The 72,089-nt window shown below is 33.2% G+C and overlaps 3 protein-coding genes across 3 annotated transcripts in view; 1 reads left to right on the forward strand and 2 right to left on the reverse strand.

The window, feature by feature from the left end:
• Positions 1-9,074: 9,074 nt before the first annotated feature.
• Positions 9,075-54,031, forward strand: Smp_157830 (putative erythrocyte membrane protein; the record flags this gene model as incomplete). The annotated part of the gene is made up of 8 exons (XM_018789460.1): positions 9,075-9,449; positions 11,897-12,349; positions 30,826-32,130; positions 40,615-41,638; positions 45,588-46,735; positions 50,941-51,377; positions 51,537-51,972; positions 53,975-54,031. The coding sequence occupies 8 exons, from the start codon at positions 9,075-9,077 to the stop codon at positions 54,029-54,031; spliced, it is 5,235 nt and encodes a 1,744-aa protein (XP_018654901.1).
• Positions 54,032-59,228: 5,197 nt separating this feature from the next.
• The window catches only part of Smp_157820 (putative ataxia telangiectasia mutated (atm)), a gene marked incomplete at both ends in the record, with an annotated part of 101,351 nt that continues 88,490 nt past the window's right edge, over positions 59,229-72,089 (reverse strand). Inside the window, 5 exons of the mRNA XM_018789461.1 lie at positions 59,229-59,452; positions 63,384-63,492; positions 68,694-68,898; positions 71,599-71,813; positions 71,910-72,059. Coding sequence (XP_018654902.1) covers positions 59,229-59,452; positions 63,384-63,492; positions 68,694-68,898; positions 71,599-71,813; positions 71,910-72,059 — 903 coding nt within the window. The remainder of the gene's footprint in view (positions 59,453-63,383; positions 63,493-68,693; positions 68,899-71,598; positions 71,814-71,909; positions 72,060-72,089) is intronic.
• Smp_189130 (hypothetical protein) lies at positions 67,226-67,447 on the reverse strand (the record flags this gene model as incomplete). Its single annotated transcript, XM_018789462.1, has 1 exon — positions 67,226-67,447. One exon carries the CDS (start codon positions 67,445-67,447, stop codon positions 67,226-67,228), a length of 222 nt encoding a protein of 73 aa, XP_018654903.1.

Consider the following 72,089-nt stretch of genomic DNA (forward strand, 5'->3'; position numbering starts at 1 on the left):
AATGATGCAGTATACTACTGTCACCTCATAATACTGAAATATTTCTTCTTCTCTTAGTCCTTCGGTTTACATACGAGTATACGCGTATAGGGTATTCTATAGATTTCTTAACAAATTTTCCTTCATAGAACCTTCTGGACTGAAGAAAGGTCGAGGCAAAAATATTTCGTGCTTCCCGATATTCAGATTTTGTCACGTTAGTATCCAGCAACCTAAATCTCCCTCACATTCTTCTTGTGTTATGGCGGAGGGTGCGGACCTTTTGAGTGAATCACGGCAGGTAGTTTCCCAGACCCTTTGATCTGGCTCGCGGGTTGCGCGGTACAGCACGTCCCAAGCCGTTTCAATGGGGTACACCGGCTCTATTGTTCAAACTACTAAAGATGCTGAGTGTAAAATATCTTGTATATTTGCTTTCTAGAAGTTTGTTCTGGCTTGAACTGACACATGCTTGTTATTGACAACCATATGGAAATCAAAACTAGAAGTGTATGGTCACTTTGACCTAGAGGTGGCATATAATGGAGTTTGTGACGTCATCCTTATAGTGGATCAGTATGAGATCTAGTATGGATGATTCGTAGGTCTAGGTCGTGCCCAGTTGCCAATTTCATATGGTGCACTGGGGCATATGTGATAACCGTATCAAACAGTTCCAGTTCGAAAGAATATTCCGAAATTTCAGTCTTCCGGTTAGTCCAGTCTACCTCAGGTGCATTAACGTCTCCTAAGATCAAAAATCGGCCACTTGGTGATCAAGTGTTGAGACCGTCTAGCAATATCTCATTCACCCCACAGTTTAAACTACAGTAGACCAAATCATTTAGCAGCTATTGTCCTTTAAATTTCACGCGGCAACTGACTAACTCACAACTCCCATTTTCATCGGACATGTTATCACTAGTGGTAAACGGGATAGTGTTTGAATGGATAGAGTTACTCCTCCTTTACGCTTCTGGATTCTGTTGGCTCTTACTAATATGGAACCTTTAAAATCAAGTTCCCTATTGTCTACAGACTGCGTCAGCCAACTTTCTGTGACTGAGCTTAAATCCGTCTTCTTAGAGTCTATCTGTACACCTTGTTTAGTTCGCTTGCTGAGGGAGCTCCGTACATTTGTGTAACAGATCCGAAGACCATTCAAACGACTTCGTAATGCACCCAAAATGGCTTTGGCACCATTCTCTGACAAAGCGCTGCAGAACTACGATCTAGTTCATTATTAGCACGGCTATAATGATAGACCTAATCCTAAGATTGTAGATTTGCCGTGATGTGGAAGCCTAATCTATAAGACCTTACGTGGAAGTCACGTCACTGTCTATTCTGACCTATGTATCAAAACAATCACCAGTACAATGTTTGGCGTTTCTAAAGAACATATTGAGACTGGAGATAGAACAATACATTTAATATTAGTCAGGGAGATAAGACACACAAGAATGACCACGTCTGAAAGTCTGGGCCATGCCATCCGATTAACTTGATTAATTTTCCCCGCCTCCTCCATTATTGACCTCCTCTTCGTGTTAATTTCCGAACATGAATCTTCTCAGTAACTATGTATTCGGCTTCAGAAATTGTGTAGTTAGGAACCAATAACACTACACAACTCTCCCACCAGAATGAACGTGAGGTTGGTTCGATCCCAAAGCGAGTGGGATTTTTGTGCCCCTCAGGTTACCCAGAGAACAATAAAATTCCCCCAGGTATTTATAAGCTGAAAAATAAACCAAAAGGAGGGAGGTAGCAACTGATCGGGAAATATGTGCAACAACTCTATAATTTTGGTCTAGTCATTAACATGCAAAATGAAGGTACACGTGAAGATTATTTGGAGTGACTATCGTACTCAAAGGTGATCTAGTAATGATATTCTAACCATTCACATTAAAATGCATAGTAATCACTGTTGAATAACAGCTCTACTTATCGCACAACAAGTATTTTGTGCTAAAAAATATATAAACAATCAATATGGTGGAAACGTTGATATTGATATTATCTTTGGTTTAAATTATAGTGTCACTTAATGTTCATGCTGGCATGCTATCCGTATGATTTAATTTCCTGTTGCATTCGTATTAGGTTATTTGGGAGAACAAACGTATAATCATGGAGAGGAAGACTTCCAACTAATGTTCCAGCTGGTTTGTTAAGTTTGGTACGCTTTATTTAGTTACGGAAAGATTTTCTCGACCTCATTATTGCTTAACCGTGATAGAATTTAGTAATGCTACTAAGAAATACAAATGGTTATCAAAAATTCCATTGAGTAAAAATAGTGACAGTCGTGTGTATTTTGGACAAATAGCTAAGAGCGATTCGTTAAACATGAATGTGTTCGTGAGAAATATGCTCTGGAATCAATTTTTTGATGTTCAATTAACTAATTATTAATACCCATGCTTACCGGCTGGTGATGTATCCAGGTTAGTCGTTGGTACTGAGTTTGGCACACTGGTGAGATCGACCAAAGAAACGCAATCTGTTATTGGTACTCATAGTTTACTAATATCTGGTGATCTGTATTTATGCTTAGCTATGGCCGTTCATTAACAAACTTCAGTGACGTTTACATGCTCCAGTGGAATTGGTTTATTGGAGCATCGACCACTAGCGAATATGGTCCTCAATCGACGTAAATACACAAAGGCCAGCAATTAATGTTGACCTCTTCTTAATAGTTGTTGAACAGGAATTTTCTCAGCAATTATGCATTCAGCTTCAAGAATCGCGTGGTTGGGAACCAATACCACTACAGCCCCACCATCCGAAAATTTACAATTTTTAGACCCTTTTGGCCAACATCTAATCTCAGTTTTAATTCTTTTCAGCTTATCATATTTTCATACGGTCCGCGAGCGGTAATTCCTTAAGGACTCAAAGTTCTGTCTCCTTCATTTTACGTCCATTCTTTAGTATTAAGCCCATTTCACTGGTGGATTTAAACACTACTTTTAGCACTCTGTTTCAAGCAAATTTGGCTACCTAGTGGTTAAACCTTGAGCAGTGTGACTCCGGGGATAGTTCGAGACATTAGCTGGTTTAATAGCTGTTTTATCAACCCTGTATCATGATCAAAACGAGTTCTGAGTTCTGAGGTTTTAGTGTCCTTGACTTCACGGAAGACAACTCGTTTGACACTAAGACCAGTCTTAAATCTTTCAGGTACTGTTTGGGAGTCTGGATTTTCTCCAGCAACATTAGGTCACTTCTTATTCTTCATCTGTGTCCATTCATTAACCTTCATCGGAGTAGGAATCACAGTCGCGTTACACACATTGTGGGATCCTGGATGACTATCGATAACTTGGATAGTCAGGTTGTTGTTTTTACCTCAATAAAAAGTCCTAGCCTTGCAGCTAAGTTTTGTAGATGTTTCCTGGTCTCTGCCATTTGGAGAGCGGAGGAAAGAATAAACTTCTTTTATTGCGCTTTTAGTTCTAACAAACCTCCATAAAGGCTGTAGGGGCATTGGTGCTAACAATACAGTCCTCAGAGCTGAACATTAAATAACTGGGAAAATAGATGTTGAACATTTAACACGAAGAGAAGGCCAACGCGGGAACAGTAAATTGAACTCCATCGTCATGGCGTGGCTCAGCCTCGTAGGTGTGGTCATTCTTGTGTAACCCATACCTTTCAACATTAAATATACTGCTCTGTTCCCAGGAAAAATGTGTTCTTCCCAAGTTCTAAACAGCGTATTGCTGATCGTCATGATACTACGAGTCAGCTTACGCAATGATGTAACTTCCATGTAAGATCTTACAGATTAGGTTTTCATATTATGGCAAATATACAATTTTGGTATTAGATTTATTATTAGAGTAGCACTAGTGTGGAACTAGATCATTCTTTTACAGGCCGTCCTTCCTTTTTCGACTCATGTAAGTCAATCGAATCTGAGCCAGCTTCTACATCTTGATCTAGGTTATCTCCATCACCTGGTTAACTGTCCGAAACGTATAAAAATTTGTACACGATTTGTGTTCTCTTAAAACAGGATAGTTATCTGAGCTAAATATTTGTGGATGGTAATGAATCAAAAGAAACTTCGAGCTATGTCTCTGTATACTTCCGTAGTATACAAGATCACCTGCAATCGCCATGTTTGTCGTATATTATGTGAAGCACCTTATCATCAGACAGACTCTCTGGATGGCTCAATGGGTCTAAACCACCCAGTGCCCATACTTTACGGTCAAAATCCTGAAGCACATGTTGACCAAATCTATCACGAAATTTGTAAAATTTGAAGACTCCAACCTAGTAATCAAAGGTAACATTAATGTATTTGGTCGTACGTGTAGCTAAAGAAGCATTAAAAGGAAAGTTTTTCGAAAATTTCAAACTGCTGTGCATAAACTTGTGAGTATCCATGGTAAAACTGAAGTAAAACAATTCCACCTGATGTTTCAACATTTGTTTTCCTACCATTCTTGGAATTAATGAGCTTTTTCTTGTTCTTTCTTCATCTAAGATAAGCATTTTTCACTTGTAGTGATTTTATCACTGAAAGTGTATCTAACCATTTAACTGAGTCCACCTACACGATTTATGAATGTTCTGTTACCAGTATGGAACCTATTCTCTGGATACCCCTATAGCTTTGATGTCTTTGAATAAAAGTGGGTGATTTACTTAAATGCAGCATTCTAAATGAGAGCTCATATAGATGGAATAGATGACATTATACCTACCCTAAACGAAGAATTTGAAGACAATGGAGAGTAACCATGATACATAAAGTCAGTTGGAAGTTGATGGGACTCATTATGAGGTCGTTTTCATATCACGGCTCAAGAATGAATTTGAATCTGTTTGTCCTAGAGCTTATATCTATCCCGTAACACTTCTAATATCCAATGCTATGATGATTAGAAGTATTCAAACTCATGTACTAACTAATAATTTCAAAAATAGTGCCATTTAAGGGAGGTAGAACTAGATGAGAAAAAACGAACGTATTGTATTTAGAATTCGTAATCAGCGGAAAATTAAGTACAAAGGAATGATTAGTTCGTTCGAATACCATATCCATCACAGTTTAAACGAGAATTTAAATTTCTGTGACTTAATGTATTTCTTCTCATCGGGTTCATCATGTCTTTATGACTATGTACCGGATGTAGACTCCATATGATCTAAAATGCACTCATTACTGTTAGAATTGACAACCGAAAGCGTAACAGCCTCACCTGGTTCCCGGAATTTTATTTGATCAGCCTGTCGGTCGTGTGTACTTAAATAACTGATGTCTAAGATTTGGACCAGAGATTTTCCTATACTAACTTCTCCCACAAAATAATGTACGGTCCTTGTGTTACAATTTCATGGCCGATTTGACGCTCCCACTTCGCATTATCTTCTCGTATCTCATACTTTCGTCAATAAACGTGGGTATTCGGGAATACACATTGACACATAATTTAAGGTATTCCATCATGCGACCTTGACTTGCATAAAAAATATGATACATATTCCTTTGTTCCATCATCTTAGAATACACAAAGCCATTGTTCCGATTATCAGATAAATATGCTTCGACATGTGTAATGAACACATGTAACTCATCTGGGCTTGATTCACTCGAAAAACAACCAAGTGGAAAACATGCATCTACCTCATACTCATTAAGAAAATCTTGGACTCGATATGAATTTTCTGCGTGTGTAAGGTGCAAATCTGGGCAAATTGTGTCTCCTAATTCTTCCGTAAAGCATGCTATTTCCTCTGGTTCATCAAAACACTGACTAGGGATTCTACTCGACACACATCGGTTGTTAGAATATCCAATATCTGATACAATAACATGAGAAACGTGACTAGAATTCAACTCATTCGGAACGTATTTGTCACACCCACTTGAGATGTCACTAGAAATAAGTCCATTGTGAGGACAAGTGGCATCTGATGTGACACAATAAGGAGTAAGATCAGGTTTCAACTCATTTAGAATCTGTTTCCCATACTTAGTTAAGCTTTCACTAGGAACAAATGAATCATTAGGGCAAACCACATCTCATAAAATAACATCACAGTTCTGGTCAAGATATGGCTCACTCGATATATCCTCCACATACTTGTAAAAAATTTCATTAGAAATACATGAATCATGGGACCAACGAATATTTCGGAAAATAATACCGTGAATCTGATTAGAGTATGATTCATTTGAAGCATTTTACTTAATAGGGTCGAAATCACAAAGTTCAGCGATAGTTACAGCGAAATGAAAAGTAGCATTACTAACTGTCTGTATATGTCTAATTTCACCACATTTAAAGCATTTAGCATTACAAAATACACACGAATTACATGAGCAAAAATTATCTCAGGACACACATTTACCAAACTTGTGCTCATCATCGTGACCTGCTTCTCAACTCGTCAATGAATTGTTATCCACATTACCTTGAGTACGCATTGTATTGACATGGCGTAGTATTGTAGTGGAATTTTTGATGTCCTGAGAAATCAGGTTATGAAGTTTTTTTCCTTTACCACATTCAAAGTTTGTATACTTTGCATGGTCTCGTAGTAGTTGCTTGAGAGCTTCATAAGGAAGTAAGATAGGCTTTTTTGGGAATCCCAAAGTTTTTAATCAGTTGTATGCTACGTTTCTGATGAATGTAAGGAAATGAGTCATAACATCCTCATTATCTTCCGTGATCGTGGTCAAGATTACGAACCTTTCCATATAATCCTCAAAAGCATTACAATTTGGATGGATGTCTAACTGTTCCATCACAGGCTCCATAGCTAATCCAATGTGATTACTAGTAGTACTTGAACTAACGTACAACTATAGATTCCCTAATTGGTGCGATTCACAGCAGTTAGAACTAAGTGAGCACAAATAAACGTGTTGTAATTGGAATTCGAAATCAGGCAGCCATTAAGTACAAAGGAATCACCAGTTCATACAAACACTGCAACGACATCATCGGGATTTGCTACTTCTGAAATATTTTCCTCAAATTTATTAAGAATCCTATTGAAGAATAATGGATCACTAAGATATCAGCATCGAATTTCCGAGCATGATTCGACTCATTTCACATATTTTTTTCATTTTTGTGAGAATTTCATCAAAAATATGGGAGTCATTAGGACAACTTATATCTAGTAAAATAACCCGAGAAATCTAATAAGAAGTTCACTAATTAGGGACTTTTGTCTCATGGTGATTCTGAGTTTCGTTGGATACACCTGTATTCATTATGTTGCCCCAATTATTTTCTGGACATCATTCCCTCCAGCTTTCTCCACAAAAATCACGTGTTATATCAGTTTGTTTTAACTGTAGCTTAGTTTCGGAGTTATGCAAGGTTAGCAAGACTTCATTTAATTCTGGACTGAGATATGATTTTGTGCTGTCTGTGTCAACACTAAAGTCATTGGATGAACCAAGCTAGGTATATAATCGCTTTTGAATATGGAAATCGCCATTCGAACTCTTGGATAAATTTAAACAATCATCAGATACATCCAGCTTAATAAAATCTAAACCACAGGGTCTGCCATCACTAATAGCGAAACGATTACTAGCTCTACAGACCGATTTGATGTATCCCATTTTGCCACGCTTAAAGTATTTGGCATGTCGGAATTCATATGGATTACGTGACTGAAATTTACTACATGATAAACATTTACCGAGCCTGTGCTCATCTCTTTAACCTGCTTTGCAACTCCTCAGTGAATGCATCAGATTGGGATGAATAACTAATGTAGTAGAATTCTTGATGTCCTGGGAGTCGGTTTCGTTCACTGCTTCGAAATTATCACACGAATTTCTGGCGTCGTGGAAGGAACACTTCATTATTTATACAAGCCCTCTTTCTAAATTTGGTATATCAATTCCTGCAATCAACTGATCACACAGCTGCACATGAAGTTGGTTACTGAAATTACAGTTGGTGGCTTGTTTCTGAAATTAAAAGATAAATTCTCCAATATTTCAGTTGTTCTGACGAATCATTTTATTAAATTATGCTTTTCACGGCATTTGAAATTAGTACATTTTACACGATTTAGTAGAAGTTTCATGATAGCTGCTTAGAGAAGTGAAATAAACTTATCTGGGCATGCCAAAGTTCTTTGTAAGCTGTAGACACCCTTCCCGATGAATGTGAGGAAGTAAGCCATGATTTTATCATCCCTAGCATCTTTCCTGGTCATACTCCAGATTTTAAACTCTACCGTGTAATCTTCGAAAGCTTCAGAATTAGAATGTATATCCAGCTGTTCAATCACAGGCTCCATTGCTACGCCAATATGATTATTAGAAATACTCGAGCATAAACAAACGTACTGTATTCGGAATTCGTAACAAGCGGATAATCAAGTATAAAACAACCATTATTTTGTACGGATACCACAGATACCTTTCTCACGGGTTTGTATAAATTGACTGATTTCTCTTCTCCCGCTTCTTGCTGTTTCGGGATGGTTCCAGGTATTTGGTAACTCATTGTCTCATGATTGATATTCATGTCTACAAAATAAAATTTATTTACTCAATGCAATCCAGACATTTAGATGGTACTCAATGATCATGTTTCTGATCCAAACACAATTAGTAGTTTACTGACAACAATAAATTTCGGGTCTTACTGTACACCACTTTTTACATGTTTCCATGACGAAAGCAAGCAAATTACTATAAGCCTTTGTTTTGGTCACAGCCCAAAGGTTTCGGTCTAATCTTATCCACTTTCTACGATCCACTAGATAGGGCTTCGTTGTATGAATTACATGAGCTATGACCAAATCTTCAAAGTCCAACTGAAAATTCCCTGAGTAGGAATGCTTTGAACTCAGACGTTATCAAAACATCTTGCAATAATATTCAGCTTTCTAAAAATTATATTTCTAGATCCACTCGATTACTTCAACTGTCATCTTTTTTGTATTTATCTGTGCTATTTCGTTTCACACACGCGATATCACATATCAACCCTTAAACGCGCATATGTTAAAGGGGTCATCTCTTGCTCTGTAAAATTGTCGAGTTTAGTTCTCTTTCTGCACACTGATATATGACATAGCATATACTCACACAGATGGATCAAATTCATGAGCCACTTTTAAAGCAGTGTATTGCATCGCTTACTTTAAATAACAATATACTTAAACAGAACCCTTGTGATAATTTTTGCTTGCTAAAGAATGATGCAAACACTAACCAACAGGCAGCCAAAACTGTGTCCCTAGTGCTAACGCGTCTTACTAATGCAGTCAACACATACGTACATGTTCTTCGATGCAATGTTTGCGATTACTTGACTCTAAATCCTACCTCACTGAAGGAACATTTTCGTTTACGACATCCAACTTCTCTGGGATTTCTCACCTATACTTGTTCCCAATGTTCAAGCATGTCAACAGAACGATCCCTAATGGAGGAGCACCTGAGAATATATCACAGGATAACCGAAGTAAGTGAGATGATGTTCCTTTCTGGTATTACCTGGATATTTATTTTTGTCCAGGACCTTGTAAACACCATCCGATACTTCATTAATTTCGCTCCTCAAATTTATTTGAGCATTTTGTCACGTAAAACCGTTGAAATATTTTGGTGTTCAAGCCGTTTTTATTTTATCAGTTTTTCATTGGAACCCAAATCGAACAATTAACGAATATCGGAATACATTATTCTCGACCAATAAATTTTATTTATACGAGCATATTGCTTCACTTTAATATTCCGTGCTTTGTGTTTTTGCTTAACGCAGTACAGTTTGAGTCCTGTATGATTTTCATTTTGTCTTTGGAAACAACGACGATAATATGTTTGACTTGTGGATCCTCAAAGGTATCTACAGTACCGATAACCGTTGTCTAGGTGTTTTATAGGCACCAGAAACAGGTATACAGCAGTTGTACCAAGTTAATTGATTCATCCACCGTTACTAAGTCGAGTTATTTGTCTTGAATCACTGATCTGCTTTTGTTACACACTACGTAATTCACGTTTTTCTGCTGAGTCAAACATTCCAAATAAAAGCTCTTACCATTACAAGCTGCATATTAAGACTAAGCAATCACTTAATCGACGAATCTGTGACAACGGGTACATGTAGGTTGGTGTTTTTATGGCCAGTTTATAAGTTACTGCAAAATCTTTTGGTAAACTAAGAATGAGAGTGGACTGATCCTTTTCGGTTGGTAGCACAGTAACACTAAGTAATAATATCGTAGGAACAAGGCCAATAAACATTTTAACAGTTTCAATCCACCCATAGAATGACTCAGAAGTATTTTTTATTCGTGTTCCGTTCATTCTAGATGAAGGGATTTCATCTTTTTAGCCAGTCGGAATTATGTAAGCCTTCTGATTCTAACTAGGTTGACTTAAAACTCCGGCACATCATTACACTGAGTTTAAAATAGCGACATTTGAGACAGCTTTTGCCATTTCACATATAATCTTATCGTCAAGTTTGCCTCTCCGAAAAAGTGAATTATGGACTAATAAGTGTAGTATTTCTCTCACTAAGTACTCTCAAGATTTTTGTTACTAAACAATGATATTCAGAGGAAGGAACCATAGATTTTGTCGTAACATAATATCTGTATGTATAACATTGATTTTTCGTGGTTTATATCTACACAACTGGGTGTATATTTACTTTATTCAACCTGAATTAAAGTATGTTCAGTTTATTGTTTACTTCAGTACACCAACATTTAGTAAAACCAAATTGCCCCGAACTATTGGTCTGTCTCGTAAACAAATAAAATTCCACAAAATCAGTTCTAAGCTACTACTGTTCTGGCGACTGACTTGGTAATTTTATCTCTCTGTGCTGATATAATGGACAGGCTTGAACTGATGCAAGTATAGACCAAGTTCTACGTATCTTAGAACTGACTAACCAGAAAACCATATACATTAAGTAGGAAGACACTCAAAACCCTTAATATTTCATTTTACCAACTTCATAGTATTCGTGGTGTGTTCTACCAAAACATATAGCTGTTTAGAGTAGCTTTCTCCGATACTTTTAAAAAGTTTTGGACCTATTTTAACGATAATATGCAACACCCAACCAAGTACTACCTCAAAAGTTGAAAGGATTTTGAACAGTCCTTGTTATATTTTCTAAATATTCTACGAGTTTTGAGCATTACAAACGTCCTTTAGCTTTAAGGACATCACGAAACCCTTAATTATTGTTAAAACCCTTTAGAAACGTCCTCATAATATTCAGAGGTTCAGTGACTCGCGATCGTTTTACATGTGTACTTATGAATACAGGAGTAAATACCGACAACAGCTGATTTTTCCATATGAAAATTTACTTATTAATGCCATCACAAATCTTCGTCATAAACTTGAGTTACTTGCAAGACCAATTTTTATCTCATTTATTCAGCTGTTATAGTTTATATAACTATGATTATTGGCTTTGCCTTCATGCAACTACTATGCTTACATAACTTACTTAAAAACGTATGTTTCTAACTCGATTCTGATTAACCATAAAGACTTGAGTTGGAAATCTATGAACCTGGAACATACTTTCGTTTTATTAGACTCACTCTTGGTAGCTTTTAAGTTGCTAAAATCTAATGAATACTAACACACCAAATGAGTATAAATGAAACCTGTATTCTAGTGGTCACATATTATTTAGTTTATTCTGATCATATCAATGATCGACAGAAGAGATAAGCCTTAGTTGGTATTTGATGACTTTTATGGTTCTCACATAGAGTTGTATAATTTCATTTTATCACCTTTTCCCGTGTTCAATGAATATTAATGAGTGTCCCTCCTAAATAGATCAAATAAATGTGCTTCATCTATTATGTGAAGAAAGTTTATTTATTTTATCATTTGTTGTAATAATTCATGGATCTTTTTTTCATTTTACAGAACCCAAGTGCGAAACTTATTGAAAGATTTCATACCCCAACAACAACATCTGATGCGCTCGGTTTTAGTTGTGTCACACCTTCCACTATGTCTGGAGGCACTCTTCCTCTCAGTCTGACAAATTCTAATGCAACTACTGCACAAAGTAGCCTTGCTCTAAATCTCGTTAATGCAATCGCAGCCTTACAGCATGCCAACAAGACCCAGTCGCAACAGGCGACAGTAAGTACTGCCTCCTCATCATGTACCACGTGTACAGTTTCTACTGTTTCCTCAACAAAAAACACAATTATTACTCCTACAGCTGAAAACCTGGAAAATTCAGAGCAGGACACTAATTTGGATATGCAAGTATACCAAGACGGTACCGTCACAGTTGAAGCTCAGACACCTACTTTAGGAAGCCCGGCATTTTCCATCAGCGGATCTCGTCGTAGAAAGGCAACTACTCCTGTAAGTATAAAATTACACTTTGCATAACTTTAAACATTTGATCACTCTGTCTATTCTTTCCTTATGAAAGTTGGAAAAGGTTTTTTTGAACAACTTTTTTGTCGTCCCTTCAGATACATAAAAGCCACAAGCTGCATATATGCCAGCTCATATCAGTGGATGTACATTGAAATCCTCCACAGGTCACTAAAACCGACTAATTTTGTAGAGCATAAATATTAGAAAATGTTAAGGTATACTTGAAATACTTAAAAACGTCACAAAATCTGTTATGTTGTTGACAGTACGATTTAAACTTAGTTGTTAAACTTGAATTTACAGATGTACCCGGAGAATACGTATACTTGAACTTCCCTCCAACACATAAAAGTGTTCGCATAGAAGTGGTCGCATTTTAACCTTATTTTCAATGTAATCCCATCACCTGAGTGTTGACCAAAATCAAATATGTTGGTCAATTCAACACAGATTATAATGATTCTGAATCAGATACAATAAAGTACGTGGTCTTTTTGAGTTTATCCTGAGTCAATTAGTCAGTCAGTCAACTGCAACGTGGGACCAAACACATTCATGAATCGGTCCAAGTTACCATACCTCATTAGCACAACAAGATGAATACCAGATCCATGGAAGCAGTTACTTCAATGGTAGTAAAAAACCTTTCAATATAAGGATATGATACAGGGAGAAATAATTAGTTCGTAGAAAGAAAAGTGTAAAGTAATTTTAACCACACGGTTTAAGGGAAGATAGAGAATGTATACACCAACGCCATTGTTACCGATTCTGAGCCATGTCACACAGAGTCTCTAACCATTGGTCACGATAGTCACGCGGACCTCAACCAAGTAGTCTTCATCTACCAACATGGCTCAGACTAGAAGTTAGTGACTTCAAGCACTGATGCCACGTTTTGGTTTGGTCTCTCCTCTCTTCCAACCATCCCCAATACTAGTCAGCATTGCGCATGGTGGTAATCGGTGTCCAGACATACGTAACATGTGAACAATCCATCTCAATCGATGAAGATTCACAACCTCATCAACTGATTTACCATCATTCCCTAATGCCCTGTGTCTAACCTCACTATTACTTACCCGGTGATCCCAGCAGATGCGAGCAATATTTCTAAGACATCTGTGATCAAATACTAGTAACTTACGAGCATCTTCTACTCTTAATGGGCACGTTTCTCAGCCGTAAAGTAGAACAGAACGAACTGCCGCACGGTATACCCTTAATTGATAGACGAATATCTCGCCTTCGCCATAGGTTAGCAAAAGCCAAACAAGCTTCGTGAATCCGTGCTGAGATTTCGTCAGACACCAACCCATTAGGGCTAATCAGACTTCCAAGATAAGTGAAGCTGTCGACGCGTTCGACTACTTCACTCCCTATCCTTAGTTTAGGTGTTAACGCAGGCCAGTCCTAGAGCAACAGTTTACATTTAGAGGGGGAGAAACGAATCTCAAACATCGTGGCATTGTTGTTCAACGCTACCAAAAGACTGTATTTTATAACCATCTTCAACAAACATGACTATGTCATCTGCGTATTCTAAGTCGCTTAGTGGACCCCCTGGTAGGAGATCAATTCCTGAAAATTCAGTCAACGAGTGTTACTTCCAGCAGTAGGTCTATGATGAAGCTAAACCAAAATGGAGATGGTGGACAGCCTTGTCGGACACCAATTGAGGTTGTAAAATTAGACGACAGTTCTCCATAAGCTCTGACTCGACTGGTAGTGTTCGAGTAAAGAGCCTTCACAAGGTTTATGTACTTCTGAGGTACACCTTTCAATGACAGACACTACCACAGAACCTCTCGGTCTACAGAGTCAAATGTTGCTTTTAGGTCAACAAAGATCACCACTGTCAGATCCCAATAAGCATGCCTGTGTTCTAAAATCTGACGAATGGTGAGTATGTGGTCGATGTAAACACGACCAGGTCCGAAGCCAGCCTGATTTTTTCGTGTTTGTAGTTCATGAGTCTTGGTTAGGCGCCCGATAATTATTGAGGCTAGTATTTTAGATGCTATGTTAGTCAAACTAATGCCTGTATGGTTATCGCAGGATGATTTGGACCCCTTCTTTTATATTGGAACAATCAGTGATTGTGACCAATCGGATGGGGTTACGTCCACCTCCCAGATTTCAGCTAAAATATTAGTCAACCTAATCGCTAAAACTGAACCATCTTTCTTAAAGACCCCTGGAGTTATTCCTTTGGACCAGCTGTCTTCTCCTCATTTATCCTAAGACCATTTTTACTCATGTAAATATATGTACAAGACTCGATTCCATAAGTGTGTCAGAAATTACGTGAAGATAACTAGAGATTTTGAGGATCTTGAGTTTTAAGTGTCTGATATTTTATACAGTGCAGTAAATTTTTTGGTGTACCTAAACAAATTGGCACTGGTATACCAATGTGTTATATCTTCATATTTTTCTACGGAAACAAAGTGATGTTGGTCTGGAAGTATTCGGCACTGTAAATGGTGAGTCAACAATTAAGATATTGATGGTCCCCTCTATTAAATTGAGCCACGTTTGTAAACTGTTAATCATTCTTTACTATATATGGACTTATGTCGGTGGGTACTGGACAGAAGTTTTATCTCAGCCTGAAATCCCACAAGTCCCCTGCCTTAATACCTCTTTATTTCACCTCTCAGACGTGGATACACAATTATTTGAAGCACAAGGATTATAATCTGAAAGTTTTGAGAATGAAGCTGAGTAGCTGGATTTAGGTAATTTCAACATTAAATTAATGACATATTGTATTTAAAATTTACCATACTTTGTTTGGAATGCCACTAGCAGCCAGGATATAATAAACATTTACAATAGTATTTTGTTATTATAAACTGTGGCGAGCCAAAGTTTTCTAAATCCCTTAAACACTAAGCACTAAATTTCAAACCATTGATTCAATAAAACCATCTCTATAGATTTAATAATTGAGAATGTATACCATAATGACAAAAATCATAGAGATGTCGATAAACCAGTTTGTCATGCGTTTTTTTTATTTTAATGTTTTCTCAATTATAATATAAAATATCTTTGGATTTATCAAAATCTTTGAAACTATTCAATAGAATATTATCCATCATAGATTATTTATTCTCATTTGTTTACGTAATCATAAAATGTGTAAACAGAACTGATTAATCAGTAAAAATTCACTTATAAATGAAACATTTTAGACAGGTGTATAAAATTGACTAAGTTAGTCGATCGAATTGTTTGTATGTTACTCTGTATGTATGTTTATATGTATGTGCATATACACTTTATATTCTTACTCTATTTTTGGTCAAAACACAATTTTTCTTAGATATATCACACCTGTCCCTATTTTGAGTTGATCAAATTCTGGTCTCAAAAATTCTAATGTGTCCATCATTAGCATATTATGGTAGAATGTCTTAGTATCTTTGTGTTAGTTATTCTTACTCATATAGTGTTTACTCACTATGACTATATATATACATAAATAAATGAAATGCATACTTCCCTTCTTTATATATGTATATACATGTGTATATATGTAAGCTAGTTGGTTAGGTAGTTGATTAAAAATTGGTCAAATGAATGAGTAGATCATTTGTCTTAGGTAATCTCTGTCATGGTTAGTACTGGTGATGTTGATGGTGGTAGGGTAGCTACTGTTGTTATTGTTGTTTAACTGGTGGTGAATGATAGTGTAGGTGAACGAAAATGTGAATTTGTTGAATATTCAAAAAGTTTATTCTGTCACTATTTTTTTGTAGGTATGTGTGAATGAATTTATCATATTAACAATATTGATTAGGTTTTATACATGTATAATGGGATCAAGTGAATTTTCTCAATTTGTAAATCATTTAGAATTATTATTGATAATAATAACAACGATTTGATGGAGTTGGATAAATTTTATTATTTTAATCCAGTTGAGTTCATATATATGTTAATTGACGTAGATGTTATTATCCTTTCGATTATTATCTCTTAGACTGCATGTATACATTCACAAACGATAATCCATTAAGATGATGATGTCATTCAAGGGAATATCCTGTGTTTTTTTCATATTTCTTAAAATTCATAAAAGTTTAATTTAACTAGTCACCTTATCATTTTAAACTATTAGGCTAGTCTGAAATCTAAAATCAGAATTTATGTTTTATTCTGGTGACTATAACGACGTTTAATAAAAACAATACTAGAGTTAGCTTCAATAACTTTCTTTTCGCAAAGACAGTTTCCTTAAAGGACTGATATTAGCTAGGAAGCTAATAAATATCAGGAAATATTATAAAGCAGTTGTTCTTGTTTTTAAGTTTCTCAGAAGTATTTACTACACAAAACTGAACTCAAGACATTCAGACCAATGAATTGGGATCCGGTTATCTAAATTTTCAGTTATAGTCATTGTATGATACGGTGATCATTTAGTGTCATTAATAAAGTATTGTTGAATTCCACCAGTCACGAATTCTCATTAGAACCCTAAAGTTAGTTATTGGTAAGCTCATGACTGTTTATTTTATCTAACAAGTGATAAATGAAACTTTTAGATTTTCTAAATTTAAATCGTTCCCTCCAAAAATAACAGCGAAAATCTTACTAAATCTGCTTCAAATAGTAAATTTGAATTTTTTCGCAAAATATCCAGTACAAAATGAAGAAGAAATATTATTGAAGATATTTAAAAAGTTATACTCAATAATAGCATATTTTATTTTGGTTGAAAATATCATCTTTCATGATCCATTCACAACGTCATTACAGTTGTATTGACTGAAGAAGCATACTTAATTATTCATTACAAAAGGGTTTTTCATAATAATCTAATTTTGGGTATGAATATAAAGGTAATAATTTGTCTTAACAGTTTGTTGTCCACAGAAATTATAACTGATGACTAAGGATTAGATTGCCCTATATGTGTCCTCTTTTTTCCCAAAGAACTGAATTGACCCAAACAACAGCATTAAGTAAATATGAAAAAAACAAAAGTTAATAGAATTCCTTTTAAAGATTTGCACAAATTTATCGCTACCAATTCCTGGGAATGAACTAATTATAGCTTCTGCCTGGTTTTACACTTGATCGAATAGTTAGAATACCTTAAGCCAATTATTGCTTACTATAAGATTTGGATCCTATTGATGCATGTAACTTCATTCGAATACCTGATTTTTATCATAGTGGTAATAATAATAATAACACATATTTCTGCTGAAATATTTTTCCTTGTAAATAGATACTTTTCATTTTATTCCTCATATAACGTATACACGATGATGCATTTATATTCATAAAATAAAAGTTTAGAACTGTTTAACAGATCATTCGTAGCTCTGAAATATTTCTAGTCTACTGAGCTAATTATAATTTTTTTAAATCAAGAAATGTTATTTCAGAATTTTTATTGGTTATGTAACTTTACAGAGCACAAAGTAATGATTGTCATCATAAACTAAGTTCATTATTTGCATTTTGAATGAAAAAAAAAGCATCCTTAATTCTCATCTATGATTACGAGGTCGTAATATTTTTTCTGCTAGTTTTAACAATAAAGCTACTGCTGAAATACAATTTCTTACGATTACAACACTAACTTTTATATTCGTATGGTAGATATAATATACATAATACTAATTGTCATAATCATCATTATGAATTTCTTTATTGAAATTATAGAAAAAAACGGAAGTTTATCACTAAATACTCAACGGTTAATCAGCTGTTATACAGTTATAAAAATATGTTCTTGCATACACTGAAACAGTATACATCAGATATGAATTGTTCTAATATTAAAAATGATGAGGATGCTAATCGCACAATACCATTCTATAATGTTTATATACGTAATCACAAAATAGTGTAGTGCTATGTTTAATTGAAATTTTATTTGTTAAGCATATATATAAACATATTGTATAGACCTACTTTATGCTTACTCTATCAGTTTACTCGGGGTACACATATGTGCATTTAAATCCAAACAAAGTGTATATGTATGCATGTGAGAAAGTTTACAACTGACTTTATCCTGTTTTACTCTCTCTCTCTCTCTCTCTCCAGTTAACTCTCAGAATATTCGCTAATTAATTGATTAAACTAATTATTCGCATAAATAATACATAAATATTCACTCGTTTTGGAACAAGAATTGTGCATATATATATATATATATATATATATATATATATATATTTATATATATATGAATTTCGTTTTTAATAATTTTTCGAAGCTTTGAGGTCGATTAAATATTAAGTTGTTGTGCTACTGTGTAATAATGAAAATATGAACTGTGTAAGTAAACTACACTAAATAATTCTATGTTATTGAGTTCTAATTTAGACTGGATAGTTGTGGTCTTTGACCCATTATTTATAAATTGTACATAGATATTTTCTCCATAATAATAAAATTTAGTAAAATTCTTATTTTATAGAAAATTATTTAAATTAATTGATCGAGTACAATTTTTACAAATCTTGTCCACTCATTTTATTATACATTTATTTATAAGTACATGAGTGTATACTGTATGTATATATAAAGATAGTATAACTTAATTCGAAAACTTTCATTTCGATTGTGTGATGATGTACTTGTAAAACAATTGAAAACTACTAATATGCCAATGAAAACACTGATCATATTGAATTCCTGATCAGTACATATCATGTTTTCTTGTGAATGGAAACTTGACTTACTGTCATAACCATTACTTAAAGTGTAAACCTAAATATTCATATCATACCATAATGGGTAGTACATAGTGATATATAAGCATCCACACACAAATTCATAATTTCGAAAAAAAAATTATCACATAAAATCATATCAGTACATATTTATAAAACGGAACTCATTTTATAAATTTTAATAACAATTAGTATCCTTACTTAAACTTATGAGAACAAGTAAATATTAACACTATAATATATATGGATAATATATGATAAAATTATGTATTCATTGTTTAATACTAAAATTGGTATTTATTACATAATTGAGATGTTTAGTTTTGACATTATTTACAGTCAGCATTATTCTAAAACTTATTCGTAAACATTCATGATAAGTATATCGATATATTAAATTATAGTTAGTGACTACCAGTTGATTATACCATTAGAGTTTTTACTTACCTATTTACCAGGTACAGATTTATGTACTTGACTCTGAACAATATTTTAAGCATATAATTTAGTGATATTCTCTAATTGCTAAAGTGAAATGGATGAATCAGGGTTTCAGTAGATAATATAAAGATTTATCTACTATACTGTGATGAACGGAAGAATAAAACAGATAATTCCTTCTTTTCGAAGTCTTATCGATGATAGATCCAGCTAGTGTTTGACTGAATATTATCAATATTTCAATAACTATTTTTATGTATCTTAGAACTACTCTATTTTGTTTCAGTATGTTTAGGAATTTACTTCCTTAAAAAATTTTCTTTCTATTATGGTTAGTCATTATAACTCAGTAACCAACTGAAGATTTGTTTGTTAGACTACAATCAGCACCATTTATTTGACGAATAATACTGTTAATTGACCGGTTAGCTATAAGTAGGTTGAATAACACTTGAATTAATAACTCTCTGGTTAATATGTAAATCATCTAACTCTCTTCTTTATCAACCGAAATCAAAATATTTTATTTCAGGCAATACGATTGTGTTGCTTACAAACTTTAGCTTAAACTGGGCTTAATATGCCTTGCAATTATATGATCAATGATTAAAATAACCTTATACAAATGAATTCTTCAGTTGGTATTACTTAAAATTATTGTTTGCTGCAAAGCATAGATAATCTGATCAACTCATCATTTTTTTTCAGTAACAACCAAGGAATTTTATTTTCATATTGGATTTAAATACCAAGTCAATCAACTTTTTCCTGATCAATATACAGCATATATGATGTTCAACCATTAAGGATTCATGAGTTCATCTGAAATCTTTTTTATTGAACTCTAAAATAACTTGAGTCAAGTAGCTTATACAATAATATGAATTTACTGACTAAAAGTAATCGAGAACTTTAGTCACAGATTCAAACCAGTACCTTACCAAAATCCTATCCCGAACCTCAACTTCTTCCTACATACTATTCATTTGTAACATTTAACTGTAATTAATGATATATCATGTTCATTTATAATAACTTCTAACCACGTTTATGACAATATTTTGTACTAATAATCATTATAAGCATTAGTTATCCGACCATATATATATATAAATTTATGACAGAAAACATCATATAAATTATACTAATACAAATCAATAGTCAGTAGTGTACCAACCCAACTTTTTTTTACTCAACTCTTAATTGTTGTTCATTTTAAACTCATAATACTGATAGACATTCGTTTGAAACTATAGGCAATCAGCTTCCGGTATTAAAATTTTTAAGCTTATGTTCATAGTTTATATATATGAGGAGGAATGATAGTAATCATAATAATAATGACGATGGTGGAGTAGAAGATTGCTTATAATCATTAACAGTAAAAATGGAATGAGAAATATGTTCATAGATAATCAATATTTGACTTGAGTAGGTAAGACTAATTATAAAATTTTCCTTGAAATAATTATCGTAATATGCACAGTTATTTTATTATTAATAATTTAATAATGACCTGCAGGACTTAATATATTCATTGCATTTGTAAGAATTGCAGCCCAAGAATAGTTAATATTCTACTGTCTCATGCATCTTTATGAAAACTATACATTTTTTAATTCTAATCATGAGTTGAAAATTCTTACGAATTAACTAATTGATTCGATTTTCATGTTATTCATTATATTATTATACTATATATGTAGATCTGAGTATCATGTTTATTAATTAAATAAACCCATATATATATATATATATATATATATATATATATATATATATATATGGTTTCAGGTTAAGGGACGTTGAGCATCTTGAGTAGACAACTGTTTATAAATATTTGTACCTTCTTGACGATGGATGTAGTAGTTCTGCACGTTTCAGCTCCATACAGTAGAACTGTCTTGACGTTCGTATTGATGATTCTCACTTTGAAGTTAGTCGACAGTTGTTTTGAGTTCCATATGTTCTTCAATTGTAGTAATGCTATTCTTGCTTTGTCAATCCTCGCCTTTACATCTGCATCAGATCCTCCTTGTTCACCGATGATGCTGGTCAGATGCGTGAAAGGTACCTAATCTTCCAGAGTCTCTCCATCAAGTGTGTTTGGGTTGGTGTTCTCCGTGTTGTATTTGAGAATCTTGCTTTTACCTTTGTGTATGTTGAGGCCTATTGATGCAGAGGCTGCTGCTACATTTGCTGTCTTCTTCTGTATTTGTTCGTGTGTATGAGATAGGAGGACTAGGTCATCTGTGAAGTCCGAATCATCTAATTGATTCCAAGCTGTCAATTGTATTTCGTGCTTTCCCACCGATGTGGAGGTCTTCATAATCCAGCCAACCACCAGAAGAAAGAGAAAGGGGGAGAGTAGACAGCCTTGTCTGACTCCGGTCCTTACTGGAAATGCATCTGTCAGCTGTCCTCCATGCACGACTTCGCTGTATATTTCATCGTATGAATTCGGTACGATGTTGACTATTTTCTCAGGTACATCACAGAGTCGAAGAAGTTTCCATAATGTTCTTCTATCCACACTGTCAAACGCCTTCTCATAGTCAGTGAAGTTGATGTATAGTGACGAGCTCCATTCAAGTACTTGTTCAACAACGAGTCGTAGTGTTGCAACTTGGTCTTTGCACGACCGATCCTTACGGAATCCAGCTTGTTGATCTTGAAGTTGGGCGTCTCCTGCGTCTTTCATCCGGTTCAGCAGCACTCTGTTGAAAACTTTTCCTGGTGCCCATAGTAGTGTGAAGTCTCTGTAGTTTTTACATTTGTTCAGATTTCCTTTCTTTGTCATTTTAATGAGGTGTCCTTCTTTCCAGTCTGTCGGCACTTGTTCTTCCCTCCAAGTTTTCTTGAATAGAACGTGGGGCATGTTTGCAGTTACTTCAATGTCTGAGCTTTAGCTGTTATATTAACAGATCCAGCTGCTTTCTCATTCTTGATGTGTCTGATGGCCATCCTGATCTCTTTGATCGTTGGTGGAGTGACATCTATAAGAAGGTTCGTGTGTGCGCTTCTTCGATGTCGGGTGGATTCAATGAGGCTGACCTATTCAACAGTTCCTCGAAGTATTTTACCCATCTTTCCCCGTGCTCTTGAGTCTCAGTGATTGAATTGCCTTCTTTGTTCTTGACCGATCGCTATGGTTTACTATATTTCCCTGCTAGCTTATTCGTTGTGTCATACAGTTGTCTGGTAGTTCCTTCTCTTTCAACCTTTTCCACTGTCGTTGCTACCTCTTCCACATATTTCTGCTTCTAAGCTCTAATGCTCTTCTTTCCTTGCTTTTTTGCTTCTGTGTATTCAGTTTGTGCCTTGAATCCCTCTGTTCTTCTTCGGATGTTGTTAATTGCTATCTTCTCGTTCTCCTTTACTCGAATCTTGTCAAGGGTTTCCATAGAGATTCATTAGTTATGATGATGCTTCTTGCGGCCCAGCACCTCCTGACACGCTGAAGTTAATGCTTCCTTGATTCCTTTCCAGTTGTCTACCGTAGTAGTTTCCTCTTCTTTCAGTAGATCCCGTAGGGCTTGGAACCTGTTGTTGAGAGTTACTTTGAATTCGTTGAGTTTGTCAGCATCTCGTAGGAAGTCTGTATTGAACCTTTGTAATGCTGTTTTCACAGTTGTCCAATGTTTCTTTAGCTTCATGTTAATCTTGACGACCACCAGCTGGTGGTGATCTGAAGCTATTTCAGTTTCTCTCCTGGTTCTCACATCTTCCATTGTCCTTCGAAACATTTTACTGATGCAAATATGATCTATCTGGTTCTCCGTGGTGTGGTCCGGTGAGATCCATGTAGCTTTGTGTATGCGTTTGTGTGGAAATATTGTGCCTCCTATAACCAATTTGTTGAATACTCATAGGTTTTCAAATCTCTCCCCATTTTCATTTCTCTATCCCAGTCCATGTCGTCCTATTATATCTTCATATCCTGTGTTGTCCACTTCGACTTTGGCTTTTAGATCTCCCATCAAGATGATGAGATCCTTTCCTGGGTACTTTGCTATGATTGATTTCAGCCTCTCATACAACTGATCTTTATCGTCGTCGTTGCTATTATTGGTGGGTGCATAACACTAGATAACATTCATTGTGATTCCCTCCTTCTTTGTTGTGAATGATGCTTTGATGATTCTGGATCCGTGAGATTCCCATCCTATAAGTGAATTTCGTGCTTCTCTGGACAGCATCAGAGCAACTTCCCGAGTGTATGGAGCATTTTCCTCTTCGTGACCAGAGTGCAGGAGCATCTCTTCCGTACCTATCCTTTGTTGTCCAGCTTGGGTCTAATGGGTTTCGCTGGTTCTGAGCATTGCCAATTTGTATCTCTTCATTTCCGTTGCTATTTGACTGGTCTTCCCAGTCTCCCATATTGTCCGGACGCTCCATGTACCTATATTAATTGTTAATGTGGTTGTTAGAAGGGTTATCGGTCTAGTGGCTTCCGAAGAATCTCGGCTTTCATCCTGAGGAGTCATAACTCTTCTTTGAACTAGGAGGGCAGAGTTTAAGTGGTTTAATTTGTTTAATCTGGTTGGCGTTTTTTTAGCGATTTAATTTTCTACGGGATGGGGTTGCCGACCCCATGTTCAACCCTTCTCCTTTACCCAGGCTTGAGACCGGCAGTAAATTTAGTAGTGCTACAGGCGGAGTTAGTAAATAAGAAAAATTACAGGTAGACTAATATTACTAGAATAAATACAGTATCTTATATGTTAGTAATATGAATAAAAACTGATTAAATAATTATTTTAAGCATTAAATGTTTAACAGTAATTTTATCACTATATTACTACTATGCATACAATATATATTTATATATACATGTTATAGTGTAAACAACTCTAATGAACACTCAATATCTATCTAACTATTTATGAGGTACTTTCTCTCATTTTCAGTTGTTTATATCTCAGTTTGTAAAGTTAGTTCAAAATATTCATGTGATTATTTCACTGAATCATACCGTCATTGTTTCTGCTATTATTGTTGTTGTTGTTTAGACTTGAAATGAAAATGTTCATAATTCGATACGACTAAAATTCAGTTGATAATGTATTAGCATAAGTAGATAATTGATAAGTAATTGAGTGATTTTACTAGGAGGTGATAATAGCTCAGTCTATTGCTCATCGGTGTTATATCAATTAGTTTAATATTCATTTACATACCTGGTTTAACTTAACTGAGTGAAATTGTTTGAATATAATATGTATGTTTAGTGCATGAAGAAGAGTGTCAGTGAAAAGGAAATAAATATTAAATATTTGGGTTTATACATACCTCTATCACTAAATGATAATCAAAACAAAATTAGACCTTCTGACCTATTTTTATTATTGCTATGGAAAAAATGAAACTTTATGAGCATATATATATATATATATATATATATATATATATATATGCATCAAAGTAGTAGTACACAACATGTTTACTATGTATTTTGTAGACAAACATTCATTTTTATCTCAGAGGATTTTTCAGTAATAAACTACCCCCAAATTATATTAGATATCAAATTTACACCGTGTATGGATTCTTTACATGTGGTATATACTTATTTACACTAACGGAAAGTAGAAATACTGACTTACCCCAAAAAATACATCAGTCTAAATTTTGATTCATGGCTTAGATTTCATAGCAACAATCCTTAACAATTGTAGACTAGATATATAAAAAGTCCACTACCAGAAAATACCCTCTTCAGTGGTGGTTATACTAATACTGACCTATGGGAAAAAGTTAAATGCGCCTAGTTTCATAAAAGCCTTGACAAATAAATGTAAAAAAACTACAATTTTGTCCATCTTCATGAAATAGACTGCATTACACTTATTTTTTGAAAGTTCATTATATCATATTACTAACAGATTCTTGCATATGAAATTAAAGTCAACACTTAACACAAAGAAGGAATGTCGAACCCACAGAATAACAACTACCAAAAAATGGAAAAAAAATCACTCCTATTTAAGTACATTTGCAAAATATAACAGCATTTTATATTTCAACTAGTATTTAAGAGTGAATGACCAATTCTACTAACAGATTCAATTATCAAGGATAAATATTTTCTTATATTTAACTGACAACAGTGTAGAATATAAGTAAATTTATGTGAATTAATTAAATTAATGAGAGGAAACAAATATAAATCGTCAACATCGTTTTGCCTTTTAAATACCAAAAAGACATTAAGATTAAATATGATAGGATATCAATCGTCAGTAAATAACACAGATAGAGGTAAGGCAATAATAATTAAACGTGACAATAAATAAGTAACTAAATGAATGATCATACTTGACTGGTGAAGGCACCACTAATGAATGCATTTCCAGTTTATTTCTGTTCCTTTTTTTGCAAAAAATGACGAAAACGCAATCAAATTTATGTAGATTTTGTTGTTATTTACTTTTTTTTATCATGTTCATTCAAATGAAAGCGGTTTATTTCTTTTCTTGTCTTGTTCAAGTTCAGCTTTGCGTTTATCCTTTTCTTTCGATAGCTATACAACCCCTTCCGATCATACACACTCTCTCACCCGCTTATAAACACAATTTCTATCCTTTATTACCCGTTTCTCCTCTTTTTACTTTCATCATCCATTCATTATTCATTTTATTGTTTGTATGTCCGTGTATATATCTATTTAGTGTTTTATTCTTTAAATATCAATAACTTGGTACACAAATGCAATCATTCAAATAATAATTATTAAATGAGTGTTGAATTGTAGAGTTCAGCTAGCAGGTTCTCTGTTACTCCTGCTCTCTCTCCCTTTATTCCTCTACTTTTACTGATGTACATGTGAATGCATATATATATATATATATATATATATATATATATATATATATATATACTTACACAAAAATATAAATTTTGAAGGTTGACATGTAAACTCGTTTTATAAAAAAGACATAACACAGTTGCCGTAACTCATCTATTTCGGCCCCATGTCGACATTAACATATCTTAATTTTCTTTCTTTTCCACCTTCTTTAACCTGCTGTGTTAATCCTCTAACAGTATTGCATTTACCTCTCTATCCTTCATATGCTAAAGATGGATGAAACCTGATTAATAGAATCACGTGTTTGATGTTACAGTTATTATTCTTATTATTATAACAGTTAATTCAAGAGTCGTTTGGCCTTTTCAGTAAGTGGTCAATTTTCTAAATACCGATTTTGTAAATAGGTCACATTAAGAGAAAACAGCGTACGTAAATGAATGATCGATTAGGTAATTTCCAAAAATACTATTTCATAAATTAGAACCTTTCCGTTTTATCCAATTTCATGTAAAAGATGAACAACTTCAAATGATTACTGCTTTCGTCAGCATCGATTTCAGACTTATGATTACTGCAAAGCTAACTAGATGGGGTATACGACATAAAATACTTTAAAAAGTCGATCACCTTAATGCAAAAAGAAAATAATGATAGTAAACATTAAAATTAGGGAGAAGAAGATTAGTTCACGAAAAACAGATAGATGTAATGAGATGATTGTGCTTTGGAGGAAGATGCAACTATACATATACTAATTTGTTTTGTTTTTAGACAATATTATTATAATTCAATAGCTACTAATTCCCAACATTGCGTTAATCAAAACCAGTCAGTTTAAATACACCTAACTATTTCATGTCGTTGGAATCTTCAAAATTAATTTAATCAACCTCTTTGTATTGATGTTTCAATATTGATTATTGTCTTACGTTGATTGTTTTAACAGAGGCTTAAAAGTGGAACATAGCTCCGTTTCGTTTTGAACTTATTAAATGTACATAACTGCTCCCTAATTAATATCTCTGACGAAATTTGAACCCAAAAAGGAACATAACCGGGGATTTTATCCACTTAGCTAGTAAATTCATTTTGTATTGGCTGTTTGAATCTTCCCATTGATGTTTAGGACTGCAATTTATCGGTCTCTTATTGGTATATAGGCATCCTGTGTGGATTTGAACAAAGCCAAAAATAATACCTTAAGTCACAAGCATTATAATCAGAGATGGATGGTGGCTAGTAGTAGAATCCAGGACTCATGTTTTGCCGATTTGGCATTCATCAGCTGGATGTACCCACATCCCAAAGTTGATAGAGTTGATGTTCACTCCTGCTACTGAATTCCTAAGACTTTGAGTTGAAAATTAGGTTTTTTATTATTTTCTTCTGAAAATTTTTGCGGCTAGACTTTAGTTTGTAAAGTAGACATTTGAAATAAATTAGTCTATATATGATATACATGTGATTATCGTTTCATACTGTTAATTTGGTCAGCTATTTTGTTTAAATGTATTGCTTTTTTTTCGAATTTTGGCCCAATAGTTCATTTAAAGGTAATGAAACACTAAGATTATCACAATACTAATATAAATACCATTTCTTTATTAATCAGATTTTGCCTGTGATGACTGCGTCAATTTTAAAACTATGAACTAACCAGATTTCAATACTGCATATTATCTTACACGTTCTATTCACCTTAATAATTCAATCAGTATAACATCTATGCTAACCAAGATACTGTGATCATATTGATAAATGTTATATCTCTTTCAAATTGTAATAGATTCGATTGAATGTTTTACTTAGTATACACCATTACATTGATAAACATAATACATGACTTAGTTGTTTGAATCACTGTCTTCTTTCGTCTAATTAACTCTTAGTGCACTAAAGTAAAATGAAACGTTGTGTTTATATCCATATTAAAACCTGTTCTACAAGTTTATAACATTTCGTAGTTATATTAAGTGAGACATAAATGTATATACAATGTGTTTGATCTATCTAATTAGTTGACTGAAATGTGAAAACCTACGAAATTATTAAGAATAATAATGCAAAATTATAGTTAGATTACCATTATTGATGCAGTTCTCTCGTATTTAACAATAAAATAACACGATTATTTTTTATGAAATCTATTATTTCGGATTCGTATTCTTAGTGAATTTTCTTCATACATAGATCTATCAAATTCTATTTTCAAGTCTTATGTTAAAAGAATTGATGTGACTTTTCCTTTCTGTTTAGATTTATTCATTGTAGTATACACTCCTATAATGGATTATTCTTTCACTCCCTCCTCTCTGCTATAATTCTTACTTCATTCTTTATATGATCCATTTTATTCTAAAGGGACTAAATTAGACAAAAACAAAGTAGAACAGAATCAGTCTTGAGTCTGCCTTGTGAGTCTAACAAAGCATTTTTCTAAAATGGCCTACTAATTGTATGTAACGAGTCATTCTTACCATCAGACTACAAGTGATTTTCTACCCCCAGTACAGGTTAATACATGTAAGGGGTGGGAAGAAAAATTATTTTCTCCATTGTCTGAGCTATCCAACACACTTGACATAAAATGGTTCAATTACTCCCCACCCTACTCTTTTCTCTTTATATATTCTGGAACTGAGATTAGTAGTGCAATTCATTGATTCTTTTTGAACATTGATGAATGATGAATGAGTCAGTCCTATTTTTACACTTAATCTCTGTGCTGATCGTAAATGGTGTATATCTTAAATCTTAAAGGTCAAAGGTTTCAATAAATCAGAACACATCTTTAATCAGGAAGTTCATTTAATTGATATATGTTAAGAAGAATGATTTAATTATTTAAAATATTTCTATCAATTTTATAAAACCAAAATATTTTTCATTAAGTAGTTTCATAAAGAATTTTATTTATGTATTGAATTTAACCAAATAAAATATTTTAAATAATTGTTTCCAGTTTGAGACTTATAAATCAGTGTTTATTCCTAAATAAGATAACTTGATCAATACAGCAAATACAATAAGAGATAATTTGTTGATTGCATTGTAAAACCTCTAATTTTCTATCTAACTATTCAATAGTGATGGTACTTTAAAAAAATATAACACATTAAATAAATTTATTTTGCGGCTTACATGACGAATTGATTTGGGTCAGATAACCATTAAGAAACTAGGAAATACTGGATAACTTTTTCATCTTCAAATAAGATTCTTCAGAACTGTACATTTACGAACCTATGGAGTAATCTAACTGAGATCAGTCTGAGTTATTCCATTTTCATCTAACAAATGAAATGAGTATCATGGATATTCTTAATGCCTTTATATTACTGAATAATTCATTATGAATACAATTATCAGTTTGTTCAAACAGTTGAGATGGTGTAATTTTACCCCTTTTTTACTCATATAAACAACATATATTTCTCCTTAATATTTACCTTACTTTAGTTGCATAATACCCTATTTGACTTGTATATTCATCTTCAGATGAAGACAATAATAATAATAAACCAGTTTATTCAGACTAACAAGCTGAGCATGGATGAAATATTATAATGCATTTGGATTGGATGAATGTATTTCCACTCTACTCATCATCATTAATTTTTATGGCCATCACTCACCTTGATGTTATTTTTCATACTTCTATTTTTGTTATTCCCTTACCTTCCTCATAATTTTTATTTTGTATAAACCAATAGTTTTTATCGTATTTACTTATTTAGTGTTTATGCGTAAATAACTAGAAGAATTCTTATTATTTTTAGTGATTGAGAAAAATAAAATAACCAATTAAATGACTGAATTAAAAATTTGAGAATAACAGCGAGTTTGATTCCGAAATCACTTTGTAAAATTTTTTTAGCAAAATGTTTGCATTTGTAAAGTTGAATATTACAATACTACGATCAGTTGTTTTTTTCCACAAAAAAAGGAAAGTCTCAATACATTAAGTACTATCAAGAACGTACAATGAGTCTTTAACGAAAATGAATTAGATTAACTCACCAACTAGGTACAAATTTGTTTACATGATTGTTAGCTAATGATATTACCCAGCTGCTTGAACCAAAGTAGATGAAGTGGGGTTTGAATGTAGATAAAAGTCAAACGCCTTAATCACGGAACCATTACCCTATCACAAGAAACTGAAAAAAACACTTTTATTCTTTCACATTTACTGATATGCTACATAGGGTCAAACGATCCTTTCTATAAAATCTCTTACTTCGAATTAGGATGTTCTTTTTACCACATATCAATCGATTTTGTTCGAAAGAAGTTTAACAAATATTATACATTAGGAATTAAGTTAAACTTTCATTTGCTTTTATCTAGAAAATGTTTTCTTCTACCAATCACTTTTGCTTAGAGGAGAGTATATATACTCTTGAGATCAATATTGCTCTCATTTTCTGATTGCATAGTAAACGATGAACAACTGTTGTTCACTTATCTACTAACCTTGTTTTTTCTTAAAATTTTAGGGACGTATCTGTCTGTCAGCATCAAAGTCTACGAATAGCTGTTCATCATCTGAAGAGGGTGATGTGAGTACATGCAAGATAAATCAATCAATAACCAACTCTACAAAAAATGAAGCTGCGATTACTAACTCTCCGCCGGGAGCAAAACGTGGTTTTTTATCCGGTGTAGATGAAGTTGATGGACAGATCAAAGATGATGGTGTTGGTTCACCAATGTCTAAAAGAATATGTAAAAATGTAGACAATACAGTAACAGATACAAATATGACAAAATGTGTCTCTTTCTCAAACATTACACCATTTTGCTTACCTATCGGAAATTCGCCAGCCGATAACAAGCAGGTGCCTCTAGTGACATTTAGTTCCCCTAATGTAAATGGTCTAAATTCACTATCAATTCCGAGTCCTTTCTTTGGACAACTGATTCCACTGTCTAGTTTGCCTGAAAACGTTATTTGTGGTCTATCTACAACAATCATGAATAATCCGCAAACATCGACAATGAGTAATACCGGAGATAATTCGATAACAACAAGTACAGGACATCATACTGAATTACAAACAACACAAAATCATCCATCTGCATGGGTTCTAACCAACCCATCCGGTAATTTATCATGTAATTTAACCCAGCAAGCAGAATTAACCGCACTACAGCCTACTTTATTTGTACCTGTACCAACCCTTGGTGATTCATCTGTGACTCCAACTCTAAAAGTTCCGCAGTCATTGGATACGTCGACAACCAATCCTTTGGCAAACTGTGCTGGAATTTTACGTTACCCTGATATAATTGAGGCTTTAAAATGTATGGCTGCCAATGGAAATCTTATATCGGCCGTTAACGTACCAGCTTCATCATATTCGACAAATATCCAAACACAAGCAAACAATTCATCAAATTATAACGATAACATTGAACGCTTACAGTCTGCTTCACAGATAAGCTCACCTAACCTATCTAGTACAAATAATCTTGCAGCCTTAGTAGCCCATCTGACTGCATCAAATAATTCACGAACAATTCCACAATCAGTTGCAACAAATATTCCAAATACAACCTGTGGTATTACATCTACCGATAATAATACTGCTGATAGTTTGTCTTTTAGTACAAAATCTACTTCTGAAAGTTCAAATATTTCAAACTTTAATGCATTAGTTTCTTCTGCACCAGTATACACGAAGGTTGATCATATAGATTCAGATGGAACTTCACTAGTTTCTGGATTAACATCTGTGAATAATATTGGAACCAATGAAGATATTAATTTTCCTTCAAATGATCAAGCTTTAGATATGTCTGTAAGTTAATAATTCATTAAAAACAATACTTTGTGCTCTGATTGATTACACTGGAAACCAAGAATAGTATGAGTGCAATAAAATTTGTATTAACACATGTGAAACAGATTAATTCTTCATCTTCTATCTCAAAAAGTTCCCTTGTTTGTTAACTATGCACGTCGTGCATTGACATTACTCTGGATTTCCTTGTAATGAGATATCTTTGGTTAATTAATTTTACAGGGTATGAACTGCCTTTAGAAGTGTATGACTGCAATGTAATTTTTTTTTCGATTTCTGGCAATATCAACCAATAAAGAAGTCTTGAATGTTGTTCTATAACTCGTAAGAGAATTTCTTTGCATTAGAAACAATGCTTGAGGTAAATGACACTAATATTCTTCTATTTGAATGAATGTCTGTAATCACAGTTAATCTGACCAGACGTTAACATGCAGCCTTTTATTAAATCGTCAGGTATTTAGTAGGTGCCTTTTGTCACTTCTCTTAAAAAACTACATTTCACAGAACAAGGTTATTTTTCTCCTTACATCTGAAAACACTTTCGTTGAAAAGTAATTACTGTCCTAGGATGTAAAGTTTTAGAAAAAGATTTACTATTTTAACCTGGTAAGTTAAGAATGCAAAAGAACAAAGCCATACGGTAAAGTATATTTGTTATATAACGGACGTTTGATAAAAATACGAAGTTTAGATGAATTTGTTGCTAACGTAAACTCTCAGTTGAAAAAAAATATAAATGTTCATGCTTCTCGCTCATTTCTAACAAACTGAGACAAACTTTTGGTGTCGTTCTCAATAGCAACTAAAAGTTATTAATAAGAAACGATTCACATATTCAGTGTTTTTTGTATAAAATTATTGTTGGTTAGGTGAAAATGGCCTCATCTCCATATTTTTATTTTATTTTTTATTGTACTATGAAAATGGAGATAACTCGTCGTTTAAGTGAGTCCTCAGAAACCCAATTTAATGAACTCTGATTCACTGCTTCTCTAATCCTTTTTACTTACTAATAAAATTACAGTGCGTTTTTGGTACTTGTGTATAATCGTTTCTTTAACAAAAATATTAGTGTTATCTTTTGCTGTACTAGTTATCATATTTTAATATACACTAGAGTATTTTTTATGTAAACAACGTCGTTCGCAAACCTTTTCTATGCACATTTGCTTATAATATATTTTACGTTCGAGTCGATAAATCAGTATATATTTTTTCACCCAAAATCTGTAGGCTTTTGAGGTAAGAAAAGCTGATTTATATTACTGTCTGTAGAGTTCACCTCGTTACAGAATTATATGTCTGTTTATCCTTAAAACTCTACATGTAAAGTGGTGTGTCAGTGAATTTGTTTCCCTTTTACTCCTCTTGTCTTAGTGTTAAGTCAATTAGTTTGCCTATTGTTTCTCTTACTATCATCAACATTAACGTTACTGCTATTAGTACTACCACCACCATCATAAGGCATCACTCATGTAGATATGCATCCTTTGACCCTCAAAATTTGACATTTTACATGTTAACACATGATGCACATTTTTAGTTTTTACGTTTTAACTGTAAAAGAAATAAATCCTCTTCACCACATTTAGATCATAAATTTTGTGTAGTATCAATGAGGAAGACCAAATAGAAAATAAAAGTAAGAAATTGTCTGCTTGTCATTTCATGTGAACAAGAAGTAATTTGTAGAATATTAATTTTAAATTTGTTAAATCAACTCTGTAGTAACTGTAAAAGAAATTATTTACTTCGAATTGAAATGTTGTGTTGATTATAATTGTTTTATTAAGAAAAATTGATTACAGTTGTTAAAGGGTAATCACCACACACAAAAAAGACGAGTTTTAATGAAATTACATTTATGCCAAAATCTAACTAATATAAATAGATGATTATGGATCTCATTCTTCCATGTTCAAACAAATTTTTTTTACTTCGGAATTCATTTCATGTTCAATTTAAACTAACAAGTTTACAAGAGATAATGAATCATTAATTTGTTGAAATATCGTATAATAGCTAATAAATTGACTAACTTATTAACTTCTGTGTGTTTTCGTATATTTATATTCACTGTGTGTTAACTTTCACTGTGTTCACGAATATTATTCTGAATAACCTGACAGTGAGTCAGTATTAAACATGTTTCTAATTTATATTAAGATAACTGTATGAAATGCTTTGGAGAGTATACCTGTAATGATCACATGTGCTATGATTGGTTTTGAAATTCACTTTCTAATCGGGTTTCCCGTGTCAGCATCTAAAATGCTTTTCGTGTACAACTAACCAATATATTCTATCAGTCACTCTTGAAGTACATGTCAAAATCAGATTGGTATCTTTTTGTTGGTATAATTCAGTTACGTCACATTAAACCAACTATTTCATTTGGAAATTACATGTTTCCGGTTTACTTTCACAGTAGATATCGATAAAAGATCTTTCAAAAAGAAACTCATTTGTTTTATTCAGCTTTGTGTACTCAGCTCTGAAGAGCACTGTTTTTGTGAAAGAACTGGTGAGACTACCTGAATACCTAAAGCGAAATAGGTGTAACGGCGTTCTAATCTTCAGTCTACTGGGATGAGTGCTTACATTCAAAATAACGAACATTAGTTAACGAGTTTATAACATCTACTCAACAAATGATATAATTGCAATATTTTTTCATATTCTTCATAATGGAGATTTACAGTTCAAGTAAATACTTTAGGTGTTATTGATTTCTCTGTGCTAGATGGTTTAGTCACCGAGCTTTCGTTGTCATTCTAGACAACATTATCAGCGCCTACTTCATACAAGCGTTCATCACCCAGATTGTAGAGCTAAATAATATCAAAAACACATTCGCTATGTTTTGATACTTATTTTAAGATCAACTGACTCTACAGAGTGAATGATCATTTTACTCACCAAGTTTGTTCTTAAATCATGAATTGTAATGTGGCGAAAGTAGATAACCGACTAAGGTTCTTATTAAGTTCAGGTCACAGTTATTATTTTTTTGGTCACTTGTTTTCATATCACCAATTCATAGAATACATTGTGTAAGACTATTATCTTCCTAAAACAATCACTTCATCACTTTGGTTCATTTAAAACAGTTTTTCTTATCTTTAAGAGAGTTGTTTTCAATTTGTATCAGCTTTAAATTTCTTGACGAGTAGAACAAATGTTCAATATCTAAATGCTTGGTCAGTGAATTACCACATATACTTTGTGTATAATCTTAGAACAAACTTAGTGAAAAAAGCTGTTTAACTTGATTTCTTATAATCGTTAAGACTTTTCACTCCATATACAAAATTCCTTTGTTTTTGTTAACCTTAAAAGTTGTTATCTAATGTTTTAAAATATATTCAGTTTGTTTCTAGCCTGAAGTTATCAATGCACTCTGTATATGGAGTTTTAAAATCTGTTTATACTGGGCATTCTATATATTATTCTTCAAGATTTTGTTGAGCCCATTTCTATGTGGGATAGACAAAAATGTACACCTTTGTAACAACTGTTCTATCTTAAACCTGAAATGAACAGACAGGCAGTAGGTGCATCCTATCCCGTCATTAGCAGTACTCTGCTTTGACATGACTGTTTTACTTATTGATGTGCATATATACTACATATTTAAACAAAAGTAGAACAGAAACACGTGATTTTATGTGCATTAAATGTTTATTTTAAATCCTCTCATATTTTATTCTGAGTGAACTTTTTATTTTTTCTACTAGAGAGAGTTACTTTACTACGCTTGAATTCACTACTAACTTTGCTATCCCCATAGGTTGCTTTCATGCACATAAAAAAATCATTGGTACATTGTTGTTGTTTGTGTGCATTCGCTGATAATCTCACATTTTTCTTTAGGTCATATGCAAGTTTGATGTCTTTGGTGCTTTTTCAGCCTGCTGTTCATTTCAGATGACAGAGTCCAACTGAACAAAATTCAAAGCACATGTTTGTCTTAAACATTTTATTATTGAGGAAGGTTTAACTCTTTCCTTTCCTCTTTTTACCTTCTACCCCTTCTTTCTCTCTCTCTATCTTATTCTCGCTTTGTGCATATATAAACCATAATGTTATTTCTTCTCCTTATCTCGTTATTATTTTGTTAGGTATTTTGCCTGTCCTTAACACACCTTAGGCTGAAGAAATGTGTGCTTCGAATTTACCTAGTCCTAAGTATTTTTGAAAACATCAAAACAAGTGAAATGAGTATTGATTGAAAATTATATTATTCGTATTAGTATATCCTTAATGACTGGACCATTTTCCTTGTTAACCTTAAGCTACCTAACATTAGATATTAGTAAATATTGGTATCTCGTAGATTTAAATATCTACGGCAATGACTGGTAAACATAAAATTATGGGTACTCTTTGGAATGATATGCCCTTACCATAATTTATTGAAGTATTGTATTATAGTACTAACTAATAGCTTCGTAGCAAATTTAGTCAGTTTTCGTCGTTGAGATCAATAAACGAGTATGGTTAATAAACTTTTATCTGTATACACCGACCAACAGTGTCTATGCATAAGCCCAAATAACTCGATAACATCTCGAATAACTGAGTTACTATCAGTCAATATTACAGTCAAAAATAATGTTTCTGAAGGCAAAATTTAGGATTTTGCACCTACTGTTTCCATCTATCGAATATTCAGTATCCCAGTAACTGGTTGAGGTCAGCGTGAATATCTTAACCAGCGGTTAGAGACCTTGAATGACATGGCTTAAAATTACTTGCATTGGCACAGCTATATTCACCTATTGTTTTCCTTAGATTTTAAGCTTTTAAGTTCCTCATAATTTCTTTATTTCATTTATATTTATCTACTTGAATCGTATCTTCGACGCTTAAACATTTTTATTAGCACTAATATTGTTACTACCTGTACTAACAATTTCACCCTGCTGTTCTAATGTCGTATGGCAATTTGAACCGATGTAGATTCGTATCAGGTTCTACGTTGTGACTCAATGACTGACTGATTTTTAAACATGAGGCTTTAACAAGTTACAAGGTGAATTTCTATCTTTTAAGCTTCAACCTCTTTTGCTTACTTTACTTACGCCTGTTACCACTCGTGGAGGAGCATAGACCGCCGACCAGCATTCTCCATCTAACCCTGTCCTCGGCAAACCTTTCTAGTTCCATCAAGTTGTTATTAATCCTTTTCATATCTGCTTCTATTTCCCGGCGTAATGTGTTTTTTGGCCTTCCTCTTTTCCGCTTCCCTTCAGGATTCCGAGTTAGGGATTGCCTCTTGATGCAGTTTGGTGATTTCCTCAGTGTATGTTCGATCAACTTCCAACGTCTTTTCCTCATTTCCTCTTCAGCTGGAAGTTGGTTTGTTCCTTCCCATAAAACGCTGTTGCTGATAGTATCCGGCCAGTGAATGTTGAGTATTTTGCGTAGACAACTGTTTCTAAATACCTGTACCTTCTTGATGATGGATGTAGTAGTTCTGCACGTTTCAGCTCCATACAGTAGAACTGTCTTGACGTTCGTATTGATGATTCTAACTGTGATATTAGTTGATTGTTCTTTTGAGTTCCATATGTTCTTCGACTGTAGGAACGCATTCCTTGCTTTACCAATCCTCGCTTTTACATCTGCATCAGATCCTCCTTGTTCATCGATCATGTTGGTCAGATGCGTGAAAGGTACCTAATCTTCCAGAGTCTCTCCATCAAGTGTGTTTGGGTTGGTGTTCTCCGTGTTGTATTTGAAAATCTGGTTTTTCCTTTGTGTATGTTGAGGCCTATTGATGCAGAGGCTGCTGCTACATTTGCTGTCTTCTTCTGTATTTGTTCGTGTGTATGAGATAGGAGGACTAGGTCATCTGTGAAGTCCGAATCATCTAATTGATTCCAAGCTGTCAATTGTATTTCGTGCTTTCCCACCGATGTGGAGGTCTTCATAATCCAGCCAACCACCAGAAGAAAGAGAAAGGGGGAGAGTAGACAGCCTTGTCTGACTCCGGTCCTTACTGGAAATGCATCTGTCAGCTGTCCTCCATGCACGACTTTGCACTGTAGTCCGTCGTATGAGTTCTGGATAGTGTTGACAATCTTCTGAGGAACTCCATATTGTCGAAGAAGTTTCCATAATGTTCTCCGGTTCACACTGTCAAACGCCTTCTCATAGTCAGTGAAGTTGATGTATAGTGACGAGCTCCATTCAAGTACTTGTTCAACAACGAGTCGTAGTGTTGCAATTAGGTCTTTGCACGACCGGTCCTTACGGAATCCAGCTTGTTGATCTCGAAGTGGGGCGTCTACTTCAAACTCTTTTAGTTGAAGGATAATTGTTAGTCAGATTTTAATATATGTACTATATAAATAAAATAAATTATTGCTGTTTTCTACTATATCAACAAATTTCACAACTCATTGACCCTAAACAATAAGTTTGAACAGTATTTTAACAACATAGAATTAAATTTCAATCATCAGTTATTAATAATTAGAAAAAAAGATATAAACCAAGACATGTTATAAGCTTGGAATTTTATCATATTGATAAATATAACTATTTCATTCTATCTATTGCATTACCTTGATTATTTCTTAAAAGTAACCTAGGAAAATATTAATCTCATGATTTCAACTATGCAAATACTGAAATCTCCACAAAACTCCTTCTGATCTATAATCATATGTTCACCAGTGACTGGCTTCAAGGGATGTTTCCTTGAGTTCTAGTGGGAAGCAGTGACCAGTGGAGTTCAACCATGTCTGTTGTAGAGATATCAACCCACTGAAGACAATTTGTGAACGGTTGCTCAAAAACATCGTGGATTGGTTGAAGTTAGACATTAACACCGTTGCATGCCGGCCAGCTCAGTGGTCTATCGGTTAAGTGCGGGATCGTGGATGCGCACTGCTGAGGAGTCCATAATAGAACGAAATGGCCGTCCAGTGCTTCCAGATTTTCCATAGTTGTCTAGCTTCAATTGACTCATGATTTGAACTATGGTAATACTGAACTCTCCACAAAACCCCTTCTGATCTGTAATCTAAATATGTTAATTTTATAAATAATTTTGATTATTTTTTAGTATATTATTAGTAATAGAAGTAAGAATTAGGGAAAGTTCAATTAAATTTTTTAAATGTCTTATAAAATTTTATTATTATCATCATTATTAAAAAAAAACAACACTGTAAATCATTCAATGTTCTTATGATTAAATAGTATGTGATATAGACAAAACTGATCATAATAAATAATTTTGCTTGTTTATCTTGTCATTTAATATTTAATAATATATTGATATGATACTATGCAAAAAAAAGGGGAAGGGAGTGGTAAATTACTTGGAATGAACAATTTTTACTCATAATTTAGATACTGTCATGTGTGATAATATAACCCGTAGTTTTTTAGTGCTAATTATTTATTAAACTGTGATTTATATTGCTAAGCATACATATACATATATATTTATTTATGATCAACAAGTTTAATCATTAATGTATAGATCTGTTTATATATGGATATGTATTCTACATGGTCACACTCACACTCATTATCATTTTCTATCATTTATTATTAAGAGTAGTTTAAAATTGTACTCTGTTGACCTCATTCATACCTACAGACAATCTTCCATTAAAAAAAGAGTAATGTTTTATATACACTACTTTCTAACTTTGGAGGTCTCTTCCCGTAATAAAATATTTTAACCATTAATGATAGATTGGCGCCAAATACCCGCATATATACAATTTACATATACATATATCTCATTTATGACATTAAATGATCACAGCAGATCACAAATTGAAACTGGTTTTAAAAAAGACATTATTTTGTAAAGATCCATTAAGAGTTCTTCCTCTTACTTCATTATACAGTAAAGAACACTCAAAGTATTTGCTCAACCTAAATAAATCATCTTAGCAACTACGAGTATGTTTTGATTAATATGCAAGTTCAGACATGATCCACTTTAATCAGTTGTGTTTAAATTGCTCAATATTTTTTTTATCACTTACTGACATATTTAACCTTAATTTTTAGTATTTATCAATTAAACAACTAATTTACGCTAACTATATTGTTAATAATTAATTTTAATAAGTTATCATCTATATAACCATGATCCTTACAAATAACTAAAGACCGAAATTCCAAAGAATTATGTCGTCGCTTTTCTTTTTTTCATAAATTATTTCCATCCCATTTTGTTGATTTGAACTAAGACCTTAATTTTCATTCATACTAGCTTCTCTTAAATATTTAATCATATAAAAGATAATACACAGTGCACTTTGAAATTGAAATCCACCTCAATAATTGTCTACATCTGGTGACATTTACTTCTATGAAATAGTATTTACCAAATATTAAATAAAAGTTTTATTTTGATGCGATAACTTTCAATAATAAATACTAAATAAAGTAAAAAAAGTTATTTCCTTCAGTTTAATATATTATCTATTTTCATTTGATCATTAGGTGCGATCTGTAAGCATACCATCTGAACATTCTCAATCATTTACACAAACATCAAATATAACAAAATCAGATACAAAGAATGTTAACTTATTTACAGGAATAAATATAAACGATTCAACATGTAAGGAAACAAGTACACTTGAACAACCTACATTTAATGTCGTTAATAATGTCGCTGAAGTAATAAATGCTGCGATTAAAGGTGGTTTAAAACAACGTTTAATTCAATCTATTGAAGTTCCAGTATCAAGTTTATTTCCAAATCCAGCTCAGTGTTTAACTGCTCTTGCCAATACAATATCTAGCTTACCAACAATGAATGAGACAGTTGTTAGTTCAGATAATCAATCTGATAAGCGAAATCAAAATATAAATTGTCAAAATGAATCTTATACCAATACTATTAACATTAAGAAGGAATTAATGAATTCTACCATGACAAATAGTCTTCAAAATGTTGAACCGATAACTCTGACATCCGGTGATAATAAACTAAATGATTCTATGAATAAGTCTGCTCAAAACAGTATTTCAGCCAATGCACTGATAAATTTACCTCCTACCTCTTCTCATATTGTCAGCTTAGCTCAATTGCAAGCTATCATGGCTGCTCTAGCTAATGCATCATCTGTCTCAATATCACTGCCAGTTAATTCGACAGCATCAACATCTTTATCTTTAGCACCAGCATGTTCAGCTACTGTGTCATCACTGAGTTCTTCAAATCCGTCAATTCAACAACTTGTAAATCCTTCAACTCCTTCAATATCATCATCTGGAACCAATGTATTAATAAATACTTCCGGCTCGAGCTTAAATGTGACTGGGTCAGTAACCACCTCCGAGGCTGGAAATACTTCATTAATTCCTGGTTTAAATAATTTAACTAGTGTATGTGGTTTTACTCTCACCGGACCATCTAGTTTCGTAAACAACAACATTACGACGTATAATCCATCAATGTCAGCAAACTTCGGAACAATTAATTCTAATATCAAAGGGATTACTGTACCTTCGGGTGAATGTAAGCGATTCTGTTTTTAAAGCGTTTAAATAACTATTATAACTAACAACTAGATTTGGCTTATTGGTCACAGAAATCTATAAGAATTTATGAACCACCATTTCACACTTATAGTGTTCATCAACAAGGCTTGTCTGCAGCCAAAAAGAGCCGATATTTCCTCATATATATGACCGTGTATCATTATACTAATGGAATTTTATTGGAACTAAATACTAGGCTATGTTACACTGGGTACTTTCCAGTGGCCAGTTGATTTTATCACAATATTAGAAAAATTATGCAGAAGTTGATTCGGGAAAATGTTAACTCCAAACAGCATTAGCATGTACATGATAACCTGCTACCAAGTGGAAAACTTTAAAAGAACATCCATAAGGAATCTATGGAGGATAACAACTTAAAATAATTATTGATACAATGTGAATGAAATGTTGATTTATAGCCTGGACTTCTTACTGAAGTTTAGGAGAGTGACAAAACTGAATTAAGAAAAAGTAACAGGGTATGGTGATATAATCCCAAGTATTAAGGTTTATCGTCAAACATTTGTAATCAAATGATTTGAGGAACTAGATGAAAGATTAAGAATCAAAGTTAATATTCACCAAATATTCTTCCTTTTTTGTCACTCTAACTCACAAGACATTATGTAAATTCTTTTGTGTCCGGTAAAGTTTCTGCAGTTCTGTGAACCATAATCTTCGTCTATTATAAGCAAACCCAAGAACCAAGACGGTTTTATGTACAAAATGGTGTGTATCAATAAGATTCTTAAATTTTCCTCGGTCCCAGGACACAGGTTTAATTTTTACAGTAACTTATTGTGGTTTTGAAGTTACCACAATTGTATCAGGTTAGAGGTTTCGATCAGGCAACTAGGACTCCAAGGAGAGTTAAAAAAACGTATTACATTATTTCAAGGACATAGTTTTGTGAGGACCTACTAACCCTTATAGCATGAAGTGACGAAAGCGTAAAACAAAGATTATAGACTTTTAGTGTCATATGTGTACCGTTCTAGATAAGTATAGCCCAAATACTGTTCTTTAATTTGAAGATTCTTTTCGGATAGGAGTACCCATATGAGAGTAGTGGTGTGTAGATACTGAAAGACTACTTATTAACAAAATCTCTGTGTCTAAGCAGAAGGCTTGTCTGACACTTACCAATGCAGGAAATGACGAAATAGCTTTTTTATGAAAAGACGAGTATATTGTATAACATCCCACTCAATGCTATGTTGCAACCACGAGATGGCGTAAAAAAGGATAGATGTGTATAAATTATAGAAATTCATCCGTGCCTGAAGAATTTTCTGATAACTGTTTCAGAACATCGAGAAACTCTGTAGTTAGTTCTGAGTGGTTAGAGTATCAATAATTTGGAAACTCTCAATCTAAGTCTTGTCTATCTGCATTCATTAAGAAAGCGAAGTCAGTAAGAATTCAAACGTCGAACCTTTAGTCATTTTAATAAATAAACTGCCTATCGATCACTTGGTTATAATTCACTTTTAGGATCCTCTAGTTTCAGGAAATCGGGAAAACATCTTTGAAAGTAGTAGGTCAGTAAAAAGTGACTGATGATTGAAGGTCATCTAAAGTTTATTTCACTAACAAATAAACTAATAGTTCAAAAAGCAACCTACTTTACAGTTTTTTAAAATGAAGCATACACTATCGTGATAAATTACTAGAAGTAGTTAGCGCCGTAAATCCATATTCTTATGGGAAACACATGCATGGGTTATCGTTAAGCCTATTACAATGATGCATCGTTGATATTTAGAAAAGGAGAACAGTGATGAACATATACTGTCAGTTAATTTAAGAGGTAGTGTGTAAAATAACTAAATTTGCAGATAATATCATAAATCATGAGTCAGTAAACAAGGTTCGATGTTAGATTCTTTTACCAAAATTATTTGCTATTTATGTCAGATCATATAGTGAAAAGAACATGTCCTTAGCTCTCACGATTATCGCTAAATACGATCGCCAAATTTAAATACACTGACTTATACGACTAAACTAATGACGCGTAAACCTGTACGAGCAGCCTAAGGTTCCACCTAGCCCTGTCTGTTAAGTTCAGAACACCAGCCTCAGCCTCCGCGATAGGAATTATGTATTTCAGACATAGTGAGTTTATATGCAAACAAACCAGACCACATCATATAATAAATAGGAAATAACAATTATACAAGATTAGGCCAAAAAGTGGCTGTGATTATGAGAGACTGTCACTAATAAATTGAGAATATCTCAAGAATTGCAAATCATATGATAATAGTCAATAGGTCAAATAAAAGCTTATAATGAAAGAAATATGAATATTCATATAATATAGTCACTTAATAATTATTCAATAGGACTACACGTATAATATTAGTTCATAAATAATTCCTAACGATTACCACTCATTTATTCTCGTCCGGATATAACAAACATACTGACCGAAAGTGCATTTTGTTTGTAACTAGTGTTAGGATTCAACACTCAGTACCTTTTCGGAATTATTTAGTTGGTTATATATGTATTATACAGCAACACCGGGATTCGGACTGAGGAAACAACAGTTCAAACGTCATACTTTCGTTCATTTATGGTGTATCATATTTAGTCAAGTAGTTATTAAGCTCTGAAGGATAAAATAACTTATTTCTGTAATCATTCCTTTAAGTGAAAACGTACCATTCATTTGTAATTTGACGAATAAATCTTATTATCCGTATTATGTTTTATTCTTTAATTAACATATTATATATATAAATAGTTTGTAATAAGTCAACTCAACAATGTCCAGTGAAATTAGCATTTTTATCTCGGGTACTCACTCATACTCTGACCCAGTTGTAGTGCAAAGGAAAAACGACAACAACAATAACTACATATAGGATAGTAGAGAATTGTTGATATAGAGGAGTTAGGATGAGAGAGGAAGAGAGGGAGAGAAAATGAGAATAAATTTATTGACTATGTAATTTATCATATTAGAAATATATACTAATGCTAACTATTTTTCTATATCTTTTGCACTATATATTTGTGATTTATGAATAAACTTATGATGTTAATGAAGTATTAATTTATATTTTGTTAATACATTGTAAATACATTTTTAATAAGAACTCATGTAGAAATATTTCTTATGGGATAGTTGTTAGTCAGTGACGTGACATTAGTCCATGAAATCAGTGAATTTTAGTGGACATAGAGTGCCTAGTTGGGGTCCGTTTGATAACCTTGACCAATGACTGTAAACTTTAAGTGACATGGCTCAGATGTGTACAATCTATCTTCCCCTCGATCTTGAATTTCAGCATCTTTGGATATATACCTTTCCACTCTCGTTTTAAGTCCTATTCCCAAGATTTAGTAATTCTTTTTATCATTGGTGATGCATTATTTCGATTCCTTTCGTTATTTCGACCTCATCATTGTTAATCTGGCATGGCAACTTAGGCTAATGCACATCTGTGCCAGGCTCCGTGTTGATAATATCTGTCTGTCTGTTCGTCAATTAATAATCATGTAATATTAACAATGATCATCAATGTTATCCCTCATCAGAAACCTATTTAGCGAAGACTTAAACTGATCATTTTCTATTATCAGATGTACGGAATACCTCAGCAGATTTTGTGTTAAACATTTGAAGCCGAATTTCCTAAGTTAAAGTTTCAATGTAAATATCAACACTGCGGTCCAGATACATTCAGTTGATAAGTTCTAACTAGGATAAAATGTGTGTCTTTGATACCACTGTTAACCATAACCAGGTATACTCGGAACTCTTCGTTTGTGAATATTTTCGATTTGTCTTTAAAGAGATAAATCAAACTTTTATTTTTACCATTGTTGATTGATGATTTAATTTTAAGAAACCATTAAACAGGTTATATCATTTGTTAATAATATTGTTGCTTATTTTCTCATACTTACAGGTATTTCTCTGACAGGTATCCTCTCTGGCAATGTAGCCAATTTAAATATTAACAATAATAGCAATTCTGCACAACTAGGTCATACTGTTGTTGGGAATCCAGCATTGATTAATTTTATTTCAGCAAATAAATCTCCTGTACAATCAAGTGTAACATTAAGTTCAACAAATGCAACACGTTTATTAACCAATTTAGCAACATCTACAACTGGGACTAATTTATTATCTTTGCCAAACAATGGAACTATCGGTAATAATACAAATATATGTGGAAGTACTTTACTAGGGGCAACTAATATACCTAGTGGAGCAATTAGTCTGCTAGATCCACATCAGGCGTTATTTGCTGCTGCAGCAGCGGCAGCTGCTCAAAACATCCAAAAACCAGGAGGTGTAAACAATGCTATAAATCAAATTGCTTTGGCTAATCTTAAATTATCTAATACTAATGGAAGACATTTAGGAACAACTGCTCCAGTAATCGGTCTTTTAGATCCAAGAACTGGTCTTCAACTACGTGTTGCAGATACGTCAACAACAACTTCTGCTATTCCTACATCTAATCTAACTGATTGTCTTAACAATAATTATTCACATTCATCAGATAATGAACAAATGGAAAAACAAATTAACGAATCAAATCGAATGACAACTAATGAAACAGATTTAAACCAGACGAATGAACTTGAAACAGGTTCAAATTATGAAGATCAAATAGATGAAGAATGGGAACCTGAACAAGATGAAACATGCTCAATCCAAAGTAATGCACAACAATTATGTTTAAAGAGAAATAAAATTTGTGACAAAACAAGTGGAAATTCAGAATCACCGAACAAAAATGATCAGTCACATGATCTCATCCTTACAAATGATCTTCAGTCGAATTTGCTACTCGGGTCGAGTAATAAACGTTCTTCAAGTTCAGCTAGGATAAGTGGTGGAAATTCATCTAATAATCGACGCGGTCTATCGTCATCATATAATGATTCAAGCAATCAACAACAACTTCGTCCACATCGTCAAAATTTTACCCCCACTCAAAATCGTATACTAACCGAATGGTATCAGTTACATCAAGCGAAACCATATCCATCCACTGATGACACCAAAGAATTGGCAAATATATCTGGTTTAAGTTATTCTCAGGTATGTTTTTATGTGATGCGTTTTCAGTAATATTTCTTGAAAACAAATTACCCCGATAAATACTAAATTAGCATAAATTTACCAAACTACTTTTAATAAAAAGTTAATTTAAGATGAAGAAATAATATTATGCTTGTTATCTTTATTAAATAGACTGATTGTTTTAAAGTAGAATGATTTTTATATAAAGTTTTTTTGATTTGTTTAATTTATGCTCAGCGTTGGTACAGTGATTAAATAGTTCGGATTTTATGCCATTAATTCACTGGTTCGAACCCTATTTCATTTACTATTATTGAGGCAACCGGATGCCTTCATTACTCCACACACTTCTTAGAGTGAGTATCGAAGCCAAGTACAAGAATCTGTCCTAGATGAGTTAATTAATAAGTAATAAAGCTATTTTCAAAATATAATGAGCTAAAAAGTAATTTCTTCCGAATATTCCAACATTTAACAATATTCCTTGAACAGTTAAAATAGCCCAGTAACACAAATCTTTTTTTATAATAACCTATGTACTATTTTGAAACAGTATCTTGTAAAATCCGTATATTTTTGTATAAATCCGAATGAGTAAAACACATGATGAGTAATCTCAACTACTATTTCATTTTTTTGACTTAAACAATCTAAAAGCATTTTATGTAGGCACTCTGACAATTGTTCAGAGTATCAGACTACATTTAGCATTTTGTTAAGACAGGTTAGCAACAGGGTGCCAGTCTAGTAAAATTATGTTTCATGTACTGAATCATCATCATCACCATCTAATTTAAATGAATTCTCTGTTCTTATATTGATACTTCTTGTTTTCATCCCTATATTCCCAAAGTCTAGACGTGCTTAACTCATTCCCTATGTTCATGTTTGTGTGTCTGTACATTGGTGTTCGTTTTTAAATCCGCAGCATTTTATTTTTTACTAGGGATATAGTGAGTGGGATGATGATCTCTCTGAGGCTTGACAACCATACAAAATATTTTAGTGCCAAATGATTAAACTGATTTGGTAGTACTCAGTGCGGCATAACCTTAAGTTTAGATTATTGGTGTGTGCTCGTATTCTTATCCTTAAGACAAGTTGTATATACTTATGCACATGATCGATACAGTTCATAGATAAACACACACACCCACACAACACATTTGTATACACAATTTACCATATTTCAGTCCCTTTTACACTACTCTTAAAATGCCTGTGTTTTTAGAGTGCACACACCTCGCGTACTTATGTTTAGCTGTTGTTCAATCGATCTGTTTCAAACTGCCTTTCTAACATAAACTTTCAAAAGCACACTGATTTCCTATCTTTCTTGCCTCAATGGCCTAGGCTTTTTTTATAGGTCAGATGCTTATTCGGTCATCTTCTTTGTGCCCATATTCGCCCACGTTCATTAGTTTCTCTAAATTTGTTTGCAGGCTTGAGGTGTATTTTCGAATCAATGAAGCAGAAAGTAGGAATATTTATATATTTGATTTTATGCACAGATTAACGGGCGAGTATATAAATAAATATTTAAAAAAAACAATGTAAAGCGCATGGGTAATATAACTAATTTGTATTAGGTCAGAGTAATTTTCTTCTCCAAGACATGACTATTTCTTATTGTTCCCTAGACTACGTTTATATCGATATAAGACGATAATAAGTCTAATTTATTGAATACACACTAAATACCTTACAGTGCAAGTTTGATTTTAGCATTATAGTAATTAAGATGACCTCTTTATTCGGTTAATAACTATGCACAGAAAAGCCGACATAATAGTTTACTAACAATAGTAGACTAATCCTGCTCTTCCATTCTGTAATATTACGAATATTTCATTGAAATACTGACCCGAAATAACGGTAAACACATTCTTTAATTGTCATATTAATATAGAAATTTCCTGTTCGTTATTTTTCCACATATGCATATAGAATAGATTGATGAAAGTAATAAATCAGTCAGTTATCGTACTTCTTTGTAATCTTGTAGGCGGCATGCTTGAATATCTGGGCTACCTGTTTCTGCCATCTAAATACTTCAACAAGTTGTCTGTTTTTTTATTTTGTTTTAACACCTCATTATGTTTACTAATCGCATATATCAATTAACTTTAATCTGATGTTTTATTAGTTGTGTTACATGGTTCTGTATGTTTTTAGTTCTGCCTACGTACAGTGGAGAGCTGATTTTTTGGTAGAAACATTTTGTTTTCAACTATTAAATCCTAGGTTTGAACCCCATACTATTTACCTGACCACCCTGATAGTATTACTAACTTTCACATAAACAGTGAGGTTGGGAATCGTTTATCCTATTTAGTTCTTTGTAATTAATTTACATTCATATATCCGTTTGTTTCCAGTTTATTTCAAACTGTTATAGATTACAATTTGTACTTGTGACAGAGTGAGATGTAGTGAAAACGATGTACATATAACAATTACATAATAGGGGCATTATCTACCATGGTTTTTAAATATTTGTGTACTCAGTCTGAATAGTAGAGTGACGATAAGATCACTTCTAATTCATTGTTAAAGATATTTTCCTATCCTCAAAATTTTTTTTTTGAATTACACCACATAACGAACAGCCGTTTATTAACTATCTTTGTTCTTAGTGATAGTATCACTCATATTCAAAGTAAAGCCTACAGGAATGTATGTTAACTCAAATTGTTGTTACCAGCTATCGGTGAGAAAACAGAAGAGTTTTGTTCATTCTTGTGCGAATGACTACCTGTTAAAGTGTTGTCTCATTTTACTCAAGTTATATCTTGTCTTATTTCCTCTCAAAAGATACTAATCTATCCCCATTACTTTTATATTCTTAGTGAACAAGAAGTCATGGAGTTCTATCTCCACCAAAGAATATCGTATCCATCTTAATGTCTTTCTGAAATTTGGTTCACTTAATAACCATGACCATATAGTTTTGTGTGTATTTTAGAATGCATTGATCGCATGATAGACAGATTCGACAACAAGTTCTAGTTATTCAAAGGGGGATAGTCTCACAGAAAAAACGCGAGAGAGAGAAAGAAGAGAGGAAGAAAAAAATAAAAAGAGAAAAGGGGGAAGTAAGGAAAATCTTGAGTGGGTGGTTTATAAATAAAATATAGATATACCTTCTTTTCTGTTGGACAAGATGAAAATGATGGAAACAATAACAGTATGGTGTTAACTAACCAACTCTTTCTCTCTCACCTTTAATAGATTGTTTCCCTTAAAGAAGGAGATTGATTGTTTATCGAAAACAACTTACATTACAAAAAATAATTAAGGGGAATAATTTATTGATCTTCAAATTTTTAGATTTTATTTGACAGTTGTGACTAAAATTAGGTGATAATTCTTATTTATAGCAATAATTTTTAAGAAACAAAGTATTCAAGTATTTTGCTTTCTTTAAGATCGGCTACACTTAGTGGAAGGTGATGATGGTAGTGGACTGGAAAAGTGAATGATTCTTAAAATATAGTTTATTCTTAACTTATTGTATGATGAAGATAATTCCACAGTTCAGATGGATGCTTTTGGTAGTGTAGAGTTCTCTAAGTTAGATGATTTAATCACCAAGTTTCGTTGTTATTCTGAATAGTATCTATAGCTTTTACTTCATGTAGAAGTGAGCTTACTAGCTAATCTACAGGTGTTGTATCGGTTTCTTCCGATAGCACTGTTCGTGATTAGCTGTATTTTTCGATTTTATTGTCTTTATTTGCTTTTGTTGCCAGCATTACTGAGTAGCATGAACAACCGACGGAGACAATCAAAATGAATCCACTTCTCCATGAAGTAAGAACATGAGATGTTATCCAGAGTAACAATGAACGTTTCGCGACTAAACCTACTTGCTCAAAGAACTCAACACTATCAAAATAACTCGTTATGTGCATCGACAAAGCTGATTTTGAACAACAAATATAAGCGAACGACATTGTTTTAAATTTAATTCAGATTTTGATAAATAAGTGATCAAATCATTGTTTGACTTATTGCATTTACTAAATTACAATTATTTAACTTATTTGACATGAATAAATATCCTCAGCATTTTGAGAAATTTTAGACATTTCAATATAAGACGTATACTTGTCTCTACAAATATTTATTGGCAATATACGTACATACATTATTATCAATGCTACTTGTTATAATTTTCCTTTCTTATTTATTTATATATCTATGTAATTGTGTATTAATAGGTGAAAAAATGGTTTGCCAATAAACGTGCACGTTCTACATCTAGTGGTTTACCAAAACCGACACCACCACTTGCACCGGATTCTTCAACAGATCCTTCATCTGCAGCTGCTCTGGTTGCCGCTGCTGTAGCTGCTGCAACGTCAGCTGTTGCAGATGTTAATAATATGATGACATCGACTTCTACAAGTCCATTGAATGTTTCTTCTTCTTCATCATCATCTTCTAACTGTTCTACTATTATATCTAATATTAATAGTAATGATACATCATTGTCTATTCAACCATTTCTATTAAAATCAAAATCTGTATCATTTTCAACACAGCCATATACTGATTTAAATTTTCTTAAGACTGAAAATGATAAGCAAGCAGAATTTGTATCTAATCTTATTTCATCTCATTTACAAATGGATGAGGAAAATATTCAATTAGGATTGTCATTACAACCGAGTAACAATAATAATAATAACAATAATAATGATATAATTAATAATGATAATATAACTAATAATTCAGTACAGATAACAAAAAAGGACAATCAAGATTCAATACAAACTACAGTTGATAATCTATCAAATCATTATTCATCAACTAGTGATGATATACGTGTAAATGATAATGATTCTATGACTGATATGACTACTATTTCATGTGATCCCATTTATTATTCTGTTTCATCACCGCCTACTTTACATGTTCACATTAATAATCGATTAAGTTCTCCAACTAATCATTTAAACACATTATCATCAGTCTCTTCTTCCTCCTCTTCATCATTATCATCGTCGTCTTCATCGGATGAAGAATATCACAAAGATGACAAAATGGACAATAATAAAACAACATTGAAAGAGAAAAAAAATAAAGTTAAAACTAAACTACCTACATATGATAATGATTCCATGTTAATAATTTCTGAAGAAACTGACGATAATAATGATCATACCAGTGATAATACTACTCTAAATTGTTCTCCACTAGAAACAATAATAAATATAAATATGAATTGTACTAATGTATCTACTACTGATGTAAGTACCACTGATAGTAGTGTATACAGTAGTAATAGTATAAAAAGTGAGTCACTCACATTGGAGATCAGTTAAAATATAACCCCAATGAACTACAGTCATTTACAAGAATCGACTAGATAGAAAGAACTAATTTAATGTTAATGAAAATCAGCTTTGTTTGCATACAGCTTAATTCTTTTCGAAAATTTTATTTATTTTTAAATTTCACCAGTACCCCCTTTTCATCTTCTATTTACAATGTTACAATTTATCACAAAAATAAGTCTATTTATTCTTAAAAAAGTCACTTTGCCTTATGCATTAGCATTACTACTGCTTCTACTTATACTACTGAATATTGATAATTCTATATTGTTTTTTTTATTTCAAGAAAAATACCTATTATTTTTCATTATGATGAAATTGTCTATTCACTTTGAGAAAAAAAATGTGAATACACAAATTTCTTTCTTTTTTTTAAAAAAAAAAACAAACAAACATAAAGAGACCTCAGGCTTTTTTCTTTAAATAAATGATATTTATAGACTATTTCTATCATTATCACTTGTTTTGTTTTGTTTAAGTTGTTGAACAATTTATTCCTTATAAAAAAAAACTTTATAATAATATTTCAAGTACTTATAGGGAGATAAAGTGTATAATAATTTCCAAGTTCATTCTATTCACTTACCTACCTATCTACCTATTCACTTATCTATTCTATGTATCTATCTATTTATATTTATTCATATTATTTATCAACCTTTTCTAACAGTTAACTTTTCCGTTTGAAATTGCATGAATTAATTTATGTATTTATTTATTTATTTTTTAAAATAAAATAAAACTCTATTTTTATCCATCCATGTCCATGTATTTCATGTAATGTTACAATAATGTCATTGTTTTGCTTTTTTTTTACTACTTATTTACATTTTACTCTATTCAGTAGTCATTTTTAATGAATATTGGATAGTGACTTTCAATCAATCAATCTATGTTAACTATGAAACATAAAATGGCATTTTTATAATGAAGTTTATTATTATTATTTTTTCTTTGTTAAACATTAATTCCCTTTCATTATGTACATAAATTCTTACATGAAAACACACAAGTTACTTCTTCTTTCCAATTAAAGAAAAACTTTTTTTTCCCAGTTTATTTATCTTCAATTTTAGATTGATGTTGGCTTTCCAAATTACATCATTATGATATATATATATATATATATATACATGTCAGTAATAGAAATGTTGATAACAGCTTTTACAAAATATGCTCATCTACAAAGTCTTTTGTTAAGATAATGATAGTAATCGTTGTATCTTTCACCCTTTTAATCTTATTGTCCCTTTTATCTGTATTATGAATACAATTTCTTTTATTGATTTATCTTAAATTCATTAGCCGTGATTCAATAATCTAAGAATTTGATTTCTCACTAATGAGGTACAGTTTCGGAACTTATTATGTTTATTTCTATTTGATAAGCTGAATGATATCGTTAGCTTTGGTAAAATAAATACGTCTAAAAGCCCAATACGATTATATCACTATTCAAATCAAACAACATACTGACATATAAAATATACAAATTGTAGTGCATAAAGTTCATCTGATTTGTAGCTTGTCAGCTGAATTTACCTTGATTGCATTGTTGACTTCCATATTGGAACTCAAACCTAGTAACTTTTTCCTGGAGTCCCAACTCGTTATTCCTCTGAGATAATTAGTTTCTATAGCTATTAACTTAGTCAACAGGCATGATATATGACGAGTCGTGAATAAGACTGGATATGTGTCGTGGATCAACTTCTGGCTGTAGTTCAAAAATTCCAAAACCTGTCACAAAATGGCTAGCTCTGAACACTTATCGTAATGCGTGTATGGCAAATAAGACTGATCAAAATTCAGCAATGAGTACCAGCAAAGGGATAATTCAAGTCTTTCTAACATTATTATAATCTTTTGCTATATTAGTAAAACTGGGACGATCTTTTTTAAATTTATGGCCCAGATACGAGTTTCGCTAGAACGCTGGACAAATTCAGCTTGCTTGAAAATTACTGATTGAAGACAACTGATATTCAGTAAATCTTATCTGACATACTGGTAGTGTGGTGTGTGCTACTTATACGGACAGATAAGTAGTACATATCGAGAATTGTTGCTCAAACTATCCAACTAATACATACTGATCTCGGGATTACAGTTAACAAATTTAGTAGTCTTTGATCATCATATACATATATAACCTGTGTTTATTTGCGTCATCATAATAGGCTAGATCTAAGTTCTAGATTTGGTTTCAATCTAATCAAACTCTAAATTTTCTAATTCGGATTTAGAAGCTTACAAGTAGTAGTTACAATTTTCAATGTACTACATGAATGAAGCGTAAAGTTTCTGTGTACTAACCTTCTCTTTAAAGAAAGCATGATAATGAGCATGTAAGTTTCTGATAAAATTAATCAGGCACTGTTGAACCCAATAGATTTTTAACCTATTGAAATTTTAGTTTAACGAGTGAAAATCAGCTTATATCAGGGTAGCTTTTTGTCATACAAAGGTTTCACACATTCTTCTTAGAAAAACCATCAATACATTATCTTGTATTTTTGTAATGTATGCATCAAATCATAATGAAAATTTAGGTTATTTTTTCTAACTAAGGGATTCTTAATGCTTCACCAATCTCTATACCTTTAATAATAGTGAAAGACTCAGGTTTTATGAACTATCTATATTTCATGTTTGAATAAGTAAGAATGAATGTTTATTACATACTTACAGCTTTGGTTTACAACAAGATTAGTATAAATGGTTAATATACAAGTCAACAGAACAATATCAAGAGAAAGAAATTCTTCTATTACAGTCATAATATTGTTTTTTGAATAGTTTGTTATTCTACAAGTCTATCATAAGACAAAATGATGATGATGATAATCATAATAATTTTTAATGAAATATTTATTTATTTCTAATGTATAAAATAGAGGATGAAAAACAATCACTTTTGATAGAAAGAAGAAAGTTTAGTATTAGTTGATATTGGTGATAAGAGGACGAAGGGAAAATGTACTTTCTAGTTTTAAATCACATGATCTTAGTATTTTTCAACTCTGAATCGAAGAATGAATAGGGATTTTTACATAGTTTCTATCCTTATTGCTTAATCCAATAATCTTAAGGTAGCATATTTTTAACTTCCTTATTTATATACACATGAGAGTGATCACGTAAGAATAATGGTTCTTTCTTCCTCTCTCTCGATATATATATATATATATATATACATATATGCCTTTATATCCTTTTCTATTTAGTGTACAGGCACGTATACAATGTATGTATGCATGTACATACTCGTGTATACAAAGTTCTTATATTGTTGAATATTTAGGAACGTGATCTGTCATACATGATCTTTCATCATTTATCATTATGAAACCATAATTCTTTGTTTTGCATTTTCTAAATTAATCAATTCTCCTAAAACTGAGCGACCCGAAAGAGATCATAGACATACCGTTACAGCCAGTACCAGTTGGTATAAAACGTAGGTCGAGGGATTTCTGCTGATGACACTCAAACCACATAATATCAGATTATAAATAAAGTTATGAAATACTTAAAGATACCTCGCCTATTTTACACCTGAATACATTTGATTGATTAAGTTTGAGGAATTTTCTTCACAAGAAATTCAATTTACCTATGAGATTAAACAATAAGTGATGAAAGTCATAACATCAATACCCATAGTTTAACAAAAAACACACGATTTTGTTTGTAGGCTGATAATCGTTAGCTGATTAGCGGTCGTAAATGGAGACTGACCATGTGAACAACGTATACGTAAGTGAATTTCCTTTGATCTAGCCACAGTGAAATCTACTTTTCGGAAGACACATATGGACTTGTATAACGGAAGTAAGAAGAATGACGAGGAGATATAGACATAATACAAAAAATAGGTCAAACAAAATGTGCCACTACATGGATCTTCATATATTCTTCTTACGTTGATTGCTGATCAAATTCCTAGTATATATTAACTAAGTAGAAATGATTTCTGACAAATCAATGAAACTATTTGACAAACATTCTGAGATTAAATGTCACAGACGAAAGAGAAGTTTTATCAAGTCAAATTTTGTTTTCTTAACTAGTTGTAATAACTGCTTCACTTACCATTAAGAGAAGTTACCATCTTGTATTATTAACTTGAATTTGATATTACTACAGAAAACTGAAAATCCAAACTTAGTAAAAATGTGTTTTATCTTTTGCTACTTATAAGTAACCATAAGTATATAAGAAAATATTTCAGACCAGTGTTTCTGTTTTTGCAAGTTGATTGAGGATAAAGTGCCGAATTTCCGAACGTTGATGTTGAGATTAAGTTAATACTAAATCAAAAGTTTGATTTCCGAGATTCCTACAGTTATCTTTGCTATGATAACATTTCAGATAACGTATAACCCTCAATTGTATCATAGTTCATGGTGAACTTAAGTTAATCAAATGACGGTAAACTGAAGGGAAGTATATGCTCTGGATTTAAATACTTTGCAAAAGTATACACTGGTGTGGTGCAAGTTGTAGACAATGAACTATCGCTCTTTAAATGCTATTATACGGCCACATATTTATAGCCTCAGGCAGAGAAGTTCTACTCAATGCCTTCACTCAGCGTCGGTGGCTGAATAGAAAACAGATTTGAGGGACAAGGAAGGTCTATTTAGGGAAGTTGGAAAACCAATGATCCACATGAGCTAGAAGACCCTAATGGAGCAAATAACGTAAAAATCTCTAACAGGGGCTACCGTGGTCATATTCACTCTGAGGTTGCTCTTTTTCCGTGTGGATTAGACCTTTAAATCAAAAGCTAAGGGCGTGGTTTCGCAAGAAAATCACCTGCATAGCTCCAGGTATCGAGATGACACTCCAGACCACTCACAAACATGATAACTGGTAATTACGAAGAAAATGACAAACCTGTTTAAATCCCTTAACATCCCCCAACATTGACAGTCTATTTGATTTAAATGCATTTATTTCACATTGTTTTACCTTTCTATTTAGTTTTGTTTGCACTCTGTTTACTTTTATTAGTCGTCTAGGGTAGGAGTTTTGTTCTGTCTAAATGATTTTAAGTCTCTGAAGTCGATTTTGTGAATAGAGTCATTGAATACAAAACCAAATAAAACTTTTAGGAAATCAAGTGTGTTAGTTAAACCGGGCTCCCTTAACGTTCACAAGCTCATGCACATTGGATAGCAAATAAATTTACCTATATCTATAGAAATTCTTGATGTCGACATCAGCTACATTTCTGAGACTCGAATTCAAGACTGATAAATTACAACAAATACGTTCTTCAGCTATCGATTCGAAGGTTATTTTGTTGTGAATTTAAGCCCGGCTTTTTATTACATGATTCACACACCAATCAAAATACGACTTATCTAATCTTAGCACCGTGCCAAACCAATGACGTTCGACCGGTATGAGCAGTTTAGCGTCTTTATTGTTCCTTTATCCGCCTAGCCCTTCCAGTTGAGCCCAGAACACCAATCACAGCTTCACTGTGCGAATCATTTATTTCAAAAATACTTGGTTTATATACCAGCCAAACAGACCGCAAAACACCATAAAATAGGAAATGACATTTGTACATGATCAAGCCAAAAAGTGGCTGTGAACGTGGGAGACGGTAATTAATAAACTGAACATAATTTGGGAAGAGTAAATCGTATAATAATAATTTATAGATCAAAATGAAGCTTATAATAAGATGAATATAGATACATACAATCTAATTACTGAATAGTTATGTAATAAGAATATATATAGAATAATAGTTACCCGTACTTATGTCTTCACTAGGATATAACATTTTTCACGTGCGTTTATCCAGGGAGCCTGCGACATTGGTGTCTGGTTTGCTTGTTGTCACAGTGAATGCTGGAGCAGAGACTGCACTAAACGTTTGGATCTCCGGTAACAGTCGACTAAGTACTATTAAACTAGAAGGCTCCGTCAAAGTGAGGAGAAACTAGTGTAGGAAAAAAATCCTTTTCATAGTTCCAGCCTACGCCTCAATGGGTTGAAGCCGGGAAAAATCAAGGACGAGCTCCACCACGGATTAACTAGTTTTCCCAAGAAATAGCATCCAACAGATATTGTGGTGCTATTTGATGTCAATGAACAGGTCGGGGCCCAGGTACAGAGGAAAGTCATCTAAATGATTAATAGGAACTCGATGACCGCAGAAAAGAAGACGGTGAGTCTTCTGTATCTTTGTGTGAACCACAACCTGTTTGTGGCCATTACCAACTTCCGCTATAACCATTTCCGACATGCTATTCTACCGTTCTCGCTTTCCAACGAGAACCTGAAGTTGGATCGTCCAAATTGCAAATACCTATGGGCGGTGTGCTACATCTCTTCTTTATGAGCACCCATCTACTTTCTAAACAAATTATGGATTACCCCAAGTTTATCTTGGAGTTTCTGTGTCCAGAGAACGTCTCATCCTAAACAGACTAATACAAGCGAATTGATTCCAGCTTTTGCTACAACCAACTATCAAACTGAGTTAGGTCTAAAGCTAATTAAAGGTGGACCAAAATGTGTGTATGACTAATGGATATGTTTATATGACGGTATAAAAATAGTGGGTCACATAGCTTACGGCTTCATGAGGGATATCATTTATAAGTATTGAGTTTACACAAACTCACTACAACTTTACCGAAAAGCGAGTTTGATATTGCACATACATTTTTACACCAGGAAACTTCACATAGTTTGGATAAGAACTGAGAAGCTTTGTAGTCAGAGTGTTCGAACAAGTTTCAAGCAGCAATTGCATCTGATAACTGGTAGGAGTTATCGACACCCATCCGAGCCACTAGCAGCAAGAAGTCTGATGTCAGTCAAACAATTTCTGAAGTTGATTGAATGCCAATTGATAACATACAAAGGCACTGACGACCTACACCTGGATTTCTTTAAGGATAAATGTGAATAGGATAAGAATTTCATGCGTAATTTATACCTAATCCTCAAACTTCTCAATTTCAAGCAATGGAAAGTAAAAATTCTGGACACAAAATGCCTTAATTGGGATAAGAATATATAAAACGTGATTTGAGAAGTAACATACATGACAACATAATAATACAATATACAACTTAAGTACTCATTAAAGGAACAGTCATTAAACAATCATAAAAATGAACTAAGAGTTTACAAAGTCATCATAAGTAAGCTTGCCAACCAAAGTACATTCGCGATAAATTTGAATAATCTGTAGCTGCACGAACAAGCAAACCAATATGTCCAGCAACATCGAGTTGATCAAGACCACCACTACAGTTACTCGAAGTTTCATTTGAATTGACAACTAAATTCCCACTGACAAGACCTTGAAGTTTACCTTTCACACCAAGTAGGACACGTTCAGCAAGTTGATTGACTGGTTCTAAAAAGAACGATAACAGATTAAAACGCAATAAGCAAAATATTGGATAAGTTTATAGCACTTTACAATTTTGATTGTTATATGAAGTCAACTCATTTACTAAATACAGGTTCGTATGTTGAGTTTTAAGTCACACTGTATGAAAGGTCTGTGATGCTAGCCATTTGGCAAGACTGAAATGGAATAGAGTATGGACTTATTGGTTAAATGTCAAATGCTTTAATCATTACACTCTTATAATGAGCAGTACACTTTATAGGTTTTTTATATGAAATCAAATTATCATTTTCTATAGGTTAATGACGTGAATGAATCTGACTCAGAAAATCATGAAATTTATACTGACTACTATCAATAAAAAATCTCTAATCATACCCCAAGTGACTTAATAATGTAATTCATACTATGACTTATAAGAGCTGTATCTGTTTATATTTGTTTTAATATCTTTCAAAAATCAAACATGATGAAAAGAAATTTTCATAGTAGAAATCATGAGTCAATTGAAGCTAGACAACCATGGAAAATCTGGAAGCACTGGACGGCCGTTTCGTCCTATTATGGGACTCCTCAGCAGTGCACATCCACGATCCCGCCTCGAGAGATTCGAACCCAGGATCTACCAGTCTCGCTCCAGAGCACTTAACCTACAGACCACTGAGCCGGCATTCAACGGTGTCAATGTCTAACTTCAACCAATCCACGAAGTCTGAGCAACCGTTCACCAATTGTCTTCAGTGAGCTGATATCTCTACAACAGACGTGGTTGAACTCCACTGGTCACTGCTTCCCACTAGAACTTTAGGAAATATCTCTTGAAGTCAGTCACTAGTGAGCATATGATGTTCAGTTAATTAGTTTTGAAAGATTAAAAAGTGTAAATGTTTTAACAAAAGTTAGATAATTAAGGAACACTGAGATAAGTAGAAACGACTTTACAACTTATAAATATATAATTTTTAATAGATAAATTAAAGAATTACCAGAATCCAGTAAGCTGAATTATTACTACAAAAGTGATTATTATAGTTTTCACATAATACATTTTGTTAAAATTTCACTTGTCTACACTAGATCTAAAGTCTTATGTTTTTCTAAAAAATTATAATGATTTTCGAAAACAGAGTAACAGAGTAAACTAAATTCAAGATTGAATTTTCATTACAAATCATATAAATACTGGTCTAGGCATAACTATGACGAAGGTTATGGATGATCAGTTTCTCTTGGCATTAAGTAAACGTCAGTGTTATATAACAACATTATTGCATGAGTCAATTTAATATTTCATGAATATTAGGTTCATATTTATCATTACTGATTACATCTGCCTGAGTTTTGAACAGAAATCACTTGTTAAACTAATTCCCAACTAGAATACATTAATGAATTACTAGGTTGAGAATATAGGAGTAGCTCCATTCTAAAACATATATAAAGGCGACATGAAACAACTAATGCTAAGTAACACTTATAATAATGTAATAAAGTAATAATATTGTATTTTTTTTGAAAACTATTTGATTGAAATCCAAATTTTCCACTGTGAATTACATTTGAAACCTAAGGTTGTGTAGAAAATTGATACAACTATAAAGCATCACAAGTGTCAATATTAAGTCACCTATTTGTATAATATACATCATAATAAATAGCACAAAATGAAGAATACTTGCGAAAAACAAGTAGAATTCTAGAAAAACGTAAATGTAAAAAGAGTTCAGCCATCATAGACTTTTCACTGAGAAATACATTCACAAGATTTTCATGAGAATGAACACAACTAAAGTTATTGTTTAATATCAGTTTGTTCAACATCAAATAATCATGAAGTATTCTAGTCAAGCAAATGATACACAATGTTTCGACAACTAAATAATACTCATGTTCTGAAAGTCTCAAAGTGACAGTTTGATGTGTTGATAACTTGATGTAAAGGTTGCTGAAAACATGACTGAACAAATTTTTATTCAAAAGTACCTCATCAGACATAAACTGAAGCTTTTAGGGAAAACCATGCGCTGCTGTTAATTACAGACATAGATCACAAAATTATCAGTTAATTGTAACCATAGTAAAAGTAAACCATGTACCAGAGATGATTTAAGAATAATAGACCTCGTGAATGTAATGCGATATGTTAAGTCTAGTGCTCTCAATGTAAAACGTTAAACTTTATCACTCAAATAAAAACATAGGAGAAAACGATGAGAGTTAAAGGGATGCTATATAATTAATTATCATAACCTCTACACATAGTAGACACTTTTTAACATACTGATCCTTGAACTTAAAAGCGTACACAATTTTGATTGAAATATTTGCACTTCTATTATTTTGTCTACTCATTAGTAGTGTGTAGCGTCACACCTAATATTCACCTAGAGTTCGTATGAAAACTATTCTTAACTGAGATAGTCTCATGTGAATCTGTTCCTTATCAGCGTACATATAAATATACATAACTAGGAGTAAAACTGGAATAGAAACGAATAAAAAGTCTTAAGATCATATATTTTTATGCAAATGATTATTCTTTTTCTGGTGGTTGACTGGATTATGAAGACCTCCACATCGGTGGGAAAGCACGGAATGGACATCTCACAATCAATTAGAAGATTTGGACTTCGCAGATCACCTATCCCTCCTATCTCGTACACATGAACAGATACAGAAGAAGACAACAAATATAGCAGTAGCCTCTGCATCAATAGGCCTCAATATACACAAAGGTAAAAGCAAGATTCTCAAATACAACACGGAGAACATCAACCCAATCACACTTGATGGCGAAACTCAGGAAGATGTGGAATCTTTCATGTACCTCGAAAGTATCATTGATGAACAAGGAGGATCTGATGCAGATGTAAAGGCGAGGATTGGTAAAGCAAGGAATGCGTTCCCACAGTCGAAGAACATATGGAACTCAAAAGAACAATCAACCAATATCACAGTTAGAATCTTCAATACGAACGTCAAGACAGTTCTACTGTATGGGGCTGAAACTTCCAGGACTACTAAGACCATAATAAAAAATGTACAAATATTTATAAAGTTGTCTACTCAAGATACTTAACGTCCCTTAACCGGAAACCATCAGCAACAATCTATTGTGGAAATGATAAGTTTTACTGATTGTATGCTATAATCGGATCTTAAGTTAGTCTCGTAACCCCTAAGCTAAAACTACACAGCGACTTGAACACGAGAGAAAAGGTGCAAAGTATACGAGAAGCACTTTACTCCAAAGATTCATTAATGTACAGAAAATATAGGATTTTTATAGTATTTTAGAAGTCCTTGGGTTTTCCAGAAAATTCTAGAATATTACTAAACATAGTGGCAGTGTAGTAATTAGCCAATCATAACTTCTAGATGTAACTTTTTATTTTCTCGATATTTCTAGCAAAACTTCTAATCAAACGCTGATTAGATAAAATGCTTCTTAATGTTTTCTGAGCTTGTCATGTCTATTGTTAGAAATTTTCAGGATCGCCCCAATAGGAGGAGAACAAACCAGCTTCCAACTGAAGAGGAAATTAGGGAAAAACGTTGGAAGTGGATAGGACATACATTACGGAAATCACCAAACTGCATCACGAGGCAAGCCTTAATATGGAATTGTGAAGGGAAATGGAAAAGAGGAAGGCCAAAGAACACTATATACTGAATAACATTGGTTTGAATATAATCCAAAAAGATACAGAATTTCAACAACAATAACGAAAAAAATGGATAAAACATATAACAAATGAAAACAAAACAATATTCAATGTTATTTTGTGTATATAATTACCATTTTCACTAATCATATTAGTATTATATAACTGTTGGTTACTAGGAAAGATGAGACTATTTTCATTTGGCTGTAATGTATTCATTTTGAAATTTTCTTTATTAGTATTCCTATAGTGATCATTAAAAAAGTGACTTGATGATTTAGACTTGTCTAGTGTATTAATTTCAGCTCGTTTAGCTTCGAGAGCATATAGTTGAGCTGGTGATAATGACCAAGAATATAATGGGTCAAAAAGAAGAACCTGAATACCAAAAAAAGCAAAAAAGAATTGACAATGATTCGTGAAATTCACGTGGGGATAAAATTGTTTTTTTTTAAAAAAAATACTATACTGTTAACAGAAAAGGATCATATAAACAAAACCAATACAGTAATGATGATATTCAATTAGTTGAATTCTAATTGTTATTTACTAAAATTATTACGATTAATCCTGTTACTGAAATCCGTGCAGTTTTCTGTACTGGCATTTTTTTTAAAGACCATGAGTGTACTATCGGTAATACCAATCATTGGGTTCTAACAACAAAATAAATATATTGTTGACAGGGATAATATAAATCTCGTTTTATGTTTACACCTACAAAAATGTTATTTATTTTCATCGAAACCATGAACCGATCAATGTTAGACAACCATTAAAAACTTAGGAGTAAGGGATGATCATTTTCTCCTAGTACGGGACTCCTCAGAAGTGTACATACACGATTTCAAACGCAGGAACCGAATTGGGGCTTATCCTTTCTTACCGTTGATATTTGGCATTAAATTCGACCAAACTCATCAAACAGACTGATACCTATTGTAGTGTTTATAATGGATAACGTCTTAGAGCTTAAACAGGTAAAGAACAGGTAGGAATTTCAATGAGAACACTGAAAGTAAGATGCAGGTACAATAATCTAATAAGTTTCAAATGAGGCGGAAGACACACCATTATATGCTCAATTTCTACACATAAATAATAGTTTTAACGTATTATTCAGTCAGAAATTTAAAGCTTTGCCATACACTCAGTTGAGATTTAAGGACTACTACTGTCACATCTACGTGAGTTAGACCATAATGAAGGCTACAGTTAAATGATGCAATAAATTACTTAGTCGTGAAAAATATTAATTAAACCTAACTATGATGTACAGAATACTTAAAAAATAAAAACAATTCATTTTTTTTCAGAGGGAATATATATATATATATATAAACAAGTGTGTGAATGAAGTTTCAATCTGTTATAATGCGAAATATAGCGTAGGGTATTGCGATAGGACTACGCGAAATTCTACCGATTGACCAAATTCAGATATCCTAGTTCGACCCCAATACTGTTCCCCAACTCCAATAAATCAGAACACAGCCGTTAAATGAGAATTGTTTATGGGGTCAGCAGCAGAACAAAAATGGTTTACAGACAAGGCATATTTATACAGTTACGATGACTATTAACAGTAACCAATGGAAAGGAAGGACACGTGAAGGTTATAATTAGGACGACTCAAAATTGACCAATAGGGAAACGACACATGAAAGTCATAGTTAGGACACTGTAAATAATGGCCAATAGGAAATAACATGCGAATTATGTGAAGAGTCTGAAAACATACCATTTTACATTCGAGATAATTTTTGGGATATTCTTGTGAATATCCTAACACCTCCCCTTGGAAAAAATTAATAGCGACGCAATCGTGGGTTTACCTGAAAGTTCTTTGGTTTTCTTCGTTTGCGCTTTGACCTCCTTCGAGGTAACGACGAAGAACCTGAAGAATGTTCTGCTTGGTTAGACGACTCAGTTGCCTCCGTTGTAGGCATCGGCGGAAGTTGAAAAGTATCTAGCAGTAAGTCGAGGGGAACCCGGTTAATAATTCCAACTTTTTCTTTGGCATCTCTTGTCCGTAGTTGATTATGATGCCTGGTCCAGATTTCTTGGTTTACTCTGACCTCATACATGACCTTCCCCTGTCTCTTTGCGACTTCACCCTCTATCCATCTATCATACCCATGTCTATAGTCCCGAACATACACTTTCGCACCAACTTTGTAGGGAATTCTAGTGTTCTGCATTCGAGGATTCTGCCGGGTTACTCGCCTGGGTGCCATCGCACTATGGACTGTTCGTAGCCTCCAACCAGGCTGGAGGAGTTCGATGAATCGATTTTGGAGGTCTGCAGCATGCTGTTGTGTAGTAGCAGGAGTTTTTACTTGATTACAGATAGTGCTGATAGGAAGATTGGCAAGACCAAGTTCTTCGAACCAATCTAAACCCAGAAGGTTGAGAGGAGATTTGGTGATGTAGCACGTTCCGTTGAAGGTTGTATCTCTGAACGAAATACAGCAATTAAGTTCACCATGAAGGCGGAGATGACCACCACATGCACTAACGGCTGTCTGCGAAGATGGTTTGATGGGAGGTTGACCCAAGGTTCGCCAAGTTTCTTTCGACAGAATAGTGATATCTGATGCAGTGTCCAACTGCAATCGAACTGGCTGACCATTGATTGAGAGGGTTAGAAATTTGCGTCGCGTGGCGGCATGGGTGTGGAAGACTGCTGCTAAACTTCCTGATGAGGGAACTGGCTTTTTAGGATAACGATGCTGCGTCTGTTCATTTCGACGGCTATTGGGTCGATGGGATTGACAAAAACCGCTTTTGTGACCAACTTTATGACAGCGATCGCACAGCTGCTGTTTGAATGGACAAAATTTCACATAATGCCAGGCTCCACAGTGCCAACATGGAGAGGGGGGCTTCTTGTGAACCGGTCTGGAGTGATTAGAGAAAGAAGGAGCATTGGCTTTCGTAGGACCACAGGTTGTTGATCTCGGAGATTTGTTCTGACGTTGGACAGCGTGAACTTCGCAACCACCCTGGCCCCCAGATTGGACCAAAGTGGTGTCACGCTGCAGGTTGACAATGCGTTGATACTCGTCGGCGATTGCATTAAGTGTCAGCGTAGGGTCTTGTTCAAGGCGGTTCAGCAATCGAGTTCTGATGTCGGAGAATTTGGGTGACTGAAGACTACATATGAATACGAGGGATTTGAATTGGTCGTCGGTAAGGGATTTGAGCTTGAACCGTTCGCACTCACGGTTGACAATGCCAACATGGGTTAAGAAGTCATCGGACTCGTTCATGACCAGTTTTAAACAGCGATAACGCGTATTGAAAAGTGAATGATGGTCACCAAAAAGTTGACTGAGAGTTTGAACAGTGGCATCGAAGGAACGGTCTCGTGGGTTCTGCGGTAGAATGTAGTTGCAATACTTATCAAGCTCTGATGGACCAAGTTTTCGAAGGAGAAGACGCACCTCCCACGAATCATCTCTGTCAGCAAGGTCGACTTTAAAAAGATCTTCATAACGTCTGAACCAGGTATCAAATGTAATATTGGCATCAGGATCATAAAGAAACTCTGAAATACCACTAGTAATACCGTCGACTGATTGAGGGATTGTTGGTGTACATGAGACTCGAGAAGAGATCTGCGTCTGAGTAAGCATCTCCATCAGCTTCAGCTGTTGCTTGAACAATTCTTCTAATTTAACTGGATCCATAGCTAGTCAGCAACTTGTTTGCAAAATCTCCGTCGCCAAATTGTTATAATGCGAAATATAGCGTAGGGTATTGCGATAGGACTACGCGAAATTCTACCGATTGACCAAATTCAGATATCCTAGTTCGACCCCAATACTGTTCCCCAACTCCAATAAATCAGAACACAGCCGTTAAATGAGAATTGTTTATGGGGTCAGCAGCAGAACAAAAATGGTTTACAGACAAGGCATATTTATACAGTTACGATGACTATTAACAGTAACCAATGGAAAGGAAGGACACGTGAAGGTTATAATTAGGACGACTCAAAATTGACCAATAGGGAAACGACACATGAAAGTCATAGTTAGGACACTGTAAATAATGGCCAATAGGAAATAACATGCGAATTATGTGAAGAGTCTGAAAACATACCATTTTACATTCGAGATAATTTTTGGGATATTCTTGTGAATATCCTAACACAATCTTTGAGAACAATAAGAATTACGAAACAACTCACCTGCAATAAAGTCAGAATAACATCAGATCCATTTCGAAGCTCTCGTAATACGGTTTCAGCAGCTGGAATAAATCCTGTCTGTAAACCTAATGGGCCTAAAGCGTGAACAAGGTCACGAGTTAACCGAAAAGGAACCATTTCTGGAGTTGGTAAAAGTCGACCCTGGGTAAAAGATTCAATAAAAAAGATAATGAAATATTTTGAAAACAAAAAAAATTATCTGGTCAATTTTATTTACATAAGGAATTTTTTCAAAAGAATAGATTTTACACGATGAACGCTTCTAGTAATTGAAATTGTTAAGGTTTATTCCATTAGTTGAAGTCCAGTATTAAAAAGACTGGTTTTCTCTTTATCCCTAAAGGTGAATTCTGAAGGTATAAACACGAACATTAAAAAAAGTAGTAATTGGTTTGAGTGTCATCGAGATATTTGCTTGATATGTATAGATGGTCACCTAAATATATAAAGATATAGCATGTTGAAAAACAAATTATCTTTCGCTATTATTACTTTAGAACCTGAATATAAACTAATGCCAGTGTAATTACGAGAATTCATTCTTACTGAAAGGGTAACCACTGAACAAATTTTTGACTTTTTACATTCACCTGAAAACAATAACAAGTGGTGATATCATTTTATAATTCTTGATATTATTGAGTTACAGGTTTGAGGAGTGTAAAGAAGGAAGTTGTGTAGGATTACTCATTAATGTGGGGATGGTTGTGATTATACCACAATTGGTTCGACATTATTTGCAATTTTAGTGTTAAAATTGCTATTAATGATAACTATTGACACATAGATTAAAGAGTACAGAAGTAGTCAAAACTTGGGAAACAGTTTTTAAACGTAAATGAAAACAGTTTACCAAATAGACGAAGTCATATTACAATGTTAAAGCCTACATTATTGTACTATTTCAAGAGTGTTTATAATGGTATTATTAAGTGAATCGTAGAGATTAGCTCAAATAAACAAAGTATTTCGTCATGAACTTATATCGAATAAAAAAAAAACATCGAAACTGAAGAACCATCATACCGATATATATATATATATATATATATATATATATATATATATATATATATATATATATAATCGGAAATACCGAAAAAAATTTTTAAGAAAATAGATCACACCATTATCATCCTAATTCTTTTATCAAATTTCAAGATTCATAAATTTTCAATGACTGAAATAAAATCCAACCTTTCTCCCTTTTTACTGTAAACAAACTATGTAGTTCACAAAAAGTTTTAATAGACATAACGGAAAAGAATAGAAAGTTGTAAAAAATGCAAAACAATAACACCATTAATAACAATTAAATTGTTTATGAAACAATTAACAAACAATAAATGTGTTACAATCTTACTTGGTCGAAAGCCACACCAAGATCAATGTGAATAATTTCACCGGTAGATTTATGTAATAATAAATTATGGGGATGCCTATCGCCTAATCCAACAAGATAACCAACTACACTAGTCACAGCGATCGATCTAATATAGGCCATTCGAGAGACGAACCAATTTTTCGGATTAGGAAATTGTTCCAAAAAGAAATAGGCAAGTACTGGTCTAGTGATAATTTAAAGAGAAAAAGAACATAACAGTGAAACAAAATAAACAAATTAGATATTTGAAACAATATCAAATACTTGACTAAAATATATGTATATATATATTCGAATAGTTATGGGGTTTTACATTTAGAAACAAAGGCATTATGAGTATGCTAGAAAAAAAGTTGATTGTGATAAAGTGGCGGAATCCAGACATGCCTGGATTCACATGTCTCAAAGTTAAGCACCAAATGACAGATCGTAAGAATAGGAGATATTTATGAATTAATAGTATTCGACCGTAGGTGTCTTCGAAGGCATTTCTTGAGTATTTTGAGACCACCGAGTAAGTAATCCATGGGTTAAGAATTAAGTACATGGCAAAGATGGTAAATCAAATGAAAGGGTAGTAAATTTTCACCAACTGAGGTGATTCGGACATGTGTTACATAAGATCGACCATCACCTATCTCGTAAAAGATGTTGTCTTGTATAGGAGTAGGCTAGAAGAAGGCTATGGGCTGCCAAGTCAAAATATGGCACTAGTTCATGAAGTCATTGAAGAATTGAACGGAGGCCATACTAATTGGTTTAGACTATCTGGCTGAGGTCCGTTTGATTGTCGTAACCAGTAGATGGAGACTCTGGGTGACATGAATCGAAATCGTCTGTAATGGCATAAGTGCATCTACGCATTGTCTTCCTCCAGATTTTAAGCTTCTGAATTCCTTATCAGTTTTCTATTTCACTAATTTATATTTTCTTCTTGAATCGTATCTTCCATAACTAATCTTTTCTATTACCACTAATACTATTACTATATCTACTAGTTTGGGATTTGCCCTAACGACTTCATCTCGCTATGCTAATAGAATATGACAACTTGGGCCGATGTATATACGTACTAGATTCTACGTTGCGACTGACTGTCGGATGAAGCCGATTGTCCGCTTCGTCAGGTTCGCAGCGAATATATTGTTGTCTAGGTCTGAAAGACGTCAATATATACTAGTGATTCGCGTACTTTTGATCTGCTTTGTCAATTACATCTTTTTAGTTATTCTCAGTCTTCGTGCTCGCATAGCAGGTTGAGTTAGCGTAAAAGCGTATGTAACTATATCTAAATTGGGAGACTGTAAAACAAACCACACTGAATCTTTAAAAATATTATCATTATGGCATTATATCACGAGAGAATTAATTGGTTATATGACATCACAAGTTTACATAAAGAAGACATAAGTCCTCATAAAGCCATTTTTAACGTTGCTTAACAGAATGTTCACAGTCAAGTGATACCTTTCTTTCGGTAGTACAAATAAAAAAGAATAGTTATATATTTCTTTGTCAAAAGAAACAAATCAGAACAGTAGTGAGAAACTCCTGAGTTAAACTACATATTTTGATGCGTGCTACATTGAACAGACTAAAGAAAAAGAGTAATGGGTCTTGTTTATCTTAGTCAGTTAATATCTTATAGACAAACATTTACATAAAATGATTTATGGAAATTTGTAAGGCATATATTAAACATTCGAAGAGTGTGTTACATAAATTACAAATTTTTTTCAGTTATGAAGTTGAAAGTTTGTTTGCTACAATTTAACCATAAATAAACACTTGTGGTGCCGTTCACTCAGTCAAAAAATGACATTAGAAATATGTGAGAAAAAGGTTGTCACAGTAAATGATGCAAAAAAGAAAACCCAAAACAGTATCATCACAACGATAACAGTTAATGAAGAAACAGATATGAAAGAAGATAGACGAAGATACAACTGTAACATTGTTTAGGATTTCGGTCATTGTTCAAAATAAATATGTTTGTAGTGAACGATTATTTTAAATACATCCGTCTCCAACACTAGTCAGCATTGCGCGTCGTGATAATCGGTGTTCAGGCATACATAACATATGGCCTAACCATCTCAGTCAATGAAGATTCACAACCCCATCAACTCATTTACCAACAATTCCTAATACCAGGTATCTAACCTCATTATTACTTATCCAGTAATCCCAGCAGATGCTGATAATATTTCTAATATTTTTAAAACTTACTATATGATCCTTTGTCAAACGGAAGAGTCCTGACAACACAATGTTTAGAAAGAGAATAAAAGTTTAGTGATTGAACCAATTCAACTTAGAGATTTCGGCTTCAACAAAATTATTCTCCTGAACTAAAAATCTTTATCCCTACTTCACAATACAACACAGTAAAGTATGCATCGATACAGGTTTTTAAATATAAATCTGCAGAATATTTGTTTTTGAAAAAGAGAGAGAGAGATTCCATCTTAAAGTTATAATACATACTTCTCTTTATTCGTAAACAATTAAGCAATATGGTGAATACTGTAAGTGTAGAATTCCAATGTTGGTCTGTTAATCAGTAACAACAAAATGTAGAATTATTCAAAATACATAAACCAGTGTATAATAGTAACTGAAAGGATTTATTTTTTAAACAGCAATCTTAAGATATTCAATTGTTTGTTTTTAATAATTTCGAAGCGTACAGAAAGAAAACATTAAGATTTTTATGAATTATGCCTCAAAACTTATATGACTGGCTTGATAGGGCTATTCAAAACATATGTTTGAAGTAACCCATTATATGCTAATAGTACTGCGTACAGTGTACGTTATAATTTAGGGAATAAAAGTAACATATAAGCAACAAATATGCTCGAGAAAAAGAGGGACAGTTTACTTTAATTTTTCACATATTTCATTGAATGCTACTAATTTACGATCAGGAGTTTTATCTTTGACAACTCCCAAACGCTGTTTAGCTTGAATTGGGGGCATATCACGAGGTCTATAGCGTTGGTGAGCACCAGTACGCTCATTGGCTAACCAATCACCTAATGGTACAGTATCTTCACACCATTCTATAACACCGCTACGCTGAGCCATTGGTATAACCTAAAATGTAAATAAAGAGGATGAAAATGGTATGGTTTCTTACAATCGGATTAAAGACACTCAATTATTCGCTTATATAATAAAATATAGTCTAACCTTATATGTGCGTATGCGAATTCCATTATCCATATCCAGCCAGTTAGCACGATATTTAAGTATATTAACTTGAGAAGTTGAAGAGTGTGGTAAGTCAATCTTATTGGATTTTCCATATTTTGTTAAAAGGCAGTTAGCAGCAATGAAGACCTGGAAATGCAAATCAACCAACCAACAACC

Source organism: Schistosoma mansoni, chromosome W (assembly GCF_000237925.1).
Source record: "Schistosoma mansoni strain Puerto Rico chromosome W, complete genome".
Classification (NCBI taxonomy): Eukaryota; Metazoa; Platyhelminthes; class Trematoda; order Strigeidida; family Schistosomatidae; genus Schistosoma; species Schistosoma mansoni.